The sequence below is a fragment of the Mustelus asterias genome, chromosome 10 (assembly GCF_964213995.1).
Source record: "Mustelus asterias chromosome 10, sMusAst1.hap1.1, whole genome shotgun sequence".
Taxonomy (NCBI): domain Eukaryota; kingdom Metazoa; phylum Chordata; class Chondrichthyes; order Carcharhiniformes; family Triakidae; genus Mustelus; species Mustelus asterias.
In genome coordinates this window covers 56,217,957-56,271,659 of record NC_135810.1, presented here as the reverse complement: position 1 = coordinate 56,271,659, position 53,703 = coordinate 56,217,957, and the positions used below count along the sequence as shown (strand labels likewise).

The following is a 53,703-nucleotide window of genomic DNA, read 5'->3' as shown; positions in this document are numbered from 1 at the left end:
TTCCAAAGTTCAAATCCTATCCCTTTTTCTTTTGCCAAGGCCTGCAATTCAGGCTGTTTCATTTCTTGTGCTTTTTACTCCTCCCTTTCTCTGGCTTTTTCTGCTGCAATTGCATCCCTTTCTTTGGCTTTTGCTACTCTCTCTCTCTTTTAATTCAAGCTGCTTTAATTCTTTTTCATGTTCAAACTGTTTCATTTGTAATTGTATTCTAGCCATTTCCATTGATTCTGACTGTGTTTCTGGCAATTTTAAAATGCTGCACTATCACCACAATTATCTTCTCCGTACCCTGACAGGTAATGTCAACTGCAATGTTTTTGTCAATTCCAAATGCTTTGTTTTAGTCACCTTTTGTAAACCACCCTGTGTGACTTCTTCCACTCCCAGGAACTTCTTAACCTCTGAAAGAGCCATTATTCCACAAGGCACTCCCTATTTAAACATGCATACATCATCCGAAAAGAAAACACAAATATCCTCACCACTCACAGTCTTGGAGTCTAATATTCCCAAATCAATCAAGAAATATAGATTTTAATTCTGGACAAGCTCCCAATTGTTATAGTTCAGATCAGAAACTCCAAAGAGTTTATGAAGCCTGGATCATACGTTTTGAAATTTGTTTTTGGCTAGCATGAGCATGAGATGCTTCATTTCAGATATGATTCAACTGACCCACTGGAGGGATGGGTGGGGTGGTGTTGTGAAACAAAGTTTAAATATACAGTTAACATGTATGGAAAGAAAATGAGCAATAACTTTTACCAATTACAAACAAAAAAATCATGATATTGTATAACCCTGAACAAGTATACAAAATGTTCCAATCAAACAAACTTCACTATACAAAACCCTTACCACATGTTTACCACAGAAAATACGAATGTTCACATGATGCTGGAACTTAGTCCTTTGGGTGGAGAATTGAATCTCTGACTTCCCAGCCTTGTAACTTCAAGCAACCCTCTTAATATACACAGACCAGCATGAAGTCAGAACAGCTTCCCAAAACACCAGAGAAAGAGTCTAGGCAAGCTAACCATCAACAGCAGATTTCTTTTACTCCGGGAAGGCAAAACGTCTTGCTTCCAGCTGGCCAGCAGAATTTCCAATACCAGGGCGAGAGAACCGCTGCTTTTCAGTCTGATGTCCACTCCCTCTAAACTAAAATTGAAAATGAATCCTTAGATTTTTCTGGTGAATCAATCTTTCCTCTCACAAGGTAGGGTCATAAAAGACCCCAGAAAGTACCTGAGGCCCAGAGTAAAAATAAACAAAACCCCATTTCAGCCATTGAAGCAGCAATAAAAGGACTTCTAACCAGACAACTGGGTGACAATAAAAAAACCAAAGCTGTTTAACTGCAGAGAACATGATTTTCAAAAAAAATTCTTAAAAGGTTCACTAACGTCACAGAATTATAAATGCCTGGCTTTGTAACACTGATGTGGAGATGCCGTGTAAGAAGTTTAACAAAACCAGGTTAAAGTCCAACAGGTTTATTTGGTAGCAAAAGCCACACAAGCTTTCGGAGCTGCAAGCCCCTTCTTCAGGTGAGTGGGAATTCTGTTCACAAACAGAGCATATAAAGACACAAACTCAATTTACATGAATAATGGTTGGAATGCGAATACTTACAACTTATCAAGTCTTTAAGAAACAAAACAATGTGCGTGGAGAGAGCATCAAGACAGGCTAAAAAGATGTGTATTGTCTCCAGACAAGACACGGTCACAGGCATTCGGCCTCTGATATTCGGGTAAGCATTCTCCAAGGCGGCCTTCGCGACACACGACAGCGCAGAGCCGCTGAGCAGAAACTGATAGCCAAGTTCCGCACACACGAGGACGGCCTCAACCGGGATATTGGGTTCATGTCACACTATTTGTAACCCCCACGGTTGCCTAGACCTGCAGAGTTTCACTGGCTGTCTTGTCTGGAGACAATACACATCTTTTTAGCCTGTCTTGATGCTCTCTCCACTCACATTGTTTTGTTTCTTAAAGACTTGATTAGTTGTCAGTATTCGCATTCCAACCATTATTCATGTAAATTGAGTTTGTGTCTTTATATGCTCTGTTTGTGAACAGAATTCCCACTCACCTGAAGAAGGGGCTTAGAGTTTCGAAAGCTTGTGTGGCTTTTGCTACCAAATAAACCTGTTGGACTTTAACCTGGTGTTGTTAAACTTCTTACTTTGTAACACTGATCAGAAATTTCTATTGGATAACATTGATTTATCTAGACTTAAGCAATTTTCTCTGAAAATGTGTCAGCTTCATCTTGTGAAAATCCACATTGTACTTACGTCTACAAAGGGATTAGTTTGGCTGGTTTTTCTGATGTACACCTATTTTTAATTTGGATGGCTAAACTTGCAAAGGCTCTCAGAAGTTTGAATGCCAATTGAAAAACTGAGCCAGTCAGCAGTCATTAAATGAGTGCTATCAACCTATGAAAGAGAGTCCAAAGGAACATCCTTGGCTAGAATTGGAGGTGCTGGACACTGGTTTCAATTGGCAAGAGGATGGCCATGAGGAAGACTTCAGCATACATTTCAGCACAACTGCAAGTTAGTAAAGGTATTTGTGTTTGAAAGTGACCTATTTGTAGAGCTACAACAGTTAACGGTGGCAGCCTCAGAATCACAGGGCACCTTAGCTCTCACAAATTTAACATTGTTGATTCATTATGGAAAAGAGTGTTTGCTTTAGCAACAACTATACAAGAAATCTGTAAACTCAAGTTTAGTGTTCACACAAAACACAGCAGAACATCATTCTGGTTTGTAATCTTTATTATATTGAAATTGCAAAATGACAGTACCTATTCATATTCAATAAGTTTATCCCAATTTATAGATAATTCTTTTTTCTTAACCAAATAAGTAGAATTCAAATTTGTTGGAATCAAGTCATTAGGAATACACATTAGTAAACTGAAACAAATTTTAACAAATCCTGTATTCATTTCTAAAATACAGCAGGACAACAAACAGACAAGGCAGCTGATATCTAAACTATTATAATTTCTAACGATACACTGCCTCAAAAAGTTCAAAGAGGATGTTTCACAGGCTATGGATTTGGCAGTTTTAAATAAAAACCTTTATTTTCAAAAAGTGGAAATAGTTTAAGGTCCAATTGAACTCTGCCTCATAAATGACCAATAGAGAAAGCAAAATTACTTTCATTAAGTTAAAAATTCAATCTTAAGCAATAAAACAAACAAAATTCAGTAAAATATAGTTGGGAACCTAGAAATTACAATTGGCGCTTTTCACAACAAAACATTCAATGCATTTTAAGTAAGTTGACACGACCACTAAAATAGTAATGTTATACAAACTCATTAAACATTTATCTACTAATATCACCAACAGTAATGAAACACGTGTAATCTATTACTGTGCTGGTTTCTTTCCCACATCAAATTATGATGTTGACATTCTGATTGATATCAGTAGAGTTAAACATTTGAGATTTTGATCTTGGATAATCAAGGCTGAATAATTTGAATTTCTGAAGAACTAAACCCTGGACATTTCAACCAGTTGAGAAAACCTGAAGCTTTAAAGAGAAAATTTAGACTGTATCCAAAGCTAACTTTGAATGATAATCCCTGACAATTTCTATACTCAGTGCATTGTTACTCATAACATTAAGTCATGAAGCCCTGACACCTGGTTATGAGATGTTCAGTTAAGATCAAAAGGGACATTCAGATTTTAAAAATATATTGCATGCTTTAATACATAAAACATTAATCCAAAGCAACAATGTTTTTAGGTAGAAACATTTCTAGAAAAAGACGCAGAAATTGAAAAATAGAGACTTTTCATAGGTGTTGCCATTGTAGGTTCGAATTAATGGAAAAAGCAATACAATCTGCTGAGGCACTTTCTTAGTTGATGGTCCTTAGATTATTGCTTCAGTTTCTTCACTGGAATGAATGAAAAATAAGTTAGCACTTTTGCAATTATGAAGTAAACTATATTTTGAAGTGTAATTTAAAAACACTACAAAGTTCTGGATAACTTTAGATCCAGATTTTGGGATAAGTGGGATCTAGAATCTTGGCAGTGACATCTGATATTGAGTTCATTGAAATCTGTTAGCATTTCATGGGTTTTCTGCCAGCAGTAACTGCAATGTTAAATGTGCCCACTCATATTTCTGCTATGAGTAATGACAGGACCCACCACCATTCAGTGTGTTTTCGGTCATTAATACCTTGTCAATGCTGACTGTGATGTTTCTGGCATCTAGCATTTGTTAGGGAGCTTAATGGGGAAGGGGTGATTGGGGGAGTTGGGAAGGGAGGTACAAAATGAAAGGGTTATCTTCGTGCAAATCAACTGCAAACTTGAAATTATGGAAAGTCCCCCTCTCTCTGCATTACCTCAAGCTGTGGGCTGGCATCTATAAACATGCTATACATGTAACTCAACCTCATGGCTACACCACAATAACGCTAGCTGCTGCTCAAGTTCAGAAATCTAGAGCTCAAGCTGCTGAAATCTACAACACTTCCTGTGGAAATGGTTATCCAGGACATGGGAAGTGTCCTAGCATTCCCACATCACATATGATGCACACTCTCAATGTTTGAGGAGCAGCCTTACTATTACTTGATTTATTAACTGACCCATCCTCCGCAACACTTGGGACAGGTAGAACCTCAAAAAGTAGTGGCACTTGCTGTTAGCGTACCGAGGATCTACACACATCTTGGTGCAGCCGCACACAAAGGTGGCCATCAGGATGAGGGTGGTGCTGGAAACGTTTTTCCCTCCTTTTTCTAGAGATTTGTGCATCGCTTCCCTCCAGACACGATCCATCTTTGATCTCCAGATAAATTTGAAGATGGTCTGGGTCACTGCGGCTGCGCAGGATTTGGGGATAGGTCAGACCTGCGCCACGTACAATAACACGGACAGTACCTGGCACCGGATGACCAGGTTTTTTCCGGTGATAGAGAGGGAGCGTTGCTCCCACAAGCCCAATTTTTGTCTGGCTTTGGCGATGCACTCTTCCCAGTTTTTGGCGCATGCCCCTGCTGCTCCAAACCATATCCCCAGCACCTTAAGGTAGTCTGCCCCGATGGTGAAGGGGACAAAAGATCTGTCAGCCTAGTTCCCAAAGAACATGGCCTCGCTCTTGCCCCGGTTGACTTTGGCTCCCGAGCCCAGCTCGAACTGCTCACAGACTTGGAGGAGCCTGCGAACAGACATGGGGTCCGAGCAGAAGGCAGCCATGTCGTCCATGTACAAAGAGGCTTTGACCTGCATGCCTCCGCTGCTGGGGATTGTAACCCCTTTGATGCCTGGGTTGCTTCTGAGGGCCTCGGCAAAGGGTTCAATGTAACACACAAAAAGATGGAGGAGAGAGGGCAGCCCTGCCTGACTCCAGACTTGATCCGAAACCTATCGGATTCCCACCCATTGATTGAAACTGCGCTACTGATGTCTGTGTAGAGCAGTTGGATCCAATTGCGGATTCCCTCCCCAAAGCCCATTTTGGAGAGCACATCCATCATGTAGCTGTGCGATATTCTGTCAAACGCCTTCTCCTGGTCTAGGCTGATGAGGCAGGTATCCACCTGCCTGTCCTGCACGTAGGCGATCGTATCCCTGAGTAGCGCGAGGCTATCAGAGATCTTCCTGCACACTAATAACCTTGTTACTGTGGATAAATGTACTATTGGTAATAAGCCTTACTACTATTAGTAACTCTTACTGTTAAACCCCATCAACATTAGTGCACCTCAGCAGTAGTATTAAACCTCACTTAAGAATAAAAGATTTAACTAATTGGCTACTTATAACTAATAGTTAAAATTTTTAACCTTTTTTACACTCCCAGTTGTTTAGACTCCATTCCTAAGCAGCAATGCTCAGCAACCATTCGTAAGATTTTCCTGTTGATTTAAAAAAACTCAAGAAGCTTCTGCTTCTCTCTCCCAAAAGTAAATGCTCTAAGCTTCACTCCTTGCACTTTATTTATCCACTTCTGTCTGTGTTTGTCACCATGTCTGCCTCTCTCTCCCAATCTTAAGTGTTCCAGGTTTCGCTTCTTTTATTTATCCACTCTTGGCTGTTTTTCTCCCGCAGGTCCACCTCTCTCACAAAGGCAAGTGTTGGACCTTTCTTCGCCAACTCTGTGTTCTTGTTCCATTGTTTCATAATTTTAAACATTTTCATCATAGCATCGCGCAATCCAAGTTCTAATCAAACTGCTTTGGACTTTCTCTTAAGCCTCAAGATCCTTTGTAGAGTATGTAGCCCAATGCTGCACATATTATAATCACAGTTTTTCCTCTCCCTTTAGTGTAGGTATTACCCCTTAGGTTTTTTAAAGTTAGAATCTATTAGTTTCTTTTGAAGCAAGGTGCTGCCTTTGCATCCGAACCCCCAAATCCTTTTGCCTGTTCCAAACCTTAGTTTTATTAAAGTTTAAAAAGAGTGCATGATCTTTGATCCTTTAATTCCTTTTCCTGTTCTAGCTTTCTCCTCTCTTGAATAAGTTACAAATGATATCAGTTTGTGTTGGTGCTACCGTCTATTATTGACCTGAGATCAGGGACAGAAACATTAGAGAAGTTCCTTACTAAGACTAAGGGCAATGAAACCAATTTCGCCATTGCTGCTTAGCCTACTGAGCACAGATTAAGGATTGAACCTTCAACTATCCTGGTCTGCATGGCTCAGCTATTCACTATTTTAAATTAAGCTATCAAGGAGTGTTGGGGATGGAACTTTTAAGAACTAAAAGTAGAAAAGACTTGCATAGTACGTGATGCAGGTTTCTTACATGGTTCTGTACCGAGTGCCGCTTCTGGTAATGCAAAATCTTCGTCCAAAGTAGAAAACAGCTATGACACCCAAAGCCAACACAATACCACCTACAAAACTTCCAATATCAAAATGTGAAACGATAGGCAAGACAGCTGTAGTAATGTCAGTATCTGAGAAAGGAGAAAAGTAATGAAAGTAAAAATGAGGGTATATAACAAACTGAATGTGCAGCTTTGTGAACAAACTGATAATTATATCGCTAATCATAAAGCAAACAGAGCGACTCAGATCAATAAATCCAGCTTGTACAGAAAATTACAACTTCAAGATCTTGCTCTAGAGAATGCTGACACATTCTCAATGCAATAGAATGGTACTGTAATAGTTTTTAATCTCTGGTTTATTATTTAAAAGGGATGTGTACCCGTTGAATTATCCTAAATTTCTAATTATTATGCAAGGTAGATCATGGTCTAAAACTAGGCTGTGCACTGTCTGTTTCTAGCAATAACAACTCTGGTGTGGGAATGGTGGGGCATGGGGGAGAAAGCAGACACACATTCCCAACTAAAATTATACCACCTGTCATATTAGGAAAGGAAATGAAGGAAATGTTAAGCCTTTTGTAATAGAAATGGCCAAATTCATGAGGCTCACATTGCAAGACTGGTCTGCTGAGGCAGTGGGTGCAAGAAATGTGATCTTGAGCAGACCTCAACCAATCATAAAAGTTTTTGATATATATTTGCCTGAATGTGGAGCTGGCAGGAGCTGAACTGCTCCTCTTAATCCTACATTTGAAAGAAAACAGGCTCCCGCTGTTCCCCTTCCCCTCTAGCGCCAGGCTTTGATTTTTCTCCTTACCACCAATCCCTCCCCCTGCCACCCTGAGACAGAAATGGCATGATAGTCTCTCACTCATCTCATGTTGGCTCTTCTTGCATTGCTTGTGTGCGGCACCTCATTCACCATTCAACTTGTCCCACCACAATCAAGTGTCTAGCAAGTATCTACAATTATCACTGTCATCGAATTTAACCCAGTTACTCATGCTGAACACTTATCTGTGCAGCAGGATGAAATCACAAATTGAGATCTTCACTTTCATCTCCCCCTTCATCCTACAATTCCCAGCAATTTTCAGCTCAGTTAAAATCTGAGGAATAATTTCTGACAAACTGAGCAAAATTCAATGTTAAAAATGGCAGCAATAACTTAAATGTATATGATCATCCACTCTAATTAGACAACGAAAAACAGGTTAACCCGAAAATTTCCCATCCCCTATAAAGATACATACGTGTATTATTAGCAAAAGTTGCTGAGGTAGTAGTTATAATAGCATTCTCAGATTTGGTGATTGCTGATTCATTGGTTAAACGCACAGTTGTGGTGTTCTCAGTATTGGTGGTTGTTTGCATAATTGTTGCAGTGTTCTGAGATTGAATGGTTGCTTGAAGAGTTGTTGGATTAGAAGTAGCTGGGAACAGGGAGAGAAAAAAAATCAATGATCATAAATGGATTATACAGAAAGACATCCTTTCGACATTGTAGAAAATACACATCAATACAATATGTAAACCCAGAAATAGCTTAAGTACAAATACTGCAAAATAATTGTGCCCAGAGGAATTTAAAAGTAACCCAAAAGTAATTTTAAATAAAAGTCTTTAATGACATAGTTATGAGGATATGTTTACACCATATCCTTCTTAGGTTTGAATCTCGTTGACAAAAGATCTTTGGCCAACTATGAGTCTGATTTGTTACAACTGAGAAATTAATAGTGATTTGTTACCAATCTTCTTTTACTTTGCCAACTATTACTTGACAATTGGCGGTGGGGTTAAGGAAACAAACAGTGGGAGAGAGAGGAAGAAGGAAAAACAGAAGTCAGCAAAACTCTTGGTATTCTGAATTCTTTTTGAACAACTGAAGAATAGTAATGGCTGTAACACAAAACTATCAAGTTGCAGTTAGCTATGGTGAGTTGCTCAGTTATTGGGAACCCCATCATATATTTTCAATACTCTTTTGTTCCAAGTGTGGTTTGCATTTCCATTTGGCATATCATGAAGGAACAGTCAGCACAAAATGCTCTCAGAGGTAGATCTGGCCTCACCTATGGGGGCTGATAAAATAATGGCCATCGAGTGTGCTAAATTATGGCACAATAGAGGCAGCCAGCTGACACTGATTGCTTGCTGGCACCAAATAAAACATCCGTGATGCTTCAGAAATAGTAAACACACATACTTGGAGCATTAGTAAATTATACAAATAAAGTTACCTTGTGTTGCCATCACTGTTCTTTAGAAACCTTGGTTCCTACACTGCATGGAAGATAAGGTTTTTAATACTTTCAATGCCACAACTGGAATCAATGATGACAGCGCAAGGCTCAGGACAGCTCTTTCCATTTCAAATGGAATGGTGGTTTTAAATCAATCGAGGGACAATCTCTTCCACAAGAAAGTATCCACCAGCCAGGTAATGCCACTTACTCTGCCAGTAAGTGTCAGTGACTGCATCAACGGCCGATGGTCCTTTCAATGGCAAACAACAGAATGAATACTCCAAATGGCTTAGTGATAAATGTAGCATGTGCCATGATAATGAGCCATGTAGACCAGAATAAAGGTCTCAAGTCTGATTTCCAGTCACTGAGTTAATTGGTCTAAGGCAACATGGCTGTCGGGTCTCTGCAATCTGCTCAAAATGTTCCTGATCTAGAGACCCTTGACTTTTGCCCTGCTACCTTGTTCGAAAGTACAGCATGGAAAGGCAAGGTCAGGATGAAAGACCCTTTACAGGATGACATGCAACTGAACTCAGGCTGGGAAGGAAGACCTTTAAGCCTACCTGTCCATGTCCTGCTTTCCTGGTCTGCTACCAGAGGATACTTCGAAGTATTTGGCTGTTCCCCAATACTTCCAAGGACCTGGAGGCCCATTGGTAAATTCCACATAGCCTCCGATAACAAGCCTTAATAGCCTCTTAATTGAGTGAGTTGTCTACTCAACTGCTTTCAAGCATATAACCCTGCCCTGACGAAGGATCATCCAGACTCGAAACATTGGCTTTATTCTCTCTCCACTGAAGCTGTCAGACCTGCTAAGATTTTCCAGCATTTTCTATTTTTGTAACCCTGTCCCTTCTCTGGTCACTTGAGGGCTGTTTCACGCCTAGCCTAAATTTTTAGGTTGGCCAAAGGATTGAATCTCCATGGGGAAGTCTGAAAAATAAACTTGAGTTAAATCAGGAGCAGGAAGGTGCCTCTGTTGGAAGCCCCCTATGTAGTTGAGGCCCCACCATCTGAAAAATTTAGGCCATGGTGTTGGGAGTGACATATTAGCATGGATAAAGGTGTAGACAAAGAAAGAACAACGACAGCAAAGGTTTTAACAACAATATTGGCTTTAAAAGGGCTATTCCAGCTGAGAGCTAAGCATGCTGGGATTTTTGGTCAATTTATAATTAAAATCAGACGCAAGTTGCAAAGTTGCTCTGAGTCATGGCATGGTCTGAGAACTGTGATCTGCAGCTTGTGGTGTTGACCAAATATAGTAAGTTGTTTACCCTATGGTAGACTAGAGAGCATCAGTTTTATGGGTTCTACATGCAATCTGAACCAAGTATAATGGCGTCTGTTGGAGGGGTTTAGGATAACTTGGGACTATAAAGACTAATAGATTAAGATAACTAATTTGGAGTGAATATAATATAGAAAAAGTACAAAGTACCTGGACTTACAAAGTTACAGCTTGCATAGAAACACATATAACCACTGTTAGAGAATTTAAACATGTATTTTTTGAAAACATACTGTATTCTGTATTAAAGGCATGTACCTTGGCTAACGCCACTCTAGGGTATGATGGGATACAACTGAGCGAGAAGAACCACATTCCTTGAAAATAATACAGCTCCTGAGAACTATCTTATCAGTGTGGGCTTTAGAAAGTACAAGCTTCCTAGATAGTACAATGGATAGAATAATTCAATTTTCCTGATAAGAGGTTGCTAAGGAGACACTGGGAAAGAACTTTCGAACTCTACGGACCTATGTATTGGGGTTGCCAGGCGACAGTGGGGAAAGAACTTTTGGACTCTACGAATTTGCATATTCTCATACTGCCAGGTAAAATGTTATTGGCCAAGGCAAATGATTCATGCTAAAATGATTGCTCACTCCGGCTAGGATGAGCAAAAGAGGTGGGCAAATGATTTTTGAAAAATGTATAATTGTACTACTGACAACAATGCAATTTAGAATAATTTGGGCTATCCCAAATCATTCTCCTATGCACATTGACCAGGCCTGGACAATAAAGTACGTTTTCAAGCAGAATTACTGCCTCTGAGTTCTTTGTATTTGCTGAGCTTTAATTATTAAAGGGAAATCTCTCACATGAAAGCCAGCATAATACATAGGTCTATGAAAAGCTCCAACAGCATCATTTACAAGTAATTTCATTGGTTTTTCGAGCCATGTGATCGGTTTTCGGTTACACAGTTGGCTGGATGCCAGAAAATCTTCTGGAAGCATGTGAAAGAATTTGTAGATTAAGGACATGAGTAGCCTTGTCTCCAGAGATAAGTCTATAGAGATCCACCACCACAAGAAGTGTGCCCTGAAGGAACTTCTTCAGAGAGGGCCACGAGGATAGATTCTACATCGGAATAGTCCTGGCCAGTTCTTTCCTAAAACCGGGTAGTATCTATTTTCAGTTAAATAATTACATTTAACGTTCAGTTAAGAGTTAAAGTTCAATAAAATAGTTAAAAGAGTTGCAATTGTTTAAGTTTGAGTTGGTACCTAAAATGTTAAATAAAGGGAGATTATTGAATGAATTAAGAGTGGGCTCCTGTTCTCGTTTGTTTCATTAACCTGGAATGCTTGGAGGGTATTTAAATCAGTAGTTGAGTAATAAAGGATTGGTTATCTAACGTGAGGCAGAGAGTATGGATAAATGTGCTCTTTGCAGGTTGGCAATTGGTGCAGCGTCACAGGGATCAGTGCTGGAGCATTAATCTTTTACAACCTAATGCATGGAAGCTAAATTTTTTGATGGCACCAAGATTGTCAAGAGAAGTTAGGGGGTCTGTAAAGGGATATAGATTGGTTAACTGAGGAGGCAAAAAATTGGCAGATGGAGTATATTGTGGGAAAATGGAAAAATAGAAAAGCAATATTTCAATGGAGAGAGATTGCAGGACTCTGTAGTACGAGGGATCTGGGTGTCCTAGTACATGAATTATAAAAAGTTAGTAGTAGGTACAGCAAATGTTTAGGATGGTAAATGGAATGCTAGCATTTGCTGCAAAAAGAATGGAATAAAGAAGTGGGGAACTTTTACTGAGGTTGTAGGGGATTTGGTGATACCATGTTTGGGTATTATGTACAGCTTTGGTCTCCTTATTTGAAAAAGGATATATTGGGTTGGATGCAGTTTAAAGAAGGCTCATGCGACTCATTCCTGGGATGAAGGGTCTATCCAATGAAGAAAGGTTGAATAAGTTGGGCCTATACCCATTGGAGTTCAGAAAAATGAGGGGTGATCTTATTGAAACATACAAGATCCCGAGGGGGCTTGACAAGGTGGATACCAGGATGATGTTTCATCTTGTGGGGGGATGCTGGAACTAGGGGGCACAGTTTATGATTATGAGGTCCATCTTTTAAGGAGAATTGTTTTGCTCTCAGAGGGTCATTAGTCTGTGGAATTTTGGCATTCAAGTTTCTTCACAATCTCTCAGGTACCCAGCCACACCAACAAAACACTACCGCTTTATAGGTTGTATTAAGGTGTCACCAACCTGAGGATTACTTCGGATGTCTGGCTTCTCTAGGTCTGCATCTTGCAGCTCTGTCTTTAAATGGGAGTCTCTATCTGCTCCTATTTTTAACTTCAGTGAACAACTTGTTCTTTGTCCCTTTGACTTCAGTCTTCCCGGACTCTTCTTTTCATTCCCTGATTTCTGGAACCTTCTGGAACTTGCTTTCTGCCCCTTACCCTATCGTCCTGTCTATCCTGGTAGCTTCTATCAAAAGCATCCTGCTTCTGGGTGACCTGGTTCCAGACTGAAAACAACTGCTTTTGCTTTTCAATGCGAGTTTCTGGTAAGCACCAGCTTAGTTTGTGTGAAGCTATAATTCTTTTATATCATGAACTCTTAATGATAATGCCAGTAAAGTTCAAAGTGAAACTAAACTATAGATATGCAGGCACTTTTTGTTTTAACGAAGCCAACTGAAGTTTTATTCCTTTCTTAACACACACATATTAAGCTTAAACTTACGTCTTATTCCTTATAACTACAATACAAATATAAATGATTTTAAACTATCTGTTTCCTAACATCTGTTGTCGAGAAATTGCAAGAGTCTACCAATTACTGACTTTCATCCATCAGAAAGAAAAGTAAGATTGCAGTTGTTTACTACAAAACAAAATCAATTTTATCCTCAGGAGCTACAGCAAAAATCCATAAGTGGGTAAAATGGGAATCATTTTACGTGCACATGTTCATCATAAAGTTAGCCTTTTTGCTTACCATTTGTTACTTGGCTTAAATTTGTACTTGTATCTAGAATGTAAAAAGAAACAAGGTATGCATAAATCATTTAAATTTAAGACAATTCAGGATAGTATGATATAGTAATACAATATACAGCACTGAGGTGTTGATACACCAATTTAGTCACGCCTCCCACTTTTGTTGAATTACCTCTGCAGTGGGCACAATTGTCCGTGGACACTCAACAACATGCCCTAACAAAATGCCAGCCATCTAAATTGCAGTTTGTATATAATCTCTGACGAAATGTGAACTCCCAGGCTGGATAGTTGCCCCATTGGAAATAGTCAGAGGATGGTCCACGCAATTTTAATTGCCTTCCCTCATTTACACGTGGCCAGAAAGTTGGCAAGAAAGCAGCTGAAAGCTCACAAAGTCTAGAGGCTGCCAAGTATATCCAATGTAAGCACAAGGAAAGGATTTGTGAATTTATGAGGGGGAATTTTTGAAGAAAAAAGTCTAGATCGGCGATATCTCCATATTCCTGGTAAAGCCAAAAGAATGGTCCTCTTCCTCCTTTCAACCCCAACAGGGGTGTTTTAATTTAACCTTCCAAGGCTCCTTTGTTGTTTTGGACAGGTTGTTACCATTAGGGAACCTTTGCAGACAAATCCCTTCCCATTAAAATGCCATTAAGATCCTACTGGTGTAACAGGACTCCAACTTGCACACATATATTATATATATATAACACTTCAGATTTAAGATTACATCATAGGAACAGATTAATTGCCCCTCTGTCCAAATTCACCAAGCTTGGGGCAAGTAGAGTGGGTGAAAATGCAAGAAAATAATATACACTACAAATCTGTTGAAACCTGCCCATCAACAATGCACAACTTTCTATATTAATTTGCTTATAATTCTATGAAGCTTCAAATCAAATTCATATTTATTAATTCAGAATCAGTTTGCTATAGCCACATAATTTCTTTGATTTTGGATGCAATGATGGGTTTTATATTCCCTTAAGTAACACTTCCTTATAGAATGCCCCTATAGTAAGATGCAACCCTCTAACTACAGTATGCTATAATCATATTAATTTACTTTAAAATCTATTTATCATAGAATTACAGAATTCCTACAGTGCAGAAGGAGGCCATCGACAACAATCACACCTAGGCCTGTAAGCCCACTTATTTACCCTGCTAATTCCCTGACACTAAGGGGCAATTTAGCATGGTCAATCAACCTAACCCACACATCTTTGGAGTGTGGTAGGAAACTGGAGCACCTAGAGGAACCCCAAGCAGACACATGGAGAATGTGCAAACTCCACACAGAAAGACACTCGAGCCCGGGTCCTGGACGCTGTGAGGCAGCAGTACTATCCACTGTGCCACCGTGCTGCCCCAAATACAATGTCTTCTTAGATTTCTTGTCAATACAATGCTTGTTATATTTCCTGCATCTTGAGACAATTCACTTTCAAAGAAATCCTAGACTTCGGTGCATAATAAAATGATTATTTTGGTGTTACTGAAGTTATAAAAAGGTAAAAAATGAATAGCTTTTCTCAAATAATTTCTGCTTCAGTCAAACCATTGACTTATCTAATGCACATATTTTAATATCTGGAAAATAATAAAGTAAAATAATAAAATGATCATTTATAGATTGTAATCTTTTATCATACCATCAAAATCATAGGTTAATAAATTAATTGTGCAAAAGTACTATAGCTTTACATCACAAACACCATTAAATTCACAGCATAAACCAATCTAAATATAAAGTTTTAGAAGAGAACTGCAAACTTACAGATAATACATTTTATTTATTCATAACACTTCTATTGAAAACACGTGTGAATATTTCAAGCCAAATCATCAACATACTAGTTGAAGTAAACTTTCTAAACTTGATGCCCTGCACTTCATGCCATTAAAAAGTAACACACACTTTGTAATAGATGGAGTTGATACTGCGATTGTACATATCAGAGATTACTGCCAGTTTTAGCAACTTTGAGAGCATTCATACGTAACTTCAGCATCATTAAGAGGTTTCCACTGCATCCTAATCCAGGGACAGAATTCAGCTCCAACAGGGATATAACACAGCAGAATAGTTTAAAACCAAACTGCTGTCAAACCCCTTGTTTAAAAAATAGCTCAGAAGTCCCTTGGTGATATGTACAGAGCTTAGATCTCTAGCATCTGAATGCTAGCTGAATTTAATTGTTAGAGGATCAGTTGTAGGCCAAAATGAATAAGGCAGCATCCCAGTGCATTTTAATCATAGATTTTATGTTAATACTTCACATTGATACAAATAGTGTGGTATGACTGTCATATCAAACGTAAAACAACTTGCATCACTACAACAGTCCTCACAAAGAAATGTGTGCTTGGGGAAGAAAGCTGATTTTAAGAGAAAAGGAGGACTGTGGCTGGAGCACAGAAGTTTGTGCTGGTGGTTGGCTGGGACAGAGGTAAAATTAGGGAACAGCCCTCTTACAATGAAGCCCTTTTATACTTGGTATATACAATGCTATAGGATCCTATTATATATATATCTGCTCTCTATACATAAACAAGATCAGTATATGGAGACAAACATCCAGGTATTGGAAAGGAGGCAAAAAGGCCAATTAAATTGGTAGCTGGTTTAGATACCTAAATTACAAGGAATATTGTTTGTATTCAATTTGGAAATCCAGGAGTAAATTGTCAATTTAAAAACTTAAGTTTTTCTATAAAAGTAAATGTCAACATGTTTATATAGATACAGATGATACAACGTAGAAGAACAGTCTTTAAAACATTTAGAAGAGATGGATTTAACCACTTTAAGCAAAGGTATTGTGTGTATGAAATAGGAGTGGACTGCCAATGCAGGCATTGGAAAAGAGAGAGAGAATATTGTTTAAGAGCTTAAAAGAGTAAAAAAAGGATTATGCCACATAATGCTGGATATTTCCCAGACATCAGAACTAACTAGATGGACTGCAATTTTTTTCTCTCTCTCTGGTCCTGTACATCCCAGTATCTTGCTTTCAAAAATAAACTTTTTCTTTGAAAAAGGAATAATAAAATTACATTCAATTGCATTTTAGGACATGGTTTAATTAATTAAAATCACAATACAAAAGGTCTCATTTTGTTATTGGCAAGGTTCTATGATTAACGTCATAAACAACAACATTATGAAAGTTCTAGAACAGAATGAAGAAGCCACAAAAAAATAAAAGAAACAGTTATTCCAGTAAATTTTCCAATATTTCTTATTCTGCAGTTGCTCCAGAAATTAGATTATAGTGTTAATGCAGATGCGAAAGGTTTTTACATGCTTTCATGACATTAAGTTTTCTTAATGTCGCTCTCTACTTGATTTTGTGTCTCTGTATGCCCTGTTTGAGAGCAGATATCCACTCCATCTGACGAAGGAGCAGCGCTCCGAAAGCTAATGGCATTTGCTACCAAATAAACCTGTTGGACTTTAACCTGGTATTGTTAAACTCTTACTGTGTTTACCCCAGTCCAACGCCGGCATCTCCACATCTGTTTACACTTCCCACTGCCTCGGAAAAGCAGCCAACATAAATAAGGACCCCACGCACCCTGGACATACTCTCCTCCACCTTCTTCTGTCAGGAAAAAGACACAAAAATCTGAGGACACATGCCAACCCACTCAAAAACAGCTTTGTCTCTGCTGCCGTCAGACTTTTGAATGGACCTACCTCACATTAAGTTAATCATTCCCTACACCCTAGCTATGACTGTAACACTACATTTTGCACTCTCTCCTTTCCTTCTCTATGTATGGTATGCTTTGTCTGTATAGCACGCAAGAAATAATACTTTTCACTGTATGCTAATACATGTGACAATAATAAATCAAATCAAATTTATCCACCTGTCTGCTACCTTAAGTGATCGGTGTACATGCATTGCAAGGTCCCTCTGATCCTCGGCGTTTCCCAGGGTCCTGCCATTCGTCAGCATGTATTCCTTTGCCTTGTTTGTTCTGCCCAAGTACATCACCTCATGCTTATCCAGATTGAATTCCATTTGTCACTGATCAACCCATCTGACTAGCCTGTCTATATTTACCTGTAACTTTAAACTATCCTCCTCAATATTTACCACCGACCAATTTTTGTATCATCCGCGAACTTACCGATCAACCGTTCTACATTCATGTCTAAATCATTTATATGAACTACAAACAGCAAGGGCTCCAACACTGATCTCTGCAGGACCCCACTGGACACAGTCTTCCAGTCAGAAAAACATCCCTCAACCATCACCCTCTGCTTCCTGCCACTCAACCAATTTAGGATCCAATTTGCGAAATTTCCTTGGATCCCATGGGCTGTCCTACGTTGGACCTTATCAAAAACAATGCTCCAAGAGAGTTGACAAAACAAGAAAAAACAAAGAAAATACTTCAGAAGATACCACAGGAAAGGGCATGAAATCTCAGCAATGAATCAGCAAATTCTCACCTGAATGCCTAGCATTGCACGCAGCCAATGCTCTGGTCCCCATTTATCCCACCCTTGGATGAGAAGCGAGAAAAAACAATTTGGCCACCTGCACATGTTGCCTGTGCACCAACCCCAAAATTGCACAGGCAATGTAAAATTTGATTCAATTAGGTTGTTAACGGGCGTAACTACGAGTTTAATTGTCACAAGTGCATTTTCAACTTCTGTGCATGCCCACCTGCTGAAGACAATGTTGCACCCGAGCGTGATGCCATCATGACACCCGCCTGATGTCATCTTGCATGATATCAGGTTGGGTGCACACCTGCTCGAACAATGTAAAATTCTGGCCCACACCAAAGGCGTGTATGTTATTACAACCTCTCAAAACTGTCAGTCATTTCCTGAACAGCCGCGTTGACAGGCTGAGCTGGGTACGCCCACATTTTGTGGATCTTGGCCAATCATTCATAATGGCCAAGCTATCAAAACGACTGCAAGATTTTGAAATTTAAACAATAGTTGTCCTCTCCATTTCAAAGCAGATTTGCTCAGTCAATGAAGAGGATTTGATGCTTATTTGTTTTTTGCTTTCAAAAGCAGTGGACATTTTTTTCATAGTCAGAGCTGTCTGCACCTTTAAATTCCAGCACCAAACATGACAAGGAGTGTTTACCAACCCATTTTCTATATTATTGAATGCGCTAAGGCATTTACACGAGTGAAAAAGTACTCTCATGCATTTGAATACTGACCATCACTAGGTCAAAGGCATCATTAACCGATCTTTGCAAGATGTAGCCCTATGATGAATCACTTCAATATAAACATGCAAGTTATAATGCAGCATCTAATTGCGACATATGAAGGTGTCAAAATATTTTACACTTGCTTTTCAGAAATTTCTAGATTCATTAGCAAACTTCCCCAGTGGTCACATACTCTCCAAGGAGTTGCTTATTTTGGGGCTTTCAAAACACACACCAGCACTTGAAAAGTATGTGTGGGATGAAATGCAATTTTCCTGTGGTTCTCACAATAGGACCCTTAGCTCAGAAGAGGCGCATGCAAATTTTGCATCAAGACCGTTGCAACTCACAAAAAGGTGACTATAACGGCATGGGGCCAGAAAAGCAGAGGAAAACAGCAAGTTCATCATGTTGTGACCTAATTTTCACATGCACTGACACACAAAGATCCAATCCCTTACACATCAGTGGATGTACCTACACGTTTTCCAGTGGCCACCTCATAAAAGGCATTTGGGATTAGCAATAAATGTTGGCCTTGTCATTATGTCCACATTCCATGAAGGAAAACCTAATTGCATTAAATTTAATCTGCTATTTCACCAGTATATATCCCACTGAAACCTTGTACAATATTTCTTCACTGTTTTCAGAATTCATTTCAGGATTTTGAATCATCTGCAAACTTTGAAAATATGCCATTTATACCCAATCTAGGTAAACAATATATTAAAGTAGTGGAGGACACAGTATATATTGCCCTCCTGTCTGTAAAACAACCATTTATCACTAATCTTGGCTTTTTGTCCCTTGGTCAATTTCATATAAAACATAAAAACTGACCTCAAAAGCTTCTATAGATATGTGAAGACAAATATAGGTCCCTTACAGTTAGAATCAGATGAATTCATAATAGGCAACTGAGAGATGGCAGACCAGCTGAACAAATACTTTGGATCTGTCTTCACTAAGGAGGATACAAAAATCTTCCAGAAATACTAGGGGACAGCACGTATATTAGAGTGTCTAGCATGAAGGAGGAACTGAAGGAAATCCTTATTAGTCAGGAAATTGCATTGGGGAAATTGCTGGAATTAAAACTCGATAAGTCCCCAGAGCCTGATGCTCTGCATCCCAGAGTATTTAAGAATGTGTCCCTAGAAATAGTGGATGCATTGGTGACTATTTTCCAGCATTCTACTGACTCTGGAAGAGTTCTAATAGATTCGATAGGTAGCTAATGTAACCCCACTTTTTAAAAAAGGATGGAGAGAAAACGGGGAATTATAGACCGGTTCGCCTGAGATCAATGGTGGGGAAAATACTGGAGTGAATTAGAACATAGAAAGCCACAGCACAAACAGGCCCTTCGGCCCACAAGTTGCGCTGATCATATCCCTACCTCTAGGCCTATCTATAGCCCTCAATCCCATTAAATCCCATGTACTCATCCAGAAGTCTCTTAAAAGACCCCAACGAGTTTGCCTCCACCACCACCAACGTCAGCCGATTCCACTCACCCACCACCCTCTGAGTGAAAAACTTACCCCTGACATCTCCTCTGTACCTACCCCCCAGCACCTTAAACCTGTGTCCTCTCGTAGCAACCATTTCAGCCCTTGGAAATAGCCTCTGAGAGTCTATCCTATCCAGACCTCTCAACATCTTGTAAACCTCTATCAGGTCACCTCTCATCCTTCGTCTCTCCAGGGAGAAGAGACCAAGCTCCCTCAACCTATCCTCATAAGGCATGCCCCCCAATCCAGGCAACATCCTTGTAAATCTCCTCTGCACCCTTTCAATGGCTTCAACATCTTTCCTGTAATGAGGTGACCAGAACTGCGCGCAGTACTCCAAGTGGGGTCTAACCAGGGTCCTATAAAGCTGCAGCATTATCTCCCGACTCCTAAACTCAATCCCTCGATTAATGAAGGCTAGTACGCCGTACGCCTTCTTGACCGCATCCTCCACCTGCGAGGCCGATTTAAGAGTCCTATGGACCCGGACCCCAAGGTCCTTCTGATCCTCTACACTGCTAAGAATGGTACCCTTCATATTATACTGCTGCTTCATCCCATTGGATCTGCCAAAATGGATCACTACACACTTATCCGGGTTGAAGTCCATCTGCCACTTCTCCGCCCAGTCTTGCATTCTATCTATGTCTCGCTGCAACTTCTGACATCCCTCCAAACTATCCACAACACCACCTACCTTGGTGTCGTCAGCAAACTTACCAACCCATCCCCAGTCTTATTAAGGATGCAATAACTGAGCATTTCAAAAGCAGTGACAGGATTGGTCCAAGTCAGTATGGATTTACTGAAGGGAAATCGTGCATGACAAATCTTCTGGAATTTTTTGAGGATGTGACCAGTAGAGTGGACAAGGGTGAACCGTGGATGTTGTGTATCTAGACTTTCAAAAGACTTTTGACAAGATCCTACACAAGGGATTAGTGAGCAAAATTAAAGCTCATGGTATTGGGGGTAATGTATTGACGTGGATAGAGAACTAATTGGCAGACAGGAAGCAGAGAGTGGGAATAAATGGGTCATTTTCAGAGAGGCAGGCAGTGACTAGTGGGGTATCACAGGGTTCAGTGCTGGGACCCCAGCTATTCACCGTATATATTAATGTTTTGGACAAAGGAATTGAATGCAATATCTCCAAATTTGCAGATGGCACTAAGATGGGTGGCAGTGTGTGCTGTGAGGAGGATGCCAAGAGGCTGCAGGGTTACTTGGACAGGCTGGTTGAGTGGGCAATGTGAGGTTATGTAGCAAAAACAGGAAGGAAGATTATTGTCTGAATGGTGGCAGTTTAGGAAAAAGGGAAGTGCAACGTGACCTGGGTGTCATGGTGGAACAGTTGCTGAAGGTTGGCATGCAGATACAGCGGGCGGTGAGGAAAGCTAATGACATGCTGGCCTTCGTAGCAAGAGGATTTGAGTATAGGAGTAAGGATGCCTTGCTGCAGTTATACAGGGCCTTGATGAGGCCACACCTGGAGTATTGTGTACAGTTTTGGTCTCCTAGTCTGAAGAAGGACATTCATGCTATTGAGGGAGTCCAGCAAAGGTTCACCAGACTGATCCCCGGAATGGCAGGGCTGACAGTATAAAAAGACTGGATCGATTGGGCTTGTACTCACTGGAATTTAGCAGAATGAAAGGAGATATCATAGAAACATATAAAATCCTGATGGGACTGGACAGGCTAGATGCAGGAAAAATGTTCCCGATGTTGGGGAAGTCCAGAACTAGTTTAAGAATAAGGGGCAAGCCATTCAGGACTGAGATGAAGAAGAACTTCTTCACTCAGAGTTGTGAACCTGTGGAATTCTCCATCACAGAAAGCTGTTGGGGTCAGTTATTAGATATGTTCAAGAGGCAGCTGGACGTGGCCTTTGTGGCCATAGGGATCAAGGGATATAGAGAGAAAGTGGGAGTGGGATACTGAAAGTGCATGATCAGCCATGATCATATTGAATGGTGGTGCAGGCCAAAAGGGCCGAATGGCCTACTTCTGCAGCTATTTTCTGTTTCTATGTCAATATCTACACTGCCACTGCCCCTCTAATCCTATGGGTTTCAACTGTCGATAAGTCTATCACTTTGAACTTTATCAAATATCTTTTAAAAGTTCAATTGCACAACATCAATCCTCTCCATTTCTTCTAAGAACGCAATCATATTTGTCAGACACTGTCTATCTCTACATATCTGTGCTGATTTTCATTAATTAACTCATGGTTTTTCGAATGAGGTGAGAATGGGATGTTGCTAATAATGACCACTTGTCATTGTTCACTTGTTGGATGAACCTCAAAGAGGTACAGCATCAGTAAAGGCTTTACAAAAAGGTACCTTACTTTGTAGGATGTTTCATAAACTCTTTTTGCTTTCAATAAGTCACAGACAACTGTCATGAGATCACTTGCATCTTGATATAAATACCAGGTCTTATTTGACAAACAAAAAAAAGATGGTGCCCCTCTAAACCTACAAATTATCAGAAGTATGATTTTGCCTCCAGAAAAATATTAAAATAATTCAGTATTGCAATGACACCGCTTGGTGAAATACCCGATAGGTTTTTCTCAAACTCAGGGCTTGTGTTGGGTCACATGCATTCAAAAGCATTCTGGGATATTTTTCTACAGTAAAAGCACTGTATAAGCTTGTGTCAGCTCTTTGAAAGAGTTATCTAATTGATCCTACCAGCTCTTTCCCCACAAAGCCGACAAATGTTTGCCCTTAGAAGTCTTTAGCTAATTCCTTTTAAAAGTTATAATTCAATCTGCTTCAATCAGCAGTTCAGGCAATGCATGCTAAATCATAACTCTGCAAAAAATATTTCCTCATTCACCTCTGGTTCTTATACCAATTCACCTTAAATCTATATCATCTGACTGCAGATCCTTCAGCCACTGAAAATAGTTTACACTTCTTACTCTATCAAGACCCTTCATCCTTAACATTTGCTGTTCTTAGGAGGACAGCCCCAGTTTCTCTATTCTCACCATGTAACTGAAATCTTTCAGATCTGGTACCATTCTAGCAAATCTTTCTGCACCCTCTTGAAGATTTTGATGCCCATTCTAAAGTGTGGTGGTGAGAATTGGCCACAATACAGCAGCTGGGCTTAACCAATGATTTTTAAAGATAGTATAACTTCCTTACTTGTGTACCCTGTGCCTCTATTTAAAAAGCCAAGGATCCCAACAGTCTTCTCAACTTGTCCAGCCACCTTTAAAAACATGCATTCATTTCTAATTTAAACAGGCTCCAATCCAAATGATAGTTATATTTTTGTATCATTGTCTTCAGCTGCTTAAATTTAGCAGGATTGTCATTTCATAAATTCTATACTCAGCATTACTTTTCCATTGTGCATTTAGGATTTAGAGATGTTTGCAAACCACCACCGATTACCAAATTCATACATGAAATGAACAACATTAAAAAAAATAAAAACCTGGTAGACAAATGGAGAAGACAAACTTTAGAAGAGTGAGTCACTAAGATTTCATGGGCCACAAAGCTGAGTGACCATGGGGTAATTTAAATTAAATTCATTTACAGGATGTTGGTATCACTGGCTAGGCCAACATTTATTGGCCATCCCTAATTGCCCTTGAGAAGGCAGTGGTAAGATGCCTTCTTGAACCACTGCAGCCCTGTGGTGTAGTTACACTCAATGTTGTTAGGGAGCTCCAGGATTTTGATCTAGCGACAGTGAAGGACCAACAATATATTTCCAAGGAATTTTGAGTGACTTGGAGGGGAACTTGCAGGTGGTGGTGTTCCCACATATCTGCTGCCCTTGTCCTTCTAAACGGTAGTGGCTACGGGTTTGGAAGGTGCTCCCTAAGGAGCCGTGGTGAGTTCCTATAGTGCATCTTGTAGATGGTACACACTGCTAGCAATGTTCATCAGTGGTGGAGGGAGTGAACGTTTGTGGAAGTGGTGCAACGAAGCCAACTGCTTTGTTCTGGATGGTGCTGAGCTTCTCGAGTGTGGTTGGAGCTGCACTTATCCAGGCAAGTGGAGGGTATTCCATCACACTCCTGACTTGTGCCTGGTGGATAGGCGTTGGGGAGTCAGGAGGTGAGTTACTTGCCACAGGATTCCTAGCTTCTGACCTGCTCTTATAGCCACAGTATTGATATAGTTCAATTTCTGGTCAATGTTAACCCCAGAATGCTGATAGTGGAGAATTCAGCAATGGTAATACATTGAATGTCAAGGGGTGAGGGCTAGATTCTCTCTTGTTGGAGATGGTCATTGTCTGGCATTTGTGTGGCACAAATGTTACTTGGCATTTGTCAACGCAAGCCTGGATATTGTCCCGAGAATAAATTAATGCTACTCCATAGTATCCAAGTAGTACTGTTTACTCAACCACAAAAAACAGATCAAAATAATCCTTTGATACAATATTGTAGTATAAATACATCAAACCAACAAACATACTTGCTTTTCATAATTTGCCAGGTTTGGATTTCTGACTCAGTGATCTACTGTTGTTGACACTGCAATCTTACTAGCTAGGCAACCAAACAATTTTAGTTCTATTTTGTGTCTGAGTGTATGAATCTAGTACACAAGTAGGTTTTTTGCTTTATGAGTGCTTACTGGTAAGACTGGTTTAACTTTATGAATGTATATTTGTACAAAGCAAATTTCATTTTTATAGTTAACATAAATAGCATTGTGTAAAATTACATAACACAATTACAAGCATCTATAATCATGTCCATTTATAGCCCTAATAACCATGGAACCAGAAATGAAAATTATAACAGTTCTAAAATTTTATGTGCTGTTCATACCAAAAATATGACAATCAAAACATGTTATTTTCTACATTGAATAAATCTATACCTAATAATTTACCAGTTCCACGATTGTGGTATAACGTAAAGAGAAAAGGGAACTTACATTAAATAATATATTCAGCTCCTGACCTTAGAGAGACATTTAATAGAATGGTACCAGGGATGGGGGGCTTTAGTTATATCAAAAGACTAAAGAAGTTGGATTCCAAAGAATCATTAAAAAGTGGTCATTTAATAGAGGTGTTCAAAATTAAGGTATTTTGATAGAAACTGCTCTGTTTTCCTCAGAGGACACAGATATAAAATAATTGTCAAAAGGCCTGTGGAAAATGAGATTTTTTAAAACTCAGCAAATTGTTACGGTCTGGAATGCACTGCCCGAAAGACTGGAAAGCGGACTCAATAATAACTTTCAAAGTGGAACTAGATCTTTACTTAAAAAGGAAAAACCATGCAGGCCGTGGAGAAAAAAGTTAAGTGGAACTAACAGGTTTTTTTCTTCAGAGAGCCTTAGCATAGTCACGTGATCATGTTAGATTAAGGCAAAATACTGCGGATGCTGGAATCTGAAACAAAAACTGAAAATGCTGGAAAATCTTAGCTGATCTGACAGCATCTGCGGAGAGAGAATAGAGGAGCAACATTTCGACTCAGGGCTCTGATGAAGGGTCAACCTGACTCGAAACGTTGGCTCTATTCTCTCTCCACAGATGCTGTCAGACCTGCTGAGATTTCCCAGCATTTTCTGTTTTTGTGACGTTGTCATATTAGTTTGGATTCAGAATGTCTACTACATTTGCTGAACCATAAGACACACTTTTTTCCTGGGGGGGGGGAGAAACTAAAGTTAGCCATAGACCTTATGGGTCGAATGTTACATTCAAATATTTCCTTTAAAATCCGGATGTATTTTATAATCTGGTGCATCTTGGTAGTCAACAATTACAGTTAAAATAAATTCCAAATAATTTGGGAAGCAGTTCTGGCATAAATAGCATTTTGTGTAGGCTGAAACATGAATAACATTCGTGAGTTCATTTACACAAAATCAAGTTTGTCAAAGGAATAAAGTGAATGATCTTTTTGAATGTCGCCTTAGTTGTGCACTGGTTTGTGATCTTAACAGTCTTGGTAGGAAATGGCACCATCCTGAAACACTAATTTGAAAATATTGGATGCATAAATGAGCAGTGGTATCAAATGTGCGTTTAATTAAAATCTTTCATGCTACAAATAATATATTTATTAGCACAATGAGCTGAGCTGGGTAAATGGGCCCTTTGCCTGTCTGTGTGTAAACTGACAAAGCAATGCTGGAAAGGTTAAAGATAACAACACCATGTCAACACCACCATGGCCTTTCCTCCCTCACTTGTCACACAGACAGCAATCCTCCAATATTGATGTCTTGTCAGCACCGCTATCACAATGTCCTGCCAAATCCCCAAATAAAACAAACTTTCCATTGGAGTTCAAGTTTCCGCTGCCCTGTAATGGAGATCCTCGTTCCTCTTGGGGGACGTTATAAATCTAACGGCATCAGAACAAACACCAAAAAGGCACTCACTCACTCACCAGAGGCGGAGGACGAAGCAGTCAAAGCGGTTAGAGCCAGCAGCACCGCCGCGCCAACAGAAAACGGCGCTGACTTCATACCGTGGCCTCAACTGCCCCTCACACAAGCTGGACAGTGAGGCGCGCCCCCGACAATCCGCGCGCTCCCGATAGCCCGCGCGCGCTTCCGATCCTCCCCCACCGCGCGAGCTCCCTCCTCTCTCTGTGGCGCGCGCCTGCTGCCTGCCCCCTGCTGGAGGGGGGCTGCGGCCAAAGCAGTGCCACCCCTGAGCACAGCACCAGCTAGTCCTCACAGGCAAACCTCACCACGCAGTGTCTGCCTCTGGTTAGCCAATTCGTGGCAAGAGCATAGGGGCTGGGAGAAACGTTTTGTTGCAATAGGCTGAATTTTATAGCCACTTCACATGTGTTATTGGGGGAGTGGAGGTGGGAGTGGGAGGGGGAGGAGAGTGCTCATAACATGCAGCACATGGCATACCCTCCATTTTTCCACCCACCCCCTGACCGTTCTCTCATTTTGCAGCGTGTGGTGCATGAGTTGGGTGGCCCACTCGCCGTTGGGCCTGTTGAGGCCCATAACTGGCAATTTAATGACTCCTTAAGTGCCTCATTTCACCCCACCCTCCCCCATTTCATCCACGGCAGGGGGAGCCCAGGGCAAGCAAGCAGCCCAGCAGGTTTTACTGGGAGACCTGTCAGTGGGCACTAATGGTGGGGACCTCCTTTGGGGTGTGTGGCAGCCTATCTACACATCAGAGGCATCCCTGATGCGCGATATAACTCACGAGGCTAGAGATGCTCAAGGAAATAAAGGCTTTTATTTACTATTACAATGAAGGGCGGCACGGTAGCACAGTGGTTAGCACTGCTGCTTCACAGCTCCAGGGTCCCGGGTTCGATTCCCGGCTCGGATCACTGTCTGTGTGGAGTTTGCACATTCTCCTCGTGTCTGCGTGGGTTTCCTCCGGGTGCTCCGGTTTCCGCCCACAGTCCAAAGATGTGCGGGTTAGGTTGATTGGCCAGGTTAAAAATTGCCCCTTAGAGTCCTGAGATGCGTAGGTTAGAGGGATTAGTGGGTAAAATATGTGGGGGTAGGGCCTGGGTGGGATTGTGGTCGGTGCAGACTCGATGGGCCGAATGGCCTCCTTCTGCACTGTAGGGATTCTATGATTCTATGAAGCTACCATATATAGTACACGATCCCAGACTGAGGGGTCCCAGACAGAGCAGTGACCTTTATACCTCTCCCAGGAGGCGGAGCCCGCCTGGGATGTACTATAATACAGGTAGAACAGCCCAACCCTAACAGTAACAAGTAGAACAACCCATCCCTAACCCCAACAGCAACATATATACAGACTCATAGTACTGGTCAGACCCTGGCTCAGTACTACCTGGTGGGAACCAACGATGGTTCACCACATTCACCCCTCCTTTGAAAACAAAGGCCGGTGGGGTACAAAAAAAAACACAGAATAATTTGTCATCAGTCTATAAGTTCAGACGGTCAGGGGGACCGCACCGTCGTTGTGACCTCCTCAACCGGTGATGACACCGGAGTAGGTACTCGTGGTGGCGATGTCCAACGGTTCCTCCACTGTCTCACGGGCCGGTTGACCCCGAGGTGATGTCAATCCGTTGAGTTCAGACACGCCTTGAAGTGGCGACCATCTCCTGGACTCAGGCAAGCTGTACACGGGAGTGAAAGGGTTAAGTGATGGTCCCGATGCTGCCCGCGCCATGTCAGGAGGGGAAACAATAGTTGGGGGATCTCTAACAGGAGGTATGGGAGCGACAGGGGTTTCTACGTCCCCTGCTGGCACCAGGTCTCGAATCGAGACCGTGTCCTCTCGCCCGTCAGGGTATGCCACATAGGCATACTGAGGGTTGGCGTGGAGGAGATGGACCTGTTCAACCAAAGGGTCGGACTTGCGGGCCCTAACATGTCGCCGCAGGAGGACAGGTCCTGAGTACCTCAACCAAGACGGTAATGAGGTCCCAGAGGAAGAATTCCGAGGGAATGAAAACAGCCTCTCATGGGGAGTAGCGTTGGTTGCCGTACACAGGAGTGAGCGTATGGAGTGGAGCGCATCAGGGAGCACCTCTTGCCAACGGGAGACTGGAAGGCTTTTTGACTTCAACGCCAGTATGACAGTCTTCCAGACTGTAGCATTCTCATGTTCCACCTGTCCGTTACCCCTAGGGTTGTAGCTCGTGGTTCTACGAGAGGCAATCCCGTATGAGAGCAGGTATTGCCTCAAGTCAGCGCTCATGAACGACGAGCCCCTATCGCTGTGGATGTAACAGGGGTACCCGAACAGGGTGAAAAGATCACGAAATGCCTTGATAACCGTGGCAGCGGTTGTATCAGAGCAGGGAATGACAAAAGGGAATCTCGAGTACTCATCAATGATGTTGAGGAAGTACACATTCCGATCTGTCGAGGGAAGGGGGCCCTTAAAGTCCACACTCAGTCTTTCGAAGGGACGAGTGGTCTTGACTAGTTGTGCCCGGTCAGGTCGGTAAAAGTGCGGTTTGCATTCCGCGCATACCCGGCAGCTTCTAGTTATGGACCTGAAATCCTCCACCGAGTAGGGTAGATTGCGGGCTTTTACGAAGTGGTAGAGCCGAGTGACCCCTGGATGGCAGAGGTCATTGTGGAGAGCCGGCAAATGGTCCTCCTGCATACTGGCGCATGTTCCACGCGACAGGGCATCCGAGGGCTCATTGAGTTTCCCTGGACGATACATGATGTCGTAATTATAGGTGGAGAGTTCGATTCTCCACCTCAAGATCTTGTCGTTCTTGATCTTGCCCCGTAACGTGTTATTGAACATGAATGCCACGGACCGCTGGTCCGTGATCAGGGTGAACCGTTTTCCCGCCAAGTAATGGCGCCAATGCCGGATGGCCTCCACAATGGCCTGGGCCACCTCTTCCACCGCTGAATGTCGAATTTCGGGGCCTTGGAGGGTGCAAGAAAAAAAGGCGACGGGCCTGCCCGCCTGGTTAAGTGTGGCGGCCAGGGCGAAATCAGATGCATCGCTCTCCACCTGAAAGGGGATGGACTCATCGACAGCGTGCATCGTGGCTTTCGCGATGTCGGCTTTTAGTTTATCAAAGGCCAAACGAGCCTCTGGTGGTAGGGGAAAAGAGGTAGACTTGATGAGCGGACGGGCTTTGTCCGCGTAATTGGGAACCCACTGTGCATAGTAAGAGAAGAAGCCTAAGCATCTTCTCAGTGCTTTTGCGCTAGTAGGCAGGGGAAGTTCAAGGAGGGGACGCATACGGTCTGGATCAGGGGCGATGACCCCGTTTTCCACCACGTATCCGAGGATGGCTAAGCGGCGCGTACGAAATACACACTTCTCCCTGTTGTAGGTCATATTCAGGCGAGATGCAGTGCGTAGGAATTTAAGGAAATTGGTATCGTGGTCCTGCTGGTCATGGCCGCAGATGGTGACGTTATCCAGGTACGGGAAGGTAGCCCGCAGTCCGTTATGGTCCACCATTCGGTCCATAGCACGCTGGAAGACCGAAACCCCATTGGTGACACCAAAAGGCACCCTTAGAAAATGGTACAAGTGACCATCCGCCTCAAAAGCCGTGTATTGTCGGTCCTCTGGGCGAATGGGGAGCTGGTGGTAGGCAGACTTTAGGTCGATGGTGGAGAACACCCGGTACTGCGCAATCTGGTTGACCATGTCAGAAATGCGCGGGAGGGGATATGCATCTAGCTGCGTGTATCTATTAATGGTCTGACTATAGTCAATGACCATCCGGGGTTTGTTCCCACTCTTGACCACCACGACCTGCGCTCTCCAAGGACTAGCGCTAGACTGTATGATCCCTTCCTTGAGGAGCCGCTGAACCTCAGATCGAATGAAGATCCGATCCTCAGCGCTGTAACGCCTACTCTTAGTCGCGATGGGCTTGCAGCCTGGCACAAGGGGCTTAGAGCTCCAAAAGCTTGTGTGGCTTTTGCTACCAAATAAACCTGTTGGACTTTAACCTGGTGTTGTTAAACTTCTTACTGTGTTTACCCCAGTCCAACGCCGGCATCTCCACATCACAAGATTCTGGAACAGGGAGGGTGTGGTAATCTTCAGCGTCGAGAGGCTACAGGCGGGGCGCGTTGGGCAATTTGGAGGCTGCGAGTCTCCCACTGAAAGCGGAGGGAGTGGCCCACCGTACTGCAGGGTTACACTCTTCAAGTGGACCATGAAATTTATTCCGAGGAGTATTGGCGCGCAAAGGTGCGGTAACACCAGGAGCTTGAAGCTCTCGTAAACCGTGCCCTGCACCTTTAAATTTACCACGCAACTCCCTAGCACAGTGACAGACCGGGACCTTGATGCCATCGAAATCGTCTGCTTGACAGGTTGGATCTGGAGGCCCACCGCTTCACAGCGTCTGGGTGAATAAAACTCTCCGTGCTCCCGCTGTCAAACAGACAATAAATCAAGCGTTTGTTTACCTGTATGTCCATCATGGACTTGTTGTGTCTGTGAGGGTTTGCCTGGTCCAGGATAATCGACGCCACCGTTGGCTCGTGAACACCACTGCAGGCAGCTGAGATGGATGAAGATGACCCCTGCTGGTCGTTCGCCGTTGGTGCCGACCAAAATGGCTGCTCCCATAGGTCGCACGTGGGCGATGGCGCCAAAATCAGCAACCCCTGGTCATCGCGCGTCTCTTGCGACTCCGTCGTCTGTAATGGCGACGTCCTGGCCTCGCACGTGGAAGAAACCCTCGACGATGCCGACGACGAAGAACCGGGCTCTGGGGAGTCGCAGGCCGCACTGCTGTTCCTGGAAGTAAGTTTGGATCGACATACCTTCGAATAGTGCCCCTTCTTACCGCAGGCGGAGCACAACACAGCTTTAGCGGGACATCACTGCCGAGTGTGCTTCACTCCCTCACAGAAGTAACACCGTGGGCCGCCTGGAGCTTCTACCGTCGTCAGGCCCGAGTGTGGGCACGCCATCACACAGCTTTTCGGACCCGAGGGACGAGGTGGGATCTGCGACTGCTCCTGCCACGCTGTCTCCACGTGGTCTTCGGGATACAACGCTAGGCTTTTGGAGGCCGTCTCCAACATATCCGCTAGTTCTATCGACTTAGTGAGATCAAGATTACCTTGCTCCAACAGTCTGAGTCGGATATAAGATGATCCGATTCCCGCCACAAATGCATCTCGAGCGAGGTCATTCATATTCTGGTCTGCCGACACTGCTTTGCAGTTACAGCCCCTGGCTAGCTGTAGAAGCTCGCACGCGTACTGTTCCGTCGTTTCGCCGGGCTGCCGTCGTCGAGTGGCTAAAAGATATCGAGCATGCATCTCGTTTGGCGGTTTAATGTAGCGCTTCTTAAGAAGCTCGAGGGCCCCTTTATAGTCGGTGGCCGCACGGATCGCGAGATATACGGCGTCGCTTACCCTCGCGTGGAGGACCCGGAGTCTGTCGTCATCTGTGGTGACCGCCGCGGAGGCTGCGAGGTAGTCCTGAAAACATTTCAACCAGTGGTCGAAGGTGTTGGAGGCGCCCGCCGCACGTGGGTCCAGTGTAAGATGTTCGGGTTTTAACATTTGCTCCATACTCTCTGTATCGTTTTCCTTTTTTTTTAACGACGAGAGTTTAACCAATAGTAAATAAAATTGATGCGCGATATAACTCACGAGGCTAGAGATGCTCAAGGAAATAAAGGCTTTTATTTACTATTACAATGAAGCTACCATATATAGTACACGATCCCAGACTGAGGGGTCCCAGACAGAGCAGTGACCTTTATACCTCTCCCAGGAGGCGGAGCCCGACTGGGATGTACCATAATAACTATAATACAGGTAGAACTGCCCAACCCTAACCCCAACAGTAACAAGTAGAACAACCCAACCCTAACCCCAACAGCAACATATATACAGACTCATAGTACTGGCCAGACCCTGGCTCAGTACTACCTGGTGGGAACCAATGATGGTTCATCACAATCCCCCAATGTTATGGCACATGGCATACCCCCCATTTTTCCACCCACTCCTGACCATTCTCTCTTTTTGCAGTGTGCGTGTGGTGCAGGAGTTGGTGGCCCACTCGCTGTTGGGCCTGTTGAAGCTCATAATTGGCAATTTAATTACTCCTTAAGTGCCCACAAGTGCCTTAACCATCCCATCTGGCCTCTCAAACTGCTACTCCCTCCCCACCTGAGTGGGGCCTGCTAATCAGGCCTCTGCCTCATTCATCCTCCACATTTATCTTAAGTCTGGTTTCCCTAACTTCCACTTTTTTGGGAATTGGCTGTAGGCCCAGCAGTACCATCACTTGAAATTGGCACTGCTGGGAATAGGAAGGGCAGAAGCTTTTCTGTTGCAAAAATATACTTAATTCATTAAATATCTGAAGGAACATTGCAAACATTTCAAAATGGCTGTCACAGTGCAATAATATTCAAGTTTTCTACATAGATCAAGTTGCACTCTGCGATACTTCAATACAGTTGTGATACATGTAATATTCACTGTATACATTCAATGTGAGACATACAGCCCCAGGAATTCTATACAATTCCCCTCCCCTCAATGCACTATGGATGATAATGACTTTTCCCCATTGTGCTGCCCCAATGTTGATTGTGTCCCTCAGCATGCAGTCCTAGGCTTTGGAGTGTGCCAGTCTGCAAATCTCGGTTAGGGACAACTCTTTTCACTGAAAGACCAAAGATTTTGGGCAAATCAAAGAGCATCTTTCATGGAATTGATGATCCTCCAGCAGCAGCTGATATTTGTCTCAGTGCTGTCTGTGGGTTTCACAACATACAATCCAGCATAAAAGGATTTGCTGATCCTCAAAATGTCAGACTGCAATGTCTTTAGTGAGCTCCATCGACTGCAGCCGGAGCAGATTTTGAATGCTTCTCTGGAGTTGAGTCATTTCCATCAGTCTCTCTTTTACCCTTGGAACCGCTTTGAGGGTGACAAATCTCTTGCCATTCTCCTTGATTGCTTGCCACCAGTGTGTCAGGGACTCAAAAAGGGGTTTCACATACAAAGCCCGTAGAACAGAGTCCTGCATCACAGAATTGTTCAGGATGAACATAGACAAAAACCACCTCATGTCACCACACCTTTATAAAAGAGCATTCCTCAAGGAGGTGAACAATGGTATTTTCCCCACACAGTCATCTCGATGTAAATGTGTGGACTTGATGGGATTCCAGAAAGGATTTTGATAGGAAAGGCCTTTCTCACCGCCAGCCAATCTAGATCTTGGTGTTAATTAGCCAGTTCTGGTGATGAGGCATTCTGCCAATTTGACCCCAGAGAACATGAAAGTACCCAACAGGAATTACAAGGGTTGGAGAACCGTGAAATGTCACCCCTTTTATCCAATTAAATCTGGAGTCAGACAGACTGCCCACTCTCTCCCATCATGTTTGTGTGTTGCATAGAACTGTTTGCTGAGTGCATCAGGAAGGATTCAGGCATAAGAGGAGGAATGATCTCAGGCAGTGGAGGTACTCAAGTTAAAGCTCCCTGTGCATGGATAATGTCACCATCTTTTGCTCAGATCCGCTGTTGGTGCACAGGCTGATCATCTGCGACTAGTTTGAACCAGTTGGAACACTCCAAATAGTTGGACAGTGCTGTACCACCTATCCCTCATGGAAAAACGTATGCAGAGACTCGCAGCCTCCAAATTGCCCACCACCTCCTTAACTTTGACGATGGTGAAGTTGCCCCTGCAGCAGGACACCCAGACCTGAGCAACGTGAGCCATTTCCTCCCACCCCGACTGATGGCCCATGGGACCGTCAATGCGGCCATTGTCTGTAGAAGCTGAGATGTGGCCAGCCAGCGATGCTCATGTCCCATAAATGAATTTTTAAAAAGGTGACATCGGTGGGGTGGATGCAAGGAGCGATGTTTGGATTGTTCTCTGTTGGCAAAGTCTTTCCCACCCATTCTCCTTGAGGGCTACCACTGCTCCTGGCTTCCTACAGCTGGGATGTGCTGGCCTTTTCTCTTTGAGGTCAAAGATGGGGGGGCAAGTGCCTCCTCATTGTCTCCAATGCTCTGGACCCTGGGTGTCTCTTCCTCCAACTTTTTAAGAGTTTTCAGCTTCTTTTGTAGGCGCTGCCCTTGACCTGCTTCATCTGAAGAGCAGTGGCCCTGTTGTCCATGTCAGATGTGAGTCGACTTGCTGGGAAGTGGCCTGGTCCTTTTTTTGCCGTTTCCTCTATTTGATCTTTTTCACCAGCTGCCAATCCACCGATTGGTCCTCTGCTGGTTCCTCCTCATTTGATTCAGTCGTTGAGAGGTGGGTGGTTTGGGGGTGGTACAGATGCTTGGCCATCTGCTGCCTCACTCGTTCCCTTCCCCTTATCTCCCTCTGAGTCCTCCTTTGTCCCATTCTGCTTGCTGGAGGCTTCGACAGGTGGAGGCTTGCAAGTCTCTTTGGTGGCAGTCAGACTGGCTGTTCTGTCTGCTTGCTCTCCTTGGCTTTGCCTGCCTGTGCGTAAGTAAGGTCAAATGTTCCCTAGCTCAATTTCTAAGTGATCCCGAGTTATCCAAACTCAACTGCAGTGGAAAAGAAATGTTAAAACTGGTCTTAGCATGCCTGGGCAACAAAGGACAAATAAAGGCAGCAATCAGCTTGCACTCCTGCTTCTGATTATTATCCAGTGAGTTCTCTTGGAAAGTATACATTTTGAGAGAATAGAATTAGGTTTGTCTGAGTTAGAAAACCTTACAACCTTCATTGTTAAGTCCCATGATTGAAAAATAGCCACTTGGTTAAGATAACAAAAGATGTGGAGTTTGAAAAGGAGTTTAGTGTTACTAAACAAGACTGGAAATGTGATGGAAACCTTGTACTCTCATGTTCAGATGAGTTTTGTTCTCCTGCAACCATTAAAATTTTAATTAAAGTATTTTAGATGAAGATTGTTCAATTACACTTGCCCCCCAAAATAACAAGTTTAACAATTGCATCTATAACCGGAACATTCTTCAAAGTAATAAATTATGGTCCGAGTAATCATAAAGCAATTAAAAAACAAAATAAAGCTGTGGTAAGTATTAAGTTAATATGTTTTAGAAACATGGTACATTGATGAACACTTTAATGTTTAGTGTGAGAACATAAATTTGTTCCTATAAATCCTCCTAAGTCAACTTGTAGTTGTGATGAGTTGAAATTAGGGTTTTTTTTATTCATTCATGTGATGTGGATGTCGCTGGCTGGGCCAGCATTTATTGCTCATCCCGGAGAGCAATTAAGAGTCAACCGCAGATGCTGAAATCTTCACGTAGACAATTTTACTGAAAGAGTTAAAGTGCTCATTCTCATTTTTTTTAAAGAAAGTTATGGACAACAAGAATTTTTATCTAAAAAGTTTATTTATTAGTCACAAGTAGGCTTACATTAACACTGCAATGAAGTTACTGTGAAACTCTCCTAGTCACCACATTCCAGCACCTATTCAGGTCAATGCACCTCACCAGCATATCTTTCAGAATGTGGGAGGAAAACAGAACACCCGGAGAAAACCCACGCAGACACAGGGAGAACATGCAGACTCCACACAGACAGTGACCCAAGCTGGGAATCGAACCCAGGCCTTTAGCATTATGAGGCAGTAGTGCTAACCACCGTGTTACCATGCTGCCCATCTACCTATGAGATAAAAAGGAAACCAGAGAAATGGCAGTCACGTTCTTGTGAAATCTGGTTATAAGGCAGCATTCAAAAAATGTCTATTATTTTCTTGCTGAAAAGATATCATTAAACTAGAAAGAGTGCAGAAAAGATTTATTGGGATGCTACCGGGACTTGATGGTTTGAGTTATAAGGAGAGGCTGGATAGACTGGGACTTTTTTTTCTGGAGCATAGAAGGCTGAAGGGTGATCTTACAGAGGTCTATAAAATAATGAGGGGCATAGATCATATGATAGTCAATATCTTTTCCCAAAGGTAGGGGAGTCTAAAACTAGAGGGCATAGGTTTAAGGTGAGAGGGGAGAGATACAAAAGGGTCCAGAGGGACAATTTTTTCACACAGAGGGTGGTGAATGTCTGGAACAAGCTGCCAGAGGTAGTAGTAGAAGCAGGTACAATTTTCTCTTTTAAAAAGCATTTAGACAGTTACATGGGTAAGATGGGTATAGAGGGATATGGGCCAAATGTGGGCAATTGGGACGAGCTTCGGGGTTTGAGCAGCATGGACAAGTTGGGCCGAAGGGCCTGTTTCCATGCTGTAAATCTTTATGACTCTATGACTCTATAACATTCTGTTATGGGCACTTTAAAAGATGTTTTCCCAAAGTTGTCTGAACTCAATATTTTGAGGTTATGGGGTTGTCTTTGCAGCTGCGATGGTTCTACTGTCAAATTGCCAGAAACCTTAACAAGTGAGCTTATTTGGTGGAAACAGGTTTGCAGGGAATGGAGATGGTTCCTTGCTTCTATTCTGCAGACACAGCACTTTTAGCTGCCTTGTTATTTTACAGCAGAACAGTAGCTGTTTTTAGGTGCCTTTCTCTATCTCTCCCTGGTGTTCTGTGATGTCCGCCAGCTTCCTGCCCTTTCCATTGCTTTTTACAGGTAAGCTATAGTGGCCACTTTTATCCTGTAACTTGTTAACAAAATGCCTTGCCATCTTCCAAATATGGCATCGTATGTACACTCTATTTCTAAAGTGAATTGAATGCAATCTGTTTAATTCTTGTGAATTCTAAATAAGTGTGTGTGGGTCTTACAGGAATTCCAGAATTTCAATTATTAGGCAGCTGGAACCAACTCATAAACTCTAAGAATTGCAGCTATGGTCTGTCAGTAATTAACCATCACAGCACAGATTAAATTTCCTGCCCTTTCTTGATAGACGACACTGTATCATGAGTGTCCAGAACTCTTGTGGCCGATATAGCAGATTGTCTACCTGCTGAAAGTGGCAAAACAAAATCCTACATCTTGCTTTTTAAACTTGGAACTCTGGTTCCAATTTGACTTCTTCTACCTGCTCTGACCGTGGATTGAGTCTCAAATGTTTGGCCAGCATCTTGGGAAACCCTTGTCTCTTTGTCTTATTGGGTATTTTGAGTTCTATTTATTTAGCTATGGCTTTTGGCTGTTCCATGTTTAAGAATGCTAATTTTTCCCATGTTAAGTCCCCCTGGTCTACAAACATCTGTGCAACTAAACTAGCCACCTTAAACTTCTTTTATTGGCACTCTCAAAGGCTTGTTGCTGCAGGTTGTAATTTGATTTTGGCTCGATGTTATTTCACCTCCTACTTCCAATTTCTTTAAAATGAAAATTTGGCAGAATTGCAAATGAATTCAGTTCTAGACCCAAGCCTTGAGTTGACCCAGACAAGCAATGATTTCCCAAGGCACTTTGAACAATGTGCTCGTACATGTATGTATTTTCTTACCTGTGGAGTGAGGAATTTAATTTAAAATAACCCGGCACAAAACATTTTACTCAGAAAATAAAAGTTTATTTCACTCTATTTGTCTGGAAGTTATTTAAAAAAAAATGAAGTTACTAAATATACACGAACATAGTTACAAATGAAGATAAAAGAAGATTTATAGATGTAAATCAAGATTGGTCAATTTCACTGCAGGCCTGATGTGTTTTGAAGTCAAGGTGTTGCGTTGTCTGAACTGAAGATCTTGAGAATTGTCTCTGTGGCTATGATGGCTTCCACTGTTAAATTGCAGAAGGTTGCTTTAACATCTGAGCTTAGTTAGTGGTTTATAGGGAGGGGAGAAGGTTCCTTATTCTGTTCTGTAGGCATGGCACTTTTATCTTCCTACTTTACAGCAAAACAGCCCGTCTCTCCTTGCGTTGAAGGTTTTTCAAGATGGTTCTGTGTTATCTGCTAGATTTCTGCCCTTTAATGGTTTTTTGCAATTAAGCTAAAATGGCCGCTGTTATCATGTGAACTATAAAAAATGCCAAGTGCTTTTCCAAATGCTTTTCCAAATAAGGGCATCAACACTTCAAACAGCCCTTTCTTTCCCCAACTGTGGTTCTCAGCTTTTGTCCCGGTCAAGGCACAATTTATATTCTTACAATGAAGTGTCAACAAAACTGTGTTATCTCCTGGTTGAAACACAGCGAACCATTATCAAATTAATGATTGTCTTTTGTCATTTCTAAACAAGGGACCCAATCTGAAATCCACAATTCTGTCTGGTACCTTGGAGCCATTTTGAAACCGTCTTTAAACTCAGTCCAAATTTTTTTTATTGCATCCTTTAAATAAGTTTGCTAAAAGTTAGTAATATCATAACCATGAACTGTAATAATTTCTACAAAGCTTCTTTTGCTTTGGTGTTAGATCAATTCTCAATATGTATTGCACTGAGGAATATTTAACAAAAGTTCACCAGCCTTCCCTCTCAGTTGTTCATAGATCATAGAGTCCCTATAGAGCAGAGGGAGGCCATTTTGACCCATCGAGTCTGCACTGACTACAATCCCACCCAGGCCCTATCCTCTAACAGCTACTAGTTCCCCTGACACTAAGAGACAATTTTAGCGTGGCCAATCGACCTAACCCGCGCATATTTGGACTGTGGGAGGAAACTGGAGCACCCAGAGGAAATCCATGCAGACATGGGGAGAACATGCAAACTCTACACAGACAGTCACTCAAGGCTGGAATTGAACCCGGGCCCGTGGTGCTGTGAGGCAGCAGTGCTAACCACTGTGCTACTGTGTCACCTGTAAAAGGGGGAAATAATGGAAAAGGAAGAAAATAAGTAATAAGTTAAAATAAACTTCTATGTCACTGAAAACCAATACCTGTTCTGATCTGAACTGAAAGCAAAATACCAGAAATGCTGGATATTGGAAATGAACATAGAAAATTGGAAATGATCCTCCCTCAGAACTGGAAGATATTAAAGATGAACATGATTGAAAAAGGAACAGTACAAGTGGAAAGAGAAGGAGAGGGATGGAAATGAAAACCAATTAGAATGACTTGTAAAGTGCTGAAATGGATGCCGGAACCTTTGACCTTGATCGCAGCTGGGATTCTTTGGTACCACTGCTGTGAATAGAGTTTTGGCTGAGTGCCAAATTCTCCATTATTGCTGGCAGTGAGGGAGAGGTGAATGAGATCGGAGAATTCTACTCTCCAGAGAAGAGGAGATAATTAGATGACAGGGGTGATATTAGCATGAGACAATTGACAATAAAATGAGAGTAATCAATTAAATGATATGGAGACACAGGACATGTGTGAATGGGTTTGGGGGGCAGACAGGAAAAAAATGAAGTGTGAAGAAATGGCAAAGCAAAGTCCAGTGGACTGGAAACCAAGAGGAAACACCAATAGTGCACATAGTCCAATAAAGAACTGGAATCCCTATCCCAAGAACAAATCCCTATCCCCACAGAGAGAAGTCAAGGAAATAAGACTAGATTTGTTGTCACGTTTCTTTTTTTTTTGACTAGCAATAACTGCAGGCAGTAGTTTTATAAAACTAGGAGATGATTTGACTTGAATAGCAACAACATGAAGAAGCACTTTGCTTTGACATGCCTTTAAACATGGAAAATATAGCAAGGTTAGGCTTTGGAGTATTGATAGAACAATTCATGAGTTAATACAGTGATGGTTGAGGATATAGGGTGGAATTTTCCCCATCCCACCCACCGCAGGAAACATAGCGGGTGGGACAGAAAAGTTAACGGACCATTTAAAGGTTCGTTGACCTCGGATGGGAATTTTGGGTCTTAGGGTGTGCGGGGCTGGAAAATTCCATCCATAACTTTTAATGTAGTATTTGAATAGTGGATAACATTTGGAAAAGACAGGCAGTGCCATAGCACAAAAGCAGAGTTCTCGGCACTGGGAGAACATTGGGAGTGATATTTGCATAGTATTCTACAGCACTGAAACAGGCCACACAATCCAGCAGATCTGTGCCAAGGTTTATAATCCTGGCAAACCCCCTCCTTACTTCCTTTTGCCCAATTATGATCAATAGGTTGATGTAGACTGATTTGATTCTTCATTTGATTTATTATTGTCACATGTATTAGTATACAGTGAAAGGTATTGTTTCTTGCACACTGTACAGATTAACCATACCATACATAGATAAGGAAAGGAGAGGGCGCAGAATGTAGTGTTACAGTCATAGCTAGGGTGTAAAGAAAGATCAACTTAATGTGAGGTAGATACATTCAAAGGTCTGATGGCAGCAAGGAAGAAACTCTTCTTGAGTCGGTTGGTACGTGACCTCAGACTTTTGTATCTTTTTCCCAGTGGAAGAAGGTGGAAGTGAGTATATCCGGGGTGTGTGGGGTCCTTGATTATGCTGGCTGTTTTCTCCGAGGCCACGGGAAGTGTAGACAGAGTCAATGGATGGGAGGCTGGTTTGTGGTGGACTGGGCTATGCTCACAATCTTTTATAGTTTCTTGCGGTCTTGGTCAGAGCAAGAGCCATGCTAAGCTATGATACATCCGGATAGGTGCATCTGTAAAAGTTGGAGAGAGTCGTAGTGGACATGCCAAATTTTCTTAGCCTCCTGAGAAAGTAAAGGCATTGGTGGGCTTTCTTAACTATAGTGTCGGCATGGAGGGACCAGGACAGGTTGTTGGTGATCTGGACACCTAGAAACTTGAAGCTCTCGACCATTTCTACTTCATCCCCATCGATGTAGACAGGGGCATGTCCTCCACTACGCTTCCTGAAGTCGATGACTATCTCCTTCGTTTTGCTGACATTGAGGGAGAGATTATTGTCCACCAGATTCTCTATCTTTTTCCCATACTCCATCTTGTCATTGAGATCCGATCCACTACGCTGGTGCCATCAGCAAACTTGAGAATCAAGTTGGAGGGGATTTTGGCAAACTGATTCAAACAATTCAGGAATAGTTCTCTCAAATTACAGAAATTGAGGCATGTCTAGAGAGAGAACATTACAAAAGGTCGAACTAACCTGTGCAGTGCGGAGTTTAAGAAACTGATTGGACAGATTTAAATGTCTTGTGCCTCAGCCACAAAACAAGCAGGCTTTGAAATAAGGAAAGAGGTAGAATGATGTGTGGCAGCAATGAAAACCTCATAAGAAGAACTAAAAATGAAAAAGACGGAAATTGCATTTATGTAGTCCCTTTCATGGTCTCAGGATGTCTCAAAATGCTTTGCAACCATTGAATTCCTTGGTGCATAGTCCTGTTGGAATGAGATAACACAGCAGCCAATTGTTGCACATGCAGTGAGGTCTCACAAATAGCAATGAAAGAAATGATCAGACCCTCTGTTTGTCTGTTTTGAACTGCATTTAATAATAGATTCCACTTCTGTTTCTATGGTGGTTGATAATACGCCCTGCAGCTATGTGATAAGAAGGAATTGGAGGTGGTGGTGGTGGAGGATGGGTGGGTGATGGGAACTAAAAAGAATATGCATAGCTGCCTGGACACAGATATCGGTGGATCGTGAGGTGCAGGAGACATATTGGCTGTGGTTTGGCAGCTTGAAATTTTTAAATTACTTCTAATGACACATGAAAGGTGGAAATATTTTAATAAATCTACTTTGAATTGGCTAATCACAGCTGAATGACAGCAGGCGTACTCTGATTGACCACAGCTTCTGGGATAGGGTTCCTGTTTCTGATTTTTACCGAAGAATCTCTGCTGGATCAGGCCAGGTTGTAAAGTTCCCCCAACTCCTCCTCAGAGCAATTGGTATTTATCTGACCAAAATTTCAGTTTTTGCTGCTGATTATTAATGTTCATTTATAAATGAATTTAAAAATAATACAACCCGAATGTTGCTTTATTACACAGCTGCTTAGGGTGGATCAAAGCCCACTACCTAGGCGTCATGGATAGAACAAGAGGCAAAGACTCAATAAAGGAGAATAAGTCACAGCGTTACCTCTGTAGGTGATTCTTACCTCTTAAGTTCAGTGACTAAAATTACAATTGGCATAGTTTTCCCAGCAGCAGCTAAATGCATCCCCCTCAGGATTTTCCATAGATCATTTACATACTTGGTCCTTGGTCACATGCTTCAGCTGATAAGTTGTGGTTCTCCTTTCTCGTCCTGGCATCAGTAATGTGTTGAATATGTTCGTTTGGAAGGAGTGGCTCTGAAGTTCATCAGAATATCAATATTACATCCCAGTTCTCAGGATTTCCCAACTCTTTCCAAATACTCAGAACATGAGTTAGAAATGAACAGAGGCCAGAATTTTATGCCCCCCCCCCGCCACCCCCGCCGCCGCCCCCCCCCATTCGAGTCCAAGGTCATGCTTGTCAGGACCTGTACCATATCCCACCACTGGACTTCACACTAGAGGCTGGCGGCAGTATACCGGGAGAGTAGAGCATCCAGACTCGACCCCAGTAATAATATGTTAATTACATTTTCTGGGCTCTGGATGGGAACCTGATTGGGGACAGAGAGGGCTGGTAAAATTATAATGGATTTGACACCTAGTGTGATTTCCGTTTTAGCCCCGATGCCTGATTCTACGTGTTAGCAGCAATCGCGCCTTCAGCCAGTGGGAGCGAAGAATTGCCCCCGGAGTATCTGGGAGCAAGCTGTTGGGGAGTAGGTACCGCTTGATAGCATTGGTGATTGTGGTGAACCATCGTTGGTTACCACTGGGGGTTGTTCTTAGGTTACTGTTGGGTTAGGGTGTTGTCACTGTGGGGGTTGTACAATGTTGTTGGGTTAGGGTGTTTACCTGTTGTTAATGTTATTATGGCACATCCCGGTGGGGCCCCGCCTCCGGAGGAGAGGTATAAGACCCTCTGCTCCGGCAGGACCCCTTCAGTCTGAACTGGTGTATTCGTGTTAGTAGTTCCATTGTTAGACAATAAAAGCCTTCGATACTGAAGCCTTGTTCCACGTGCTTGATTGTCGCGCATCAATTTTATTGTCTAACAGAAAACTCTCAGCTGTACAAAAAAAAAGAGTATGGAACAGATCTTGAAACCAGATCGTCTGGCGTTGGACCCACGTGCGGTCGGTGCCGCTAACACCTTCGACCACTGGTGGAAGTGTTTCGAAGACTACCTGGCTGCCTCTGTGGCTATTACTACAGACAGCGACAAACTCCAAGTCCTCCACGCAAGGGTAAGCGACACGATTTATCTCGCGATTTGTGCGGCTCCCACTTACCCGAGGGCCGTCGAGCTTTTGAAGAAACGATACACGAAACCACCCAACGAGATACACGCTCGTTACCTCCTCGCTACACGACATCGGCAGTCGGGCGAAACCATGGAGGACTACGCCAATGAGCTCCTGCAGCTTGCCAGGGGTTGCGATTGTAAAGACGTATCAGCCGAACAATACATGTACGACCTCGCCCGAGACGCGTTCGTAGCAGGGGTAGGGTCCTCGTACATCCGGCTTAAATTACTGGAAAAGGGGAACCTCGACTTGACCCAAGCGATGGAGATGGCTGAGATGCTGGAAGCGGCGTCGAAAAGCTTGGCGCTGTACCCCGAGGACCACGTGGAGTCAACGTGGCAAGAGCAAGCTCAGCTCCCTCCTCGCCCCACAAACCCGCGCTCCCAGATCGATCCGACGACGGCGGCAGCTCCAGGTGGCCAGCGATGCTATTTTTGCGGTGGGGCCAAGCATCCACGGCAACAGTGTCCGGCAAGAACGGCAACCTGCAGCCAGTGCGGTAAAAAAGGCCACTACGGTAAAGTCTGCAGGTCAAAGTCCAAAAACGGCAGTGCAGCTTGTAACCCTCCAGAACGGAGACAATCTCCTTCGGCGTCGCAGTACCCACGAGGTCCGACCACGTGCGAATCCAGGACGGCGCCATCGTGGCTGACGGAGGAGGAGGAAGACCACCAGGAGTCGCTGCGTTTGGCGCCCTCGCCCACGTGCGATTCATGGGGGCGGCCATCATGGTCCACGACGACTAGGAGCGACCAGCAGGGGTCCTCAGCATCAACATCGGCGGCATGCAGTGACGCCCAGGGGCCAACGGTGGCGTCGATCTCCCTGGACCAGACTAAGCACCACAGGCTTGAGAATTCAATGATGGATATAAAGGTAAATGGTTGAACTGTGAATTGTCTGTTTGACAGTGGGAGCACCGAGAGTTTCATACACCCTGAAACTGCTAAAAGGTGTGGACTCCGGGTTCTCCCTGCCAAGCAGACAATTTCCATGGCATCACGGTCCCGGTCTGTACCGATCCAAGGACGATGTATGGTAACTCTAGAGGTACGGGGCACAATTTACGAGCAATACAGGCTCCTTGTGTTACCTCACCTTTGCGCGCCAATTCTCCTCGGACTAAATTTTATGGTCCACATGAAGAGGGTGATCCTACAGTACGGTGGGCCACTCCCTTCACTGGCAGTAGGGAATCAGCCGCAGCCTCCAAATTGCCCAAAGCGCCCCGCATGCAATCTTTCCACTCTGCAAAATCACTACACCATCCCTATTTAAGAATCTGGTACCAGGCTGCAAGCCCATCGCCACTAAAAGTAGGCGTTACAGCGCTGAGGACCGGATCTTTATTAGATCTGAGGTTCAGCGGCTCCTCAAGGAAGGGATCATACAGGCCAGTGCTAGTCCGTGGAGAGCGCAGGTCGTGGTAGTCAAAAGCGGGAACAAACCTCGGATGGTCATCGACTACAGTCAGACCATTAACCGTTATACGCAGCTGGATGCGTATCCTCTCCCACGCATTTCTGATATGGTCAATCAGATTGCGCAGTACCGAGTGTTCTCTACCATAGACCTTAAGTCCGCCTACCATCAACTCCCCATCCGCCCAGAGGACCGACAATATACGGCTTTTGAGGCGGATGGTCGTCTATACCATTTCCTCAGGGTTCCATTTGGTGTCACCAATGGGGTCTCGGTCTTCCAGCATGCTATGGACCGAATGGTGGACCAGAACGGGTTGCGGGCTACCTTCCCATACCTGGATAATGTCACCATCTGCGACCATGACCAGCAGGACCATGACACGAATCTCCAACACTTTCTGCGCACCACATCTCGCCTGAATCTGACCTACAACAGGGAGAAGTGCGTATTCCGTACGCGCATGTTAGCCATCCTCGGATACGTGGTGGAAAACGGGGTCATTGGCCCTGATCCAGACCGTATGCGCCCCCTTACTGAACTTCCCTTGCCCGCTAGCACGAAAGCACTGAGGAGATGCCTCGGGTTCTTTTTGTACTATGCGCAGTGGGTCCCCAACTACGCGGACAAAGCTCGTCCGCTCATCAAGTCCACGACCTTCCCACTTACGCCGGAGGCCCAATTGGCCTTCAAGGCTTTGAAAAGCGACATTTCGAAAGCCACGATGCACGCGGTGGATGAATCCATCCCTTTCCAGGTGGAGAGTGATGCATCTGATTTCGCCCTAGCCGCCACACTAAACCAGGCAGGCAGGCCCGTCGCGTTCTTTTCCCGCATCCTTCAAGGCCCCGAAATTCGGCACTCAGCGGTGGAGAAGGAGGCTCAGGCCATTGTGGAGGCAGTCAGACACTGGCGCCATTACCTGGCGGGGAAGCGGTTCACTCTGATCACGGATCAACGATCCGTGGCGTTTATGTTCAGCAACACGCAGAGGGGCAAGATCAAGAACGATAAGATCTTGCGGTGGAGAATTGAGCTCTCCACCTATAATTACGATATTATGTATCGTCCAGGGAAGCTCAATGAGCCCTCGGATGCCCTCTCGCGCGGAACATGTGCCATCATGCAGGAGGACCGCCTGAAGGCCCTCCACAATGACTTGTGTCATCCTGGAGTCACCCGACTCTACCATTTCGTCAAAGCCCGCAACCTGCCCTACTCGGTGGAGGATGTCAGGTCAGTGACGAGAAGCTGTCGGATTTGTGCAGAATGCAAACCACACTTTTATCGACCAGACCGGGCACAATTGGTCAAGGCTACTCGCCCTTTTGAGAGGCTGAGTGTGGATTTTAAGGGCCCCTTTCCCTCAACGGACCGGAACGTCTATTTCCTCAACATAATAGACGAGTACTCCCGGTTCCCGTTTGTTGTCCCCTGTGCGGACACGTCGACTGCCACCGTCATCAAGGCATTCAGTGAGCTTTTTACCCTGTTCGGGTACCCCTGCTACATTCATAGCGACAGGGGCTCGTCGTTCATGAGCAACGACTTGAGGCAATTCCTGCTCTCATTCGGGATTGCCTCTAGTAGAACCACGAGCTACAACCCTAGGGGTAACGGACAGGTGGAAAGGGAGAATGCTACAGTCTGGAAGGCTGTCCTACTGGCACTGAAATCCAGGGGCCTTCCAGTCTCCCGTTGGCAGGAGGTCCTTCCAACTGCGCTCCATTCCATCCGCTCCCTCCTGTGTACGGCAACCAATACTACTCCCCACGAGAGGATGTTCTCATTCCCTCGGAAGTCGTCCTCGGGGATCTCATTACCAGCCTGGTTGACATACCCAGGACCCGTCCTTCTGCGGCGACATGTGAGGGCTCGCACGTCCGACCCCTTGGTCGAACTGGTCCAACTCCTCCACGCCAACCCTCAGTATGCCTATGTGGCATATCCTGATGGGCGAGAGGACACTGTCTCCATTAGAGACCTGGCGCCCGCAGGGGACATAGCAACTCCTGTCGCTCCCATACCCCCTGTCACGAATCCCCTACTACTCATTTCTTCCCCAGACGTGGCGCGGTCAGCACCGGGACCAGTGCATAACAGTTCTACTCCCATGTATAGCTTGCCTGAGACTCGGAGATCGGCGCCACCACCGAAGGTTCCAGGATCCCCTGCACCATCGCCTCACCAGGGCCAACCGGCCCGGGAGTCCTTGAGGGGACAGCCGGACGTTGTTTTGGAGAGAACGCCACCGCAAGCACCTGCTCCGGTTTCGCAACCGGTGTTGAGGAGATCACAGCGACGGTGCGGTCCTCCAGACCGTCTGGACTTGTGAATTTTGTACATATGACCTGTTTTTCTTTGCACCCCGCCGGCCTTGTTTTTAAAGGAGGGGTGAATGTGGTGAACCATCATTGGTTACCACTGGGGGTTGTTCTTAGGTTACTGTTGGGTTAGGGTGTTGTCACTGTGGGGGTTGTACAATGTTGTTGGGTTAGGGTGTTTACCTGTTGTTAATGTTATTATGGCACATCCCGGTGGGGCCCCGCCTCCGGAGGAGAGGTATAAGACCCTCTGCTCCGGCAGGACCCCTTCAGTCTGAACTGGTGTATTCGTGTTAGTAGTTCCATTGTTAGACAATAAAAGCCTTCGATACTGAAGCCTTGTTCCACGTGCTTGATTGTCGCGCATCAGTGATAACACCTTCCATCATTTTGCTAATAAACAGCATAGAGTGATGGGATGGTAATTAGCCAGGCTGGATTTTGACAGTCCACATTCAGGCAATTTTTCCACCTTATCAAGTGGGTGCTGTACAGCAACAGTTAGGCTGGAGGCAGAAATAGTCCTGGAGAACAAGTCTTCATCATTGCAGCAGGGATGTTGTCAGGTTCAAAGCTTTTGTACTACTCAATACACTCAGTTGCTTCTTGATATCACTTAGACTATATCTAATTGGCTGAAGATTAGTTTCTGTGATGATTGGAACTTTAGGAGGAGACCGACCTGGGTCATCGACTCAGTACTTCTCACAGAAGGTATGGCTACACACACTTCAGTCGTGTCTTTTGCACTCACATGCTGGGATCTGCCACATTGCCTTCTCCTCCTGTTAGTTATTTAATTGTTTGCCGCATTCATGACTGGATGTGACAGGACTGCAGAGCTTTGATCTAATCCGTTGGCTGTGCGATTGCTTAGCAAGGTGCTTCTGCTGTCTCGCATGCAAATAGTGCTGTGAAGCAGCTTCACCAAGCTGGCAACTCATTTTTAAGTATGTCCAGTGCTGCTCCTGGTGTTCTCTCCTCCACTCTTCTTTGATCCTCTGTCTTGATGGTAATGGTAGTGAGTGATAGGTTGGTCCATGAGCTTAAAGATTGTGGCTGAATCCAATTCTGCTGCAGTTGATGGCCCACAGCAATTCAGGGATTGTCAATTTTGAGCTGCTATATCTGTTCTGAATCTATCCTATTCAGACATGTGGAAGTGCAACATAACTCAGTGGAAGGTATCCTCAGTATGAGGCTGGACTCTCCACTACAGCAGGACAATACTGTCTGTGACAGCTACATTGGTGAAGACAAAATCAAGTTGGTTCTTTGACCACTGACCAATTTGGCACAAATGTTATTCAGGACTTGGTGAATTCAGTCAGCGGTGTGCTACATTGGACATTGAAGTTCCCCACTCAAAGTCCATTCTGTGTCATTGCTACTCTCAGAAGTTCTTCTAAGTTGTGTTCAATACGGCACAGTACTGGTTAATCAGCTGAGGGAGGCTGTTAAGTGGTAATGAGCCCATGTTTGATGCTAAGTCGGCGTAACACTTCATGAGGTCTGGAGTCAATGCAGTTGATTCCCAGGGCTACTTCCTCCTGATTGTACACCACTGCACCACCACCAGCCAGTGGGACAGGACATGCCCAGTGTTGGTGATGTAGATTCTGGGATGTTGGCTGAAAGGTATCATTCATTGAGTATGACCACATCAGGATGTTACTTGATGAGACGATGGGAAAGCTCTCCCAATTTCTGCACACATTCCCAAATGATAGTGAGGAGGACTTTTCAGGATTGACTGGGCTGGTTATGCCTTTGTTGTGTCCAGTGCTAGGTCAATGCTGGGTGGTCCTTCTGGTTGTATTTCTTTTTCACTTTTTTTTGTAGCTGTTTGTGACAACTGAGTAGCTTGCACCTTGTCAGTGGGCAGCTAAGAGGGAACCACCTTGCTGTGGGTAGTTTCATGGTCATCATTAGCTTTTCATTCCAGATTTATTTAAAATTTAAATTTAAATTAATCAGTACTGTGCCATATTGAACACAACTTAGAAGAACTTCTGAGAGTAGCAATGAGACAGAATGGACTCTGAGCTGTGCCGGATTTAGGCTTGGTGAGGCCCTAAGCTATATAAAGCTTGGAGGCCCCTTGTTAAAAAGTTACGCCAAAAGGTCTCACAAAGGTGCGTACCAAAACAGGACCTTGGGTCGCCACAAAAAAATTGAAAACATAATTATGCCTTTTAATTATTTAATAGCAAGGTATTTAAAGTGAAAAATACAAATTATTTTCAAATGAATGCATTTACTGATTACATATTTATCATTTGGCTGCTTGATCTCTCATAGATTTTGGTAATTTTTTGAGTTGCTCTTCAAGCTGGTGCTTTCTTTTTCTTTTCTGGTATCCGCTCTTAAATGTTCTCTTCGTTGTAAACCTTCTGAAATTTTGTGAGGCCCCTGAGGTTTGTGAGGCCCTAAGCTGTAGCTTGTTTAGCTTATGCCTAAATCCGGCACTGACTCCGAGTGGTGTAATTTGCCACCAGATCATTAGTCCTCTGCTTTACTAGTCCAGCTACTTAATAGGCCTGATTTTACCATTTTCATTCTAAGTGCTGAATCTGGGCACAATTCAGATCCAGCTTGGAAATCTGCTTTCAGGCGCCCCCATACGCACTCAGCCTGAAAAATATAAATCACGGATCTGAATTGTGCTGTGGGTGGGGCTTAGCGCAGCCAAAACGATCGGAGCTCTAACTGCGCATGCGCAGATGGAAAAAAATTTGAAAAAACGCGCCCGTGTCAGATCGCTCCTGGGCAGAGAAAAGTGGAGAAAGAGGCCCGGGAGCGAAAAGCAGGACCGATGGTGCACACACACATCACTGCCCCCTTATCCACTCCCACCCCCCCCCCTGCAACCCAGACTGATTGTGACCCCTGCCTCCTTCCCTCCCCCACCGATTGCCTGCAGAGTGGCAGCGGACCCCCCTGCCCCCCTCTACCAGAGATCCATCTGTCTCTCCCCCCCAGTAGCAATCGGGCCTCCCCCCCCCCCCCCCCCCCGACTAGAGATACATCTTACCCACCTCAGAGAATGATCTGGCCTAATTTCCCCCCCCCCCCCTCTCAGAGAATGATCAGGCCTCACTCCCCCCTCCTGAGAATGGTCTGGGCTCACTCATGCCCCCCCCCCGCCCCCAACAGAGGAACATCTGACCCACCTCCTCCTCCCCCACCACCAGATAACGATCAGCCCTCCCTCCCTCTCCCCCCACGAGATACATCTGACCCATCTTCTCCTCCTCCTCCTCCCTCCTCCCTCCCCCCCTCCCCCCCCCCCCCCGCAAACCAGACAACGATGTGGCCTCACTCCCCTCCCCCCGCCCCAACCAGAGAATGATCTGACCCACCTCCCTCCTCCCCCCCACCACTGATCTGAGCCAGAGAGCCGTTGGAAGCTCTGAACTCACTCTTCAGCAGCTGGAGCACCCGATTCAGACTTTTATCCAGCAGGTTCATTTTGGCGCGATTCCGGATTGGCAAATGCAGCAGTAAAGGGAGAAATGCTGATAAAGTTGGGTGGGCAGTTCATTAATTCAATTGCAATACATGCAAATGCATTTAAATCGCCATTGCGCTAGTTTCGGGCGCGACTTGGATCGTCGCCATTCCCGGGTTTTGGTAAAGTGGCCATCTGCGTGGACGTGGGCACAGATCGCATTAATGGCCTCACACCCGACTTTACCACATTTTCGGGTGCGACGCAATGGTAAAATAGAGCCCAATGACTAGGTTACCATACCTGTGATAAAGAGGAGGCAATGGCACAGTGATATTATCATTGAACTACTATTGCAGAAACCCAGAATAATGCTCTGGGGATCTGGGTTTGAAACGCGCCACAGCAGATGGTGAAATTTGAATTCAATAAACAATATGGAATTAAAAAAGGTCCAATGATGACCATCAAACCATTGTCGATTGTTGGAAAAACCCATCTGGTTCACTGATGTCCTTTAGGGAAGGAAATCTGCTGTTCTTACCTGGTCTGGCCTACATGTGACTCCAGAGCCACAGCAATGTGGTTGACTCTTAAATGCCCTTAAATAAATGTTGGCCCAGCCAGCATATGCCCATGTCCCATGGATGAATTAAAAAAAATTAATTGTACTTCATGACACCAAAGGAAAGGGTAATGAGGAAGGCAGAAATGAGGTGGTGGGAGCATGGTTTGCTGTTTGCAGAAGGACTGTGACAGTGAGGGCATAGGCTATTGACAGTGTGTGGATGGCAGAGAGGGCAGGTGGCTGGGCAACCAGTGTAGAACCGACAGATAGATACTGGGGGTGTGGAAGAATAAGTCGACTGTAAGTTCAGAGGCACCATGAGCTGAAAGGCGGCTCAGAAAGAGCAAGAGACAAGTGTACAAAATGGTACAGGAGTCGCCTTAGAGGTCACAAACTTTAAAACCTACTTTGTTTACCTGCCTACACTAACATGGCCACTGGTTGAGACAAATTTAAGATGCTTCACAATGATTTAAAGGAGATGTATGAGGCAAGATTTTTTACACAGAGGGTGTTGGGTGCCTGGAACTCGCTGCTGGGGGAGGTAATGGAAGCAGATACAATAGTGACTTTCAAGGGTCATCTTGACAGATACATGAATAGGGTGGGAATGGAGGGATATGGTTCCCGGAAGAGTAGGGGGTTTTAGTTCAGTCGGGCAGCATGGTTGGTGCAGGCTTGGAGGGCCGAAGGGCCTGTTCCTGTGCTGTAATTTTCTTTTTTGTTCTATGCCTGGTGTTCTGAGTATGAAATTACACGTAGATGTAACTTTCTTGTATTAATTTTCAGTATTCTCAATGGCTACTGTTGTTTTGAATATTGAACATTTCTATCACAGCTCTGTGCGCAGCCTTAACTGCCACAACAGCTGAACATTGATGCGGAAACACTTGGCTTCATAATGCCTGCGCATTCAGCGCTATGGGTGCTGTTTTGGACCAAAAGTGGTGTGCGCACTGCACACATATACAAGTGGCATGGTGTCCACAGGGCTTCATCTTGGTGAGGGTCTTGACAGGCATTACAAACATGTACTGGAAATAAGCAGAGTAGGCAAATAGCGTGTTAGGCTATTTTGATGCCAGCATTACTACTTACAATTGATTTTACTCATGCCATCTCTTATGTATGCATCAGCAACAGAACGGACTCTGCCAGCCTGCCCTCATCCCCCTCAGCCTCCCCCCCCTCCCCATTGCTATTTAAAGGGATCATCAAGAAGCAATAACATTGCTGATAAAGGCTGCTGACTTTCCGTGAGGCAGACTACAATGGCCTTGCAGGATGCCTTTGAGAAAACTCTGGGCCTAGAAAGCCTAGTTTCATGTCACCTTGGCTGGCCGGCTGAGGTAACAGCAAGGGCATTGGTGGAGTAGCAGCGTTATGAGCATGAATGCAATTCGCCCGAGGGAGAATAGCAAGTTGGAGCTCCATAGAACCACTGCCACTCCTTTTGGGCAACATCTCAGCAATTCCAGTAACCTGCTGGAGAGTTGATACAGTTTCAAAAAAGATCAAGGAACCACTAAGATATTATTCACAGTTAGACAGCTCCAGGAGAAATGGAGAAATGGCAAGAACGGAACATGCTCTCCTACTCCATGTTTGATGACCTGACCAAGGTCTTGTGCACAGCCAGCAGTGAGAGCCTTTGGAAGGTGATGGGGAAATTTGGCTGCCCTGAGAAATGGTTCGACCTTTCCAGGACAGCATACTCACATGCCTCCTGGATGATGGTGACTCATTCCCAGTCAATAATGGAATTAAACAGGGCTGCGTGCTAACACCAATTCCCTTCAGTATGTTTTTCTCTGCCATTCTCAGATGCCTTCCATGATGAGGATTGTGGCATCAAAATGAGCTATTGCATGGTCAGGAATCAATCTGACTCCAAGGTTTCAAGGACAGGCTTGGCGATTTCCTGTTTACCTGTGCACTAGCTGGTAGCTCAGTGCTGGGCATGCAATGTAGCATGGACTTGTTCTCTATTGTATTCAACAATTTTGGCCTTATGATCAACACAAAGGAAACTAAAGTAAGGCTCCAGGAAAGGCCCACCTCGAACCCAAGGTTTCAGGCCACGATTGGAACCTGTCAGCAGTGGATAGGTTCACATACCTCAGCAGCACTCTCTTTCATGCTGTCTATATTAACAACGAGACGCATGCAAAAATGACCAAAACAGGTGCAGCTACCAAACTGAAAGTCTATAGAGCAACAGCCCTGCCCACTGCTCTACACATGCGAGTTTTGAAATGTATATCAGCCTCATGCCA

The 53,703-nt window shown here is 43.9% G+C and overlaps 1 protein-coding gene across 1 annotated transcript; it reads right to left on the bottom strand.

Annotated features, from left to right (window-relative positions):
* Nucleotides 1–2,754: 2,754 nt before the first annotated feature.
* On the bottom strand, nt 2,755–26,799 carry tmem123 (transmembrane protein 123). Its single transcript, XM_078221749.1, has 5 exons — nt 26,482–26,799; nt 13,355–13,387; nt 8,097–8,276; nt 6,813–6,966; nt 2,755–3,942 (listed from the first exon to the last, which is right to left on the bottom strand). Exons 1-5 carry the CDS (start codon nt 26,558–26,560, stop codon nt 3,918–3,920), a joined length of 471 nt encoding a protein of 156 aa, XP_078077875.1. The 5' UTR covers nt 26,561–26,799; the 3' UTR covers nt 2,755–3,917.
* Between the last annotated feature and the right edge of the window lie 26,904 nt (nt 26,800–53,703).

Bases quoted from the DNA above. Each gene is read 5' to 3' on its own strand.
- tmem123 (XM_078221749.1), bottom strand. From the start codon at position 26,560: ATGAAGTCAGCGCCGTTTTCTGTTGGCGCGGCGGTGCTGCTGGCTCTA. The intron at 8,277-13,354 runs GTAAGCAAAAAG...CCCTGTTCCCAG, and splicing joins TTTAAGCCAAGTAACAAATG to CTACTTCTAATCCAACAACT. The intron at 6,967-8,096 runs GTATGTATCTTT...CTCCTTTCTCAG, and splicing joins AACTTTTGCTAATAATACAC to ATACTGACATTACTACAGCT.